Here is a 72,089-nt window from a genome sequence, read left to right as displayed (position 1 = left end):
TATTAAGTAAAATCCAATAAAATAATGTAGAGTGGAAAAGATCTTCAAGATGCCTTAAAATGTGGACTAAGGATTATCTGTCAGCCGGCTAGTTTTTAGCATAGCTGCTTCATATATATTTTTGATAACCAAAAGAAAGATACATAATACATTAAGTTCCAATTAGAGGTTGGTTATTTTTAATTGTCCCAAAATAGTAAGGTTTTATTAGTTTAGAAATAAATTGATATGGCCTGGAATAATTGGTAGTTGCTTTCGTGTCGATAGCAATGGTGTGCACGGTTCCATAGAAGGGTAACACCTGATTTTCATTGTCATGTTTTCTAAAAGAGTTGTTCCCCCCTCCCATTTTGGGACAAATAACAAAATCAGTGTTCCCTGGCTATTGGCCCTTGATCTTCTTCGCAAGTAAAATATTGAGTCTGGAGACGCTGTGAATGGTAGGGGAATTGCATTAACAAGATCGGATAATATATTGGAGATGATTGCTGCGGCCATTCTGTTGGGTGTACGTTGTGTTAAGTGTGAAAAAGGAAAACGTTTAATTGAGGATGCTTTGTTGTGGAAATATTGGAATTTTCATTTACAGCGTCTGCTATAGAAATGGGGACCTACATCAAGGTATGGTTTCATGACGCAGTTCTTGTTGACCCATCGATGATCGTTGTACCACATCACTCCCCACGTCAGTAAATGGAAGCGTAAGAAGCTAAAGTGGGGATTTTTTGGTATTCTCTTTACTTAATCAACTTACCTAATGCTTATTTTCGCTCTGCCTTGTCAGCTTCTATCGCTCTATTTTCTAAATATGAACCAAAATTTCGCGTGCGGTCGCGAGTCATTGTTACTATGGGGACAATTGATATCCGGTGAGAATTGGTCTCTAAGCAGTATATACACCAGCGCCCCAGCTGATCACAAATCAGTTAAAGGGGATTAACATATAGCTCTGAAAAAATATACAGTTCTTGAAAACAAGCATAAAAATATCAACACCTAAAGGAATTAACAATCGGATACGAGAAAAACAGATATGCATCTGTTCATCTTTTAAACACGCATACAATGGATGTATCTCATTTCATTAACTTCACTGACGCTAATGAACCCTACTCAGACCCAACTATATGTTGATAGAGAGTCTTAGAGGCCTGTTTGATTTGAAACAGAGAAAGGGAAATAATTGTCAGAATTAAACAAGATGCTTTTAGTAATAAACAACAATTGCTTTCATTTTAGTGTTACCAATACACTCCAATACATTCATTTTAGTGTTACCAATACACTCCAAAGCATTCAGTTTAGTGTTTCCAATACAATCCAATATATTCATTTGTTGTTACTAATACACTCCAATACTTTCATTTTAGTGTTACTAATACAGTCTAATACATTCATTTTAGTGTTACCAATACACTCCAATGCAATAATTTTAGTGTTACCAATACACTCCAATGCATTCATTTTAGTGTTACTAATACACTCCAATACATTCATTTTAGTGTTACCAGTACACTCCAATGCATTAATTTTAGTGTTAAAAATACACTCCAATGCATTCATTTTAGTGTTACCAATACACTCCAATACATTCATTTTAGTGTTACCAATACACTCCAATGCATTCATTTTAGTGTTACCAATACACTCCAATACATTCATTTTAGTGTTACCAATACACTCCAGTGCATTAATTTTAGTGTTACCAATACACTCCAATACATTCATTTTAGTGTTACCAATACACTCCAATACATTCATTTTAGTGTTACCAATACACTCCAATGCAATAATTTTAGTGTTACCAATACACTACAAAGCATTCAGTTTAGTGTTTCCAATACATTCCAATACATTCATTTGGTGTTACTAATACACTCCAATACATTCATTTTAGTGTTACTAATACACTCCAATACATTCATTTTAGTGTTACCAATACACTCCAATGCAATAATTTTAGTGTTACCAATACACTACAAAGCATTCAGTTTAGTGTTTCCAATACATTCCAATACATTCATTTGGTGTTACTAATACACTCCAATACATTCATTTTAGTGTTACTAATACACTCAAATACATTCATTTTAGTGTTACTAATACACTCCAATGCATTCATTGTAGTGTTACTAAAAATAATAATAATAATAATGAGGACTTTGTATAGAGCCTAATCTTTAGAAGCTCTAAGCGCTTTACAACATTAGACAAGACCTATAAGATAAAAAACATATAATGATATGATTACAAAAATAAACACCATGAAATTAGAAAACATTAAAAAAAACATGCTGAGAATATTTAAGGTAGGAAATATGATTAGGTCTTTAAGTTTGTTCTTGCAGTCGAAATAAGTGAGTTTTGAGAGCACTCTTGAATGGGATCACTGTGTCTTTGTGTCTAAGTTCAGTGGGCAATTCATTCCATGTTGCTGGGCCCTGGTATGCAAAGGAACGCTGTCCATATGACTTCGTTTTCATAGTGGGAATAATACACTCCAAAGCATTAATTTTAGTGTTACCAATACACTCCAAAGCATTCAGTTTAGTGTTTCCAATACAATCCAATACATTCATTTTAGTGTTACTATTCCACTCCAATACATTCATTTTAGTGTTACCAATACACTTCAAAGCATTCAGTTTAGTGTTTCCAATACAATCCAATACATTAATTTTAGTGTTACTATTCCACTCCAATACATTCATTTTAGTGTTATCAGTACAATCCAATAAATTCATTTTAGTGTTACTAATACACTCCAATGCATTCATTTTAATAATGGATAGTTCCGATATCTAACGATAAGCTCCGCCCACCTAGTTACTGTTGCTCCGGCTAACAAGCTATCGTGAAAATGGCGGAATCAGTAGCATCATCCACAGATTTAATGGACAATAATCTTAACAATATTTCTGACATTTCCCTACCGGAATGCAAAATTCTTTCAGATCTTGCGTTCAAGATAGGATTTCAATACTGAACACAAGGATACATTTATGAAATTAAGATTTTCGATGGCAAAAATCAGGTCAAAGTTGCAACACCCCGCTTGCGATCTATGAAGAAGAATGAACATCCTGACAAGTTTGAAGAAGACATTTTACTAGAAGAGAACAAAATTACAAAATATTTATGTTCTTGCAAAGTCATATATGCTTATTAATTACCAACATTTCTAATATGGCTTCATTTGTTTTTAAATTTAAAATAAAACCTTCGTTATGTATTCGCACCCGTTAAATTTATATCGTGCATGTGTACTCGTCATGTAAGAAAAAAAACGACTTTTTTATCTTGAATTAACAATTTAGTTATGTTTAGGAAAACATATTAAAATTACAATAAATACATTTTAAAAAATTATACGAAGCTGCATTATTAATTGAAGGGAAAATTTTACGTAGTTTATGTCACGCTAACGTGTATCTTCGGTTGGAGGGAATTTATATTTTGAAAGGGTATCATTGATAAACCAGTAAATTTAAATTGTATCCGATCCAAGTAAAACGATCATATATCATAATCTCTTAAGAAAAGAAGGAAATAACAATGGCATATCGAAATAAGCCACTGCAGGCACGTAGACACGGGATAATTAGCATCCACTTTTACCTTTGTTTGCTAATTAGTGTCTCGTTTTTATCTTACTTCATTGATGTCATAATACTCTGTAGGTGTTATCAAATATGAATTTGAAAGAGATCCGTTTATTTGAAGTCAGCATGAAAAATATTTAAATAAATAGCAGGAGAAAGCTTGCTGTTGTTTGTAGTCTTAATAAAGATAAAAGAAATGTTTTATTACAGCGTCACTCATCATAAAGTAAAAATATTTGTTAAAACCTTCCACAATAAAACATTATATTCAAATAACTAAATTTAACATTTTGAAATAATTTATGTTAAAATCCAATATGAAATTATAGATATGAATAGAATTTAGGTTAATCCAGAATTTAAAGTAAAAGTTGGTGTTTTATCAGGTTGGCATCAGTTACAAGTAAATGCGCAATTTTGAAGATTTTAATAAACTCAGCACTGTTGAGGCATGATGCAGGATTCCAATATTCTAATTTAAGTTTTAATAGCCCATGGTAACAAATATACAAACATTAACAACATGTATGCACAAATTCACTTTATTGCATGTAAACGTATGACTCTGATATGATATACAATTCGAACATAAGCATACAGTTAGCTTAAAATTGTTTTTAACCTTTCCACAAGCACAATAAATGATTTAATTATTTAAAAACAGATTTGTGTATTTATATATGAAATATGATTATGAATAATGCATTACATCCAACGCAGACATTTTTCCATGCTCGTGTTTGATTTGGGAGAATTTTTTAAAATTCGTCCATTATAATTACAATCTGCATGGCATGTATCCAGAGCACAACGACGAACTATATTTCTGAAATATTTTCAGTGATTTTCTGCGTAATGGTTCAAATGCCCTGTAATGTAATAAGAAGGTATCAAGCGTGGTCTTATGTTTGTAAGCTAGCAACACGTAACTACGCAGTGAAATCGACGTCTATTTTTGATTGGTTAATGTGCCCAGTTTGATTGACAGGTCGAAACTATCTCTTGTGTAACATTTTTGACAGTACGCAACTTCTTCCTCATAGATCTAGCACAGACACCTGTTCATATCCGTGTAGGTTTTACGATTCCGTTTAAGTAGTAATAGGTACGATTAGCTGAATGATCTATCAATGTGGTCTTCCTGCATCATTAACGTTTAAAAGGAATTTGAGTCAACCTACATGCGCACAGATGAAAGCATATAGATCAATTAATATTTGCATTTTTACCACTAAAGTGTGCTTCTGGCTTACTCTTCTTAACAATCACATTCAACTTAGAATATTCTGCCGTCATTTTGTGTTTCTAGCCAAGTGTTTAGAAACGTTCCTAGGATGCAAGCAAACATGCATTACTTTTTGTCTCGTTTTCTAATACAGAGAACCAAGGAATGTTGCAGGAATTTATGTTGGTATTCATCATTGCTTTACCAGTCGGTATAGTTGTTGTTGACAAATACCAACGTCATGCTGCTACGAAAATCTTATTATCATTGTTGGCTTCTAGTCGTAATTCCTGCAACAAATGTGTGATCGTTTTGCAGATTCTTCGATCACTCTTGTACTGTAAACACATGGGTTTCTTATGACATAAGCATCACCGAGTTGATACATTTCAATGATTGTTTTCCATTGGGTTAATAACATCCTTTACGTACCCTTTCAAACCATTCCCAAGAGTCTTAGAGCCTTACAGCACCGGAAGTTCCGTTCATATTTCATTATTATCAGATTCAAACCAAACGAATATTTGTGAGTTCAGCGTGAATTTCTGTGCTTGTATCGATAGCATGTAAAGTTAGTCTATGTGAAAGGTGGCATATTTTAAAGCTCTTCTGATGATTGTAAATCTCCTATACCTTAGGCTTCAAAATACAATTTATCAGAATGGTTTTTATCAAGTTTCGGTTAAATTATTCAGCCATACTGATACAATCTAGTCAGTCATTTTTATGGAAAATTGGGTCATGTGGTTAAAATCCCTGTATTAGTTACCTGGAGATGCTTTTGAAATGGTTCACACAAAGGATGACAATGAGCTGAGGAAGAATGTAAAATGGCTACTATATGCTCAGGAAAACGGTGATTTTGGGATATCTGAATCATTAAAAGTCAATAACACGTGTGTGCAATTTTAGGACTCACTATACTAATTCAGTTCCTATAGTAAACCTATGCAAACACCATTATATTAAAAATTCAATAACTTAAAATGTTTGAGTGCTCATGATCAAACCTATATTTATCAATATAGATGAAACCTGGATGTCAGCTTTGGTGTTGAGGAAAGAATATGAGCCGCGGCATTTTCTGGATCTGCATGTGTTTGAATCATATGCTTTTAATTCCGCAAGAAAGAGTCAGGTGCTAATTTTAGTAATGAGTGTTCCAAACACAAGACTGTTAGATGACTGAAATTCCATCAATAAAACAATATATGTTTGTTTGTTTTTCCACTTACAACTAAGATATGTTCGCAAAAGATTCTTTAACCTAAAAAATAACTTATATTATTAATCATTCCTGTCAGCCAAACCCATATATACCTTATTTTATGTTCATCCATTTCCAGGCTGGTTCCCATTTTTCCATATCATTAGTACCGTGTATTCACCTTTGTGACCTTTAATGAAAAGAAAAGCTTCGGAACAGACTGGTATATGAAGGTACTCACACAGGACAATACCCATAGGACGATTACCATATGCCCGAACGTAAATACAATGTGTTTTCAGGATCAATCAACACAAAACGTTACTTACACACATTTCAGTAGATATGCGATAATTTATATTGTCAATCTATTCTTCTCTTCAACATCAGTAAGTATTTTGTTTTGAAGTGGTGAATAGAATGATAATTATCATAAAAAATATTATATCACTCCCTGCATAAGTGTCTTCCAACCTAGGTGTACTTGCCTATGTTCGATTAATCTCTGAAATATATACATTATATACATCTTATACGCCAACACATGTTTTGATATTCACTTTAGAAGACTGACCAAATAGTCAGCTAAGTGCGGTATACTTGCAACTTACAGTAGTTACAACCAAAAGGAAACGATATATGTTACTTTACATCGTTATAGACCTTACTAAACGAATATGAAAAATGAGTTACCGATTAAGGCATAAAAAATATCCGGAGAGTGCCTGTGTGTATTGTTTTGATTTTTCAAATAGTTAAGATTAGAGGAGAATGCATAACTGCAACTTCTTAACCGCTTTTTGTGCATTACAAAATATATTTTAAGGTGACAATCAATCTGAAGTCATATAAATATACTGCATATTTTCATAACTAATACAAAACATCCACTCCATTTACTACTTAAATCCTACTAAAATCAACATTTTAACATGATCCTCCATGAGTCTCCTTTAAAATGAAATTTATTAACAACTTCAGTAATTTCTATATTTTGTAAGCCTGCGCGAAGAAAAGACTGAAACTGAACACAAATATAAGAATATATTGATCACATGAGAATTTTTTTTAATTTTGTTTGACGACATTCCTGAATGGTGTAGTAAGATGACTATGACTATTTTTACGGTTCTATGGTCTTAAACTAACTAACAGAAAAAAAGCGAAAACCAACAAGTTTTGTAAAATTCAACCAATAATGTATTTTCCTAGAATACAAAGTGAAAACTTAAAAATAACCTACAATAGTGTAAATTAAACCCCAAATAGTCTTAAAGTTATACCACAAGTCCAGATGTATGAAGTTCCAACTGAATTCTAGTGGTGTTCGAAATAAATGCCAATATTGAATGTGTTGATGTACTTAGGTCTTGAATATACTAAAGAAATGGTCTGGAATGTGGCGATTTGTTAAAAGTATGTTGATGTATCACCATAATATGGTCCAAATGTCATTGAAATAATTCACTATAATTCCATATTAATGATTTAATCCAATAATTATTAAGGAGAACTTTGTAATTCCAATGAATGATTTAAATAAATGAATCCCCCCCCCCCAATTAAATAAAAGTAATTCCACTTCCGAAATTAAGGCAGGATTGAATATATTTTCAAGGAAACAGATTTGATATAAGATTCAATAATAGAGCCTGAAGGTAGGTCGGTCTCCTCGCTACAACAATCAAAGTTGTCAACAAATTTAAGAATTTCCAAGTGATAAACTAATACCTATATTCTGATAGAAGTAAACATTAGTAATGATCTGAATATCTGATCTATCATCATAGAGTAATATTAGCTATATATATTATGTTGTTTACAAAACAGATGTCACTGGTCGGATAAACTATAAACTTTAATGTGGACTAATGTAAATTACAAAATCTGGATACACGTAACATATAATAATTGACGAAAGCCAGCAAATAATAAAAATTAACTATACCTAACAATATATTCCAATGCCTTGGTCATTATACCTTTATTTTCAATATCAGCTGTCAACTTACAGGAGAAAGTATATGCATATCAGTACAAAGTAGTGAAAAGCAATAATTCATCATAAAACTTGCTTGGTATACTAATTTTTAACAAGAAAGGATATAACCAGCTTTTTAAGCATTACACACTAATCATGACTCTTTCCTTTTCGTATTGCCATCAGTTAAGCCGATACTAATTACAGATAATTATAGTTATGCAGATAAACATATATGAACTCGATAGAACTGACGCGGGTGTAGAAAGAAGTGCTACAAGAGAGAGAGAGAGAGAGAGAGAGAGAGAGAGAGAGAGAGAGAGAGAGATTTAATAATTTCCTAAACGAATTCAAATACAGCTAAATATGTCAATAGCGACCACTCATAGGAAAAAGCAAAATTAGCCTTTGTACACGGGTGATGTCTGTATCCCTGTCCACCTTTTAAAATTGGTTTCTGAATAAATACCATGCACCAAATATAGTTATTATTATTATTATTATTATTATTATTATTATTATTATTATTTCAAGAGTGATTTATATACGCCATTCACAAAATCACACTATACGTAGATATGTTTTTCTAATAAATTCATGTTCCACATCAGATTGTTGCGTCTTACTGGCTTTAATAGATTGAATAAATTAAATCATCATGTACTTAAAATATTTACCGATATTAGTTTGCTTTTTCGCCATTACAAAATAATAGGCTCACAACTGATGGACAGCTTGCATATGACTGTAAAATAGAGACTGTCTCTGGTTGGCCAGCTTTTACTAATTTCACTTACAAACAGCAGTTCACGCTTTAAACATACTGTCTGTTGCTCTACTCGCCATGATAATAAGACAGTTGGCGAGAAGACTGACGAATAGGAAATGATAAGAAACTGCATGTGTCTATTCTTTTTTACAAGTGAACCGAAACTTGGCCTGACTTTACAGACAAGTTTTAAAAATTGAACAAAAAGCGACTTCCATTTCTGCTGCAGTAACACGACTACTTTTCCCAACCATCCAGCAAACGAATTGTTACGAATCTCTGCGCTAAGGATAAAAACTGCCTCGCTTTCGAATTTGAGACATTGACACTTTTGAGTTATAATGTTAACGTGACTGGAATACTAGCGCCAGAGCGATAGGGAATGTTTGCATATCGATTCACATAAACCTTATTTTATCTAATCAATGCTTTCCTCGTGAAGCGAAACATCAGTTTACATAGAATGATTTGTCACTGTAGATACGCACCAGTGACCACTTAAGGAAATGAAAAGCCATTGTGTGTTACCGCGGAATGAAGGTAACCTTTCAATTCAATACATTGATATAGAAAATAGAATAGCATTTGTGAACAGGTGACCCCTGAGTAAAGGCAACCGTTAGGTCATCTATAACTGTATACCCAAGTCCGTATTTTCGCTTCAGTTTTCAAATTTGAGCTTACGTACAGAATTTACCAAATCCAGGGCATTACACTGAACTTTCACCCTTTCTGCGTCATTAATACAAGAACATAACGTGAGATGATTTTTGTTCGCAATAACACACATTATTTAAATAATGAATACTGAAATCTACTAATCTTGACCAAGTAGATTATATGTTTATTACATGTGTTTTATTACCTATTCTTAAAGGCAAATGCCAACGAATTGCATGGTTTTCCTCCAGTTTGTGCCAACGTGATTAACAGCTGCATTACTACATGGAAAAAAATCTAGTTCCTAATTTTAATCATTTTAAGACAAAGCCGTTTTACCAGTTTAGTTAGGTATTTTCTTAAAATAAGGACTGCATTAGTACGACGACAAAGACATTTTGGTTGTTTGTTAACACATCTCATGCTTTGATTAATACTTTTAGTGTGGGGTAACTAGAAACATAATACCAACGGTTGTATCTGACAGACTTCAGAGTGATTGTGAATTGACATGTAAAGATTTTAATGATTGTGAGTTAACATGCAAAAATTTTAATGATTGTGAGTTGACATGTAAAGATTTTAATGATTGTGAGTTGACATGTAAAGATTTTAATGATTGTGAGTTGACATGTAAAGATTTTAATGATTGTGAATTGACATGTAAAGATTTTAATGATTGTGAGTTGACATGTAAAGATTTTAATGATTGTGAGTTGACATGTAAAGATTTTAATGATTGTGAGTTGACATGTAAAGATTTTAATGATTGTGAGTTGACATGTAAAGATTTTAATGATTGTGAGTTGCCATGTAAAGATTTTAATGATTGTGAATTGACATGTAAAGATTTTAATGATTGTGAGTTGACATGTACAGATTTTAATGATTGTGAGTTGACATGTAAAGATTTTAATGATTGTGAGTTGACATGTAAAGATTTTAATGATTGTGAGTTGCCATGTAAAGATTTTAATGATTGTGAGTTGACATGTACAGATTTTAATGATTGTGAGTTGACATGTACAGATTTTAATGATTGTGTGTTGACATGTACAGATTTTAATGATTGTGAGTTGACATGTACAGATTTTGATGATTGTGGGTTGACATGTAAAGATTTTAGTTCTTTGTTTTGTTTCTTTCTACATTCAAACATAAATTAGTGTGCAACAGACGCTATATCCAATTTTTTTATAGTAACGTAAGTTCTGTGTGCAGTTAACACTAATCAAAGCCTTTTTGGTCCGTCGTTTTCAAACATAATTTTGAAGCCAGTTATTTGTTACTTGAAAATATGTGGTGTAGTATATTTAATTTGGTTACGTTTTTCTCAAAAATGTGTACCGTTTGTTGGAGAGCATTACAGGCATACAATACTGTACGAGTCACACATAGCAATAGGTCATGTATGTTCACTGACAGTTTCCATGATTCTTGTTGACAATTGTTTATATAAAAAATTAATACTTGACGCCAATCTTGTTGCCGTTTAGGAGTTAGCTTTTAGTTATTTTTGGCGCAGTACATTGCTTGCATAAATGTATACTAGAGGGTCTACAGTTGGCACATATTTTTACGTTATATGGATCTTGATGATGAGGAAGAGAGGAAGCGAGGGGTAGAGAGAAGAACAAAAATGAATTAGATCTACGTTTGGACGTACGGGTCTGAAGAATAAACATTAGGTCAGATATACTAGTCAAATGGAAAATGAAAGTCGTTCTAAAAGTGATATCGTGACTGTGGCGATATTATTTTTCTCTCATTGATATATCTGACTATTTCACTAAGTAATATATAATAAATAACAGATACATTTACATATATAATTAACAATACCTTTTGTACGTACATCGTTTTGTTTCAGATTATTTTTGAACAGAAAATGATATTCTGGAGACAAAAGGAAACGTTGAAGATAGAACGTGAAAGAATAACAGAACCAATATATTTGTCTCAAACGGAACATTGTTCTTAAACAGAGATATCGTTTGCGTGCTTCATTCCGATACAACTTGTGAAACAGACGATTCCTCTTTTATGCCTCAGTTTTTATTGAACATTACGCCTAAGAACGTTTTCTTCCATCCTTGATGTGAGCTGATGAAGTATCTTCTGGAAACTACCATTCTAAGATGCTGTTAGATATAATCGATTTGCTGATTTTCTATGGAGAGTACTCTTAGGTAAGACAAGCGCTGAAAAGACGCAATGACTCATTCGAAGAATAGAAGATTATGAGTACATACAGGTTACCGTACATGCTTCAGGTAGAACAAAAACGAACAATAAGGACAAAATGTGGGACAGAAACAGTTATTGCGATTTGAGGCTGCTGACAAAATTGCAGACGAAAGATCGCAATAACTTTTTGTAGCACAAATTAGCTAAACTGAGGCTTTTTGAGAGGGAAATGTTCTTCCTGAAACATGCAAGCTGCCCTGTATGTGTTCATGTTCTATTCGAATAAGTCATTCCGTCTATTAGATGAAATATAGGTACATAATATAAGTAAAGCGTGCGGCATATGTATACGTATATCAGCCTGTTAAATGTTTTACCTTTACTTCTATATAGACAGTTAATGAACCATAAAATAAACGATATTAACAATAATTTCCTGTCAAATTAAATCGAGGCCAGCTCTTCCAAATGTTTTCTACTGACGAAGGTACAATTACATGCATTACTTTATCGTTACCACTTAGAAATGTTTTCAAAATTGGCAAAAATCATCTGTATCTTAGCCCTTCTTCTTCTTCTTCTTCTTATTATTATTATTATCATTATTATTATTATTATTATTATTATTATTATTGCAATACTCCAGTTTGTTTCCAAAACGTCCCAAATTAAACGTTATCCTTCCATCACTTTCAGATATTAAAAAAATAAACTAATAAAAATATTCAAAGACTAAATGTAGAAATAAAAGTAGAATAAGCCTATCCGAGCTGCTGCTATTGTTGATTTCTGATTTCGAATTTCCATTATGTTTAAAAAAGATAGTCAGGACATCGAGCGGATTAAATCCTACGACTAGACCCATTGTCCTGGTAGAACCCTCTAAACCTGTAAGACTACTCGTGAAAAACGTTCGAACGTTATACATGGAAAATTGTACACATAGTTATAGATACTGCGTTGAGGTGTTCATTCATATTACTGACTCTAAAAATAATATTCAGAAAGTCTTCATCATTTATACAGTTCACTGGAAACGAACATTGTCGCTTCATGAATTAAATATTTTAGACAACTTTACCATGTCTTTGTAGATTAAATGAGAACACAGATACATTTGATTGACGTTAGTGAATTATTTAACTTGAAACCATACAAAAATCACAAAAATATCAAAATACAGATGGTTGATTCGATTTTTATATCGATGTAATCTTTGCGAAAATGACAGCATATTTTATTTTAAAGTTGCATTTTGCATTTGTGCAAAGCTGAATGGCTAAATGGTTCAATATTTACATACAATAAGCTTGTATAATGCTAATTAGTTTTCCTGTATATAAGAGACTTTGTAAATATTTATTAAGCAAAGGCGCAATTGGTACTCTTCACATTCGTCCCACTTTTTAGTGTTTTCCATAAATAGAAATAAACATTAAGCAAAAATGTTGTCTACAGCTTCACATTATCGTATTCAGGGCAGCGGCAGTTCAGTTGCTTGAGTTGTTGAGCGTCTAACTCATAATCCATGAGTCGTTGGTCAGTAACTGCCCAGGCAAGTCAAGGTCGGCTTCCTCAGTGTGCCATAATCCATTGGTCGTTGATCCAGCAACTGCCCAGACCAGGCACGGTCAGTTTCCTCGGTGTGTCTATGGGATAAATACTTTACCTCCCATTTCCTCAGCATGGATATATCCAACAATGTTTAAAAGTAGAGTAAAAAGGAAGAAGAAGAAAAAATATTACATTCATTTTTGTGAAAACTGTTGTGATATCTTAATCATATTTACGAATTTGACGCCATACAACCACTTACAAACACATTAAACATTATATTAGTCCTATATATGGCTATTTGTTTGCTTTGCCCATATACTATCTCAGTGTAAACATGATCTGTCACTACAAGTTTACGGTTCTAACAAACCGTTATAAAATAAACTGGAACATCAGCGACGAATTACACATGGGTCATTTCGTACCGCATTTATTTTTCCTCATATCTAAGTAAGTACCACACTCGTCAAAACTGTGTTCCTATACAGCAAGTTGAATATGACACTAACAGGTTTTACAAATGAAGGTAAGTCTAATAGATCAGTCTGCAGGTAAGGCATTGCTTAAGAAAATAAAAGACTAGCAAATTATAAATATCACAATGACGTTTTTGAATGTTTTCTACCAGAAGAATAGCGTACCATACGATACCTCATCAAATTGATTTCGTTGCTTACCTTAAGGTTAGCATAACATTTTAAGGACATTCCAAAGATTCATATTTTGACCTGATCACTTGAAGACAAAAATCATTTATCTTAGTACCCTAAATTACAGTTCTTTTTCTGCAGGAGTTTGAAATGTTTTGCAAAAATAGCTATCGAGCGATGTAATTGCTAATGAGTACAATTATTCTATGAAAAAGCAATGTGAGAACATAATTAAACAAGTTTACAGGCGTCAGTAGTTACCATAAAAAATACTATGCATCTGTCCTTCAGTAAGTATATAACTGGAGGCATACTGAACAATAATTCACACGAATTCTCTCTGACTTGTATGAAACTTAGCAAAGTATGCGAAAAGTAAAACATAAAAATAAAAATTAAAACAATAAAAGTTTCTATTCGCATGGCGGATGTGAATAAATTTTACGAAAATTATTCGTACGGTTACCGTGCACCCTCTGAAGCTTAGACCACCATCAGGGCTACTAGTGAATGCATTAGGAACGAATCCGAAATATTCCAAATGATCTCACATCAAATCGGATTGCGCACCATTTGTCATGGCTGATTTAGAAACATGATACATTTCGTAGAATTTTTGTTTTGCTATGATGCAACAACTTTTTATCAAGCACAGCAAAAACTTTTACACTAAAGGAATATTTTGAAATAACAATTGCAGCTGGTTCAGTTAGAAGTATAATTTACAACAGACGATGGTAGAGATGGAAATTCCCATGCAGATATGCCAGTTTCTTTTTTCTTTTTTTTTTCTTTTTTAAGTTATTGGAGTGGGGTCTTCGAGGTATTATGCGTATGACTGGTACTAGATACATTTATCAACGTCATACAGATTATACAAGTATATATTTTGATATTTATATTACAAGACTGATCGAATATTTGACTAAATGGCATTTTATTACACACTGCATTTAAGAGTTATAGCAAGGAAGAAACTACACTAGATTTTACATATCAGAAAATGCAGGTCTCAACACTGACCAAAGAGTTCAGCCTTACACATGAATGTATGCGTGCGTTGTTTGATAAATTTTGGTTTGTAGAAAGTATGACGTCATCATATAATTTCCAAGATACATTGTTTGAATTACACAGTAAATACTTATTTTAGAAAATTTCTGTGCAGAGGCCAATGATGCGCAAATCATGTAATACCTATGGATAAATTTAGTAACACGCAACTCTTATAATAACTAAGGATAAATTTAGTAACACGCAAATCATGTAATACCTATAGATAAATTTAGTAACATGAAAGTCATGTAATACCTAAGGATACATTTAGTAACATGCAAGGGGTATCATGCATCACGATATTGACAAATAAGACAAACAAAAACCAAGAAAAACAAACAAGCAACGTGCAACGCTTATACATGGTTGGCTTGAGGTCGATGATTCTCTCATTTCAAAGGACTTAAAGACAACATATGCTGTCAATGAATGGTTCTTAAACGCGCCAATACCACAAATAATTTTCCTCTAATCAAATAACAACCACACATTCATGAGACCCAAATTTCACAATTGCATGGGGTTTTTTTTCCTGCTTACCATTGGTACGATTTATATGTACAACAATGCTCCCAACATTCAATTCTGCCATTAAGTCGAGTGAATATTGTACAGTATGAAGCTGTTGTAGTAATTTCCGAATAACTCATTTTCAGAAGTATCATCCCAACACCATCTCACCATTTATCAAATAAATAAACACTAAAATATACCAAACCAGAACAATAAATAAATAGCATACACCCTAGATTGCAATGTAAATAGCACATACCCTAGGTTTGCAATGCAAATAGCACATACCTAGGTTTGTAATGCAAATAGCACATCCTCTAGGTTTGTAATGCAAATAGCATATGACATAGGTTAGTGTGTGTGTGTGTGTGTGATTTGGATTATTTTAACGTAGCTTTAACAATTTTTCAGTCATATCGCTACGATGTCTGCATTGTGACAGTTTCTAGTGATGTCTAGCACTGGGGCATCATGCCGCAGACATGTAGCATGATGTCCCACCCAGTCACATTATCCTGACACCAGGCCGACCAGTCCTAACACTAACCTCTTAATGCTGAGCGCCAGCTGTTAGTACCATTTTTGTAAGTATTTGGTATGACTCGACCGGGAATCGACCCCACGACCTCCCGCATCCGAGGCAGACGCTCTAACCACTAAGCCACCGGAGCGGTTCCTTAGGTTAGTAATGCAAATAGCAGATATCCTAGGTTTTGTAATTCAAATAGCACATACCCTAGGTTTTATAATGAAAATAGCACATATGTAATGCAAACAGCACATACCCTAGGTTTGTAATGCAAATAGCATATGCCCTAGGTTTGTAATGCAAATAGCACATACCTTAGGTTTGTATTGCAAATAGCACATGCCCTAGTTTTGTAATGCAAATAGCATATACCATAGGTTAATAATGCAAACAACACATTCCCTAGGTTTGTAATGCAAAAGACACATGCCCTAGGTTTGTAATGCAAAAGACACATGCCCTAGGTTTGTAATGCAAAAGACACATGCCCTAGGTTTGTAATGCAAAAGACACATGCCCTAGGTTTGTAATGCAAAAGACACATTCCCTAGGTTTGTAATGCAAAAGACACATGCCCTAGGTTTGTAATGCAAAAGACACATTCCCTAGGTTTGTAATGCAAAAGACACATGCCCTAGGTTTGTAATGCAAAAGACACATGCCCTAGGTTTGTAATGCAAAAGACACATGCCCTAGGTTTGTAATGCAAAAGACACATTCCCTAGGTTTGTAATGCAAAAGACACATGCCCTAGGTTTGTAATGCAAAAGACACATTCCCTGGGTTTGTAATGCAAAAGACACATGCCCTAGGTTTGTAATGCAAAAGACACATGCCCTAGGTTTGTAATGCAAAAGACACATGCCCTAGGTTTGTAATGCAAAAGACACATAACCCAGGTTTGTTATGCAAATATCACATATCCTTGGTTTGTAATGCAATTAACACATATCCTAGGTTTGTAATGCAATTAACACATATCCTAGGTTTGTAATGCAATTAACATATATCCTAGGTTTATAATGCAAATTCGCACATTCCCAGTTTTTTGTTTACATTATCTTCCATTGACTCTTGTTTTGTTAATCCTAGCACAGGAGGAGTAAAGCTGTTATCAACACATTTGGCTAGGCATACAAACCTTTATTTGTGTGTAGAAAGGCATTGAATATTCATACAAATTAACACAATTAAATAATTGAACCTTGTAAAATTCAAAGATGTTTTCGTTTTATTTTCTTTTTAAATAAAAATGCGATCGGTTCCTGAAAGTAGTGGGGGCATATTGTTTCATATTATATATGGAGAGAGAGAGAGAGAGAGAGAGAGAGAGAGAGAGAGGATGGTGAGAGAGATATTACCGTTTTAGTTACGTATTTATTTAGAATCTATTGATTTATTGATAAAACTTACAGAGACAAGGCTTTGCTTTCAGTGCGCCACTAGTACGGCATTAAGCTCTTTTCGGAATGAATTTAAGTTGAAATTGATAGGAACAAAGTGGGCTTGTATGTATCACTGTCCCTAGATGGCCAGTCTGTTGGTAAACCAGTGTTTAATGCTTTCCAGAACTTTGTGTAATCAGTTCTGTTGGGCCAGATCGATTGGGTATAAAAGCCCGACTGTTGCGAATGATCGATTGTTCTCAAAAATTTTTTTTAAAAAAAATGAGCTTTAATGGACATACAGTGCAATCTGGTGTGAGACCTTGTCCCATCTATTACACATTCAGTAGTTTGTGCTGTTTTAGGCTTTCGAAGTCTTAATATAATGTTTCCTTTGGATATATTATATTATGGATAATAACCAGGTTTTTTTATATTGATATATTTTTTTTCAAACACTTGATGTGTGTGCCAAGTAGTGTATTAACGTGGAGGGGGGGTGGGGGTGGGACGGGGCGATTACCCTAGGAGCCAAAGGACTTTTCGCGCCAAAAAAGCTGAGAAAATCTTTTTTTTTCCGAAAATGACCAAAATTGTGTTTGTAAATTTGTTACCCCGAATCTCGACCTTTCAGATAACGCAAGAATTTGAAAACTGACTTCTGCTGCCAGCGTGTGCTTCATGAACAGTGCTACTCTATCCATCGGCACCCCCACCCCAACACCTCGCTAATCTTCTTTCGCATCACAGCAAATGAGAGGGATCCAGACATCGATCAATAATATCGCCTGGACACAAATAAGTTAAAATTGACGCCTCTCGTCGAATCCACCAGACAGACAACCACTAGACATTGTACAGATCACAGTTCTAAAAGCTCGGAATACTTATCGTCTTTAAGTTGATGTGTAGACATATCTATATTTTTTTAAACAAACAGTCCAATAAATAAATCGATTTTGTTAAACTTTTTGGTGTGTGTCTGTGTGTGTGGTGTGTGTGTGTGTATGTGTTGGCATCTAATCTCTAACATCATGTCCCAACTAGTCACATTATCCTTACACCAGTCCATAAACTACCCTCTTAATGCTGAAAGCCAAGCGAGGCAGCTGCTAGTACCATTTAAATGTCTTTGCTATGACCCAGCCGAGGCTCGAACCCGCGACCTCCCGCATCCGAGACGGACGGTCTAACCAATTAGTCCACCGGAGCGGTGTAAAATTTCTGGTTTCTGTACTTACTTAAGGCAATATGTTTGGAGTGAAATTAATGGGCCTAATGTGGAAATGATAGACATGCATACAATGGTACTTGATTGTCTTGTGTGAATGACAGAATTTAGATGCCAGGAAAAGCCACCAAATGGCATTCAATTATATACAAATTGTTGGCGGCTAGGGCTCCGGCCCGGGCTCAGCTCCTGGCTGGTGGGAGGGTGCATTAGCCCCCTTCCAAGCATCCTTCCCCGTCATCGGCTCTTCGGGGCTCTTATTTTGGCCCTTTTGGGTCATCATCGTCACCCAGGGCGCCATTTAAGCAACTGGCTTTGAAGCCATTTAACCTTAATACGTTACTGTGTGTGTCATGATAAAAGGTGAAAGTCATCGGGGAATTGGGATCTTGTTAGCATAACCTATTTTGGGCCGATACGTACACAAAAAATCGTGGTATTATGTTAAAAAATGTTCAGAGTGATCTTTAATATTGTATCCTAAGGTTCTTGTCGCTGTGTATGTCCTCTAAAGACTTTAAATAGCCCTTAGTGTGAAATGTATGCATGAGAGTAAGCAGGCATTTTGTCTTTTATCTCTCTCGCTGTGGCACGTGCATGTTGCAAGCATCATAATCGCACTTACCTCGCTTCATGTTTTTCGTCCATGGTTTGCGCTGTGTACATGTATGTCAAATTTGAAAATTTCAGTAATGTCACTTAGCGCGATGCCTGGTCAAGATGTTGTCTTCTTTGTGACAGTATGTATCTTTCATCCGTAGAGCTGATTTCCGCAGGTCGTTTGACCCAGACAAAAATGTCTGCCTAGCTAGTAGTGTTTTGTTTGCTTGTTTGTTGTGTAAAAGCTATATTCGATTCAGTTCATCCTTGCATGGTCTGACGCGTCATGATTTGACAATATATTCTAGCTTTCATCTGCGCAGCAATTCGATTCAGCCAGCGTTTCTCTGGACGATGTAAGGAGTGACATCTTATGTTCCTTCCCTGATTGCTGCCCGACCAAAGCGCAATAGGACATTGTCATGTCTGTTACTTGAACATAACAGTTTTATATTTTCACAAATTTCTAATAAATAGCACATTTCCATTATTTCTACTTGTTTTATGAACATCATAATTCCATAATATCGTGTATGTTTTATGAACATTATAATTCCATAATATCATGTATGTTATATGAACATCATAATTCCATCATTTTTAATTTTGTTATATAAACATCACTATTCCTATTATGTCATAGTTTTATATTTGTATAAACAGAACAAATTCGTATATGTGGTGCGAATAGAACCATTTTATTCATGTTGCATGAATAATTGCATATATGATATGTGAACAGAATAATATTATACTTTATACTTATATATTATAACTGAATAATCTTGAATAGGCAACGCATCGTTTTTATTCAGTTGTAAGAGGGGATATATGAAACAGCAGCATGTGGAATTATGTAGCATGATGCACCACCCAGTCACATTATCCTGACACCAGTCCTAACACTAACTTCTCAATGCTGAGCGCCGAGTGAGGCAGCTGTTAGTACCATTTTTAGAAGTCTTTGGTATGACTAGGCCGGGGATAGAACCCACAATCTCCCGCATCCGAGGCGGACGCTCTAACTACCAGAGCACTGGAGCGGTGATTTTGATAAGGAATGGGCAAATCAGTTTTACACAATACTCGCACTTTATATTTTTCTGCATTTTGTAATAGGGTTTACCCTTGAGGTGAAGGACAGTGGGTACAAAGAGCCATACTAGAAGAACCTACAATGGACCGAAATGTATAAAAATAAATAACCGTTGTAACCTGTTACAAATTCTCAGGGTAACCCTTAATATTAAATATTAGACATGACATTTTCAAAAAAACTTGTGTCACACCACAGCAGTGACATAACCATAGGAAGGCACATGACAATGGAGTAGGTGTTCATTGTAAAACTACTTAAATCTGACAAATCACTAAATCCAATGGGTGAATATTATGTTTTTTCCAGAAAGAAAAATTATATTAAAACATGGAGAAAATGTTATATCATTGATTAATAAGAACTAGAATTAAGAAAAGGAGAGGAAAAAAATTCAAATTGACATGCTAGTTCGTAAGATGGATATAAACGGGTGCCCCATCATTCTGAAAAACAAACTAAAACCAATAGCATTCAACAACAGGCTAGACAGACAGAGTATTTTTCCCTAAAAGAAGGAAAAGGATTTTTGTATGAAGCAGTTTATAAGGAAAAGATTTGGCTTCATGTACTGGACACAAAATAGAGAAAGTGGAACTTCCTGAAGAACAGGTCAAGACGTACCCAAACTGAAACGTACCCAGGTCAAAACCTATCCAAACCAAAACATACCCAAGTCAAAATGTTCCCAAATTGAAATATGACTCACGCTCTAGTTTGGATAAAGCTTAATTGTGTAGTAATACTCATATTTGACAATATATTTAACTTTTCAATTACATGCATAATAAATAGTTTTCTCTATTTTTTGTGTGTATGTAATTGAAAAGTTAAATACATTGTCAAATATGACCCACACTCGCTTTAAATGATGGCATAATTTTATTGTATTGTGTTTCATATGACAGTGACCGGCCTGTTGAGCAATGGTAATCGGCAGATGCAATGGAACTATCATCTTATGATCTACCTCCAATGCACACTAAGAAATACATCTTTAAAGTTAAGTATAGTTTGAATATGTTAATATTATATTTTCCCGTGGAGGAAATTCTACCAACTGATCTGAACTATGCTTGATGACTGCTTCATGTGTTTTAACTAGTATTCAAATGATCATGGTCCATACAATGATTAGCGTCAGTTTGAAAAATCAATTAAATTGTCTATTTTTGTTATATATATATATATATATATATATATATATATATATATATATATATATATATATATATATATATATATATATATATATATATATATACACATCGGTTTACAATCTCCACGGGAAACACAAAAGATACGATACTTCTTACCTGAAATATGTATTTCTTAATGTGCGTTGGAGCTAGATCATGAGATAAAATAGTTCCATTGAGTCTGCTGATTTCCATTGCTCAACATGCCGGACACTGTCATATGAAACACAATACACTGAAATTATGTCATTATTTAAAGGGAGTGTGGGTCACGTTTTAATTCGGATACGTACTGACTTGGGTAGCTTTGACCTGGGTACGTTTCGGTCTGCGTACGTTTTGTCGTGGGTACGTCTCAATTTGGGCACGTTTCGACTTGGGTACGTTTCGGTTTGGGTATGTTTTGACCTGTTCCCGTATAATCTGATGATGAAAAATTTCTTTTGACTTTTTATAATGAAAAAATTAAAAACACAAAACTAATTTCCATCGCGTCTCTGTTTGCGTTGCATTCCATTTTTTTTTTCGCATTTTACTTTATTTCATTTACGTTCCATTTTTCCACTGAGTATTTTAGTCCTGCTTTAATCTGGATACGTTTTGACTTTGGGTATGTTTTGAAATGAGTACGTTTGGACTTTTTGACTTGGGTACGTTTCGGTTTGGTTTCACGTTTACTGTACACCCTTTCGGTTAATAATATATTTCTTAACTTAGTTTTTGTTGGGTTTTTCGGGGGGGGGGGGGTTGTTGTTGCTTGTTATCTTTTGATGGATGTGGGCTTGCTTGTTTATCAGAAGGACCAGAAAATCGATCCGCCTTTTACCCACAATGTTTATATCTGCCTTGACAAAAAAAGGCAAGGATGGTCCTATTGTTCTAACCCTAAGGGAAAGCATCAGTCCTGTGCCAATTCCATGTTTTCGAGAAGGGATACTCTCGACCTTCACTACGTATTGACTTGGGTAGTTTTCACCTCGGTACGTTTCGGTCTGTGTACGTTTTGTCTTGGGTACGTTTCGGTTTGGGTATGTATTGACCTGTTCCCGTATAATCTTATGATTAAAAACTTTAATGGATGCAGATACTCAAGAATTGACTTTTTATAATTTGGATACGTTTTTACTTTGGGTATGTTTTAAACTGAGTACGTTTGGACTTTTTGACTTGGGTACGTTTGTACAAATGTAGAGTTGTGAAGTATAAGGTGGGGTAGGGGTGGAAGGCAAATCGGATTAATCATCTTCATTTCCTGAGTGTTTCATGATGCTTTAATCGACATACACTACTAAATGACTAAATACATATATTCCAATCATATTCTAAAGTATCTAGCTTTTTATTTCACAATGTATTGGTTTCTTCAATTCTAAACACACAGTACAAGTGGTATATGATTTTCTTCCTTAATGATTTCTTGAATACATTTTACAAATGAAGCAACCGTGTTCGTCAATTCTAAGGGAGGAAATTCAAAAATCAGATCGTGTAATTACAACATAGTTGCCTTAGAGTAGTCTCCTTTCCGCAAGTTTTCCCGCTATGCACCCAGGAACAATCAAAGACAATGGGAAAATAATTGTCATTTGGCTCCGCACGTGATGAATATATCCGAGTTATAAATCAATCAAGTCTTCATACTCACTGCATAACGAATTTGTTGGAACCCAATTATACTTGTGAAAAAATGCTAGAATGTGTAAAAGAAATATATTGACTTGACACCTTTAAGATCAAAGTTACAAGCCACGATTATATTTGATACTAAATGCAATTAATCTTGACACTTACAGCTTCCCCATGAAAGAAATAAAGAGGTCCGCGCCATTTAGTCTCAGTCAATGAAACGCATAGCATGGCTACTGCAATTAATATAACTAATGCATGTGGAAAATAATGCAACTAAATCCATTTATTTACATTCCTCATGTTGTGTACCTGAGTGGCTTTATTTGGTTTAAGGTTTTATGCAACGTTATTTAGTCTCGCGGCCATTAGAGCTGGGTTCCTTACCTAAGGACACGCCCAGTAAACGAGATAATTTGGTCGAAGTCTGTAATTCAGCTTTTGAGAAGTCGTTTAGAGACTATTTTAATTCTAATATTGCCGTGTTTATATTTAGTAGCAGACCGAGATAAGTTGCAAAAAAAATTGTGCATTTACGCCATGGTGTTAGTCGCTTCTAATCCGCGGTTTGAGAAGAAACCCTTCAAATGGTTTTTTTATATATTTTTTGAAACGGTTGCTAACTTTAAAGGCTTATCCGCAGCGTATCTGTGAAGTTGAAAGCACATTAATGCCAGTGGATTTCTTTCAAATTTAGTCAAATGCTTTTTAGCTTTTGTTTGTTTGGCTTTCATCTCTAAAAGGTAATTGTTTCTTGTTTTACTAGTTTAGAAACGAAGGCCATTTTAACCGCGGATGGGCATAATTGTGTACGAATCGGGAAGACGTTCATGTCATGGTACCTTTTACCAAAATGGTTGAAACTATACAGACCTACTGACCATCACCCACGCATATTCAACGATGTCCCCAGAAGGGTTTAAATACCTACGGAGTAATGTGGCGTCATATAATGTTTTCAAACACGTCTGTAATAACAATGCATGTGAAAATATTTAATATGAACCAGATATCAAATAAATGCACAAATACACTGTATTGCTTATTTCCCTTAGTTATAACATGGATTTAATGACTAAACATATTTGTCTTTGAATTACATTGACCATAAATCTATCCAGGTTGTATTTATTCAAAGACATAATGTTGTTTTATATTCATCTTATGAAAATTTTAGAAATTGCTCACTGACTGATATTTTTAGGGTTTAATCTGTAATTGTGACAAATAAAATGATGACGTGCATTAATGAAACATAATAGTGATTAAAACTATCCCTACCTAATTAATATGTAAACTAATACAAACTTGTTGTTTAATGTCAGAGGAATATTACAAATACAAATGAACGAGATGTCCGACACTTTTTAGTTATGTGCTTTCAAAAGAGGTAAAACTGTAAATTAACGTTATTCTTCTTAATTCTTGGATGGAATGAAAAGTGGAATTCATAGGACATTACCCACATAAGTTACGGCTTATTATTCAAGCTATTTCAATCCAGAGAGTATACTATGCAAATATAAGAGAACCTACTCGTGGGAAAGATGCGATTTCATTAACGGAATGTTCCTGGTCACACGTTCCGGAAAATAACATGAACGCCATCAATCGAAACAACAGCAACAAAAAAATATAATAAAACTACTGCTACAATAAAAATAAAAACAATAAATTATAATAATCCCCTAAATATTGAACACTAGCATCCCCTTCCCCATCCAAACTCACCTTTCCTCTCACCAACTGTCGCATAACCGGATCTAAACGAAACTGTATCACTGTGAAAGATTTATTATCTGAAGTATATGAAACCCTCCATTCACTGCTGAAACCTGTATTAGGCTTCTTATGATATTTCTTTGGGCTAATCTTGCTATCGAAATAGGAATTACCTATGAGGCGCCGTAACGGACAAACTCTGGCCCAATCAGAACTTTGCCGCAGAAATTTTAATGTCATAAGTCCAGAATTCCAATTTCACGTGTTGTATCAAAAATGTCTGTCCTTAAACTTCCATTTTCCAGGTCGAGATTTTAGATTGTATCTGTTGAATTAAGAAGTAGTGTTGAAAGTTATATTTTCTATGTCGAGGTTTTGGATTGTGTCGTTTGTATTACACGGCGGTAGTTGAAATTGTAATGTCATATGTCAAGAGTTTCAATTTAACATATAGAATCACATTGATTGTACTGAAAGTTCCATTTCGTATATTGAGTTTTTAGATTTTATCTGTTTAATTACACAGAGGTGATTGCACAATTTATTGTGCTTGTCAGAATAGTTACTGTTATGTGGTGAAATGATGTGTTTGTGTTAAAAGTAACATTACACAATGTCCAATTTAGCAATTCAAAATAATATCGAGTATTAGGATACATCATTCGTGTATTCAGATATGAGGCACCATTACATTTCATGCATTTACAATTTGAAAGTTACCATTCACAGGTCGAGAATTACTATGAATTTCTTCGCTAGAGGTCACTCTCCTGAACGGATCGCGTTATTTTTAAACAAGGAGTCTGCTTTTCGTTGCTGTGAAATTCAGCAGATGAAATCTAAATATTCGCCATATGAAATGAACTTTCATTGACGAAAGTTGCATACAACGTGTGAATTAGGGATTCTCGACATATGATATTGAAATTTCAACCACTGCTGTGTAATTCAAAATATACACTGTAAAACGTGACATAGGAAATAGAACTTTAAACCACCACTGTATAATTCAACACATGAAATCTAAAATCTCGATCTAGAAAATGGAGAATTGTAACGATATGCAATTTGATCCAACACGTGATATTGGATTTCTCGACATACGACATATAAATTTCAACTGCAAATTTCTCACTGGACCATCTTTTATCCGCTACGGCGCCTCATAATTACCAACCTTTGATCTTCCTAGTTATGACAACATGGGGATATTAGGCGCTGTGTAATTTAACGCTTTTTTATTTTTTATTTTTTTATTATCTTTTTTTTTTTAAGGCTGAGTGATCATGTTTCGTAACGATTGTTTGGAATAACAATTGTTCTGGCTCACGAGCATTAGCACACATTGTACGTAATACAATGCAATAAGTTCACTCTGGCCAGGCGAGCCAAAACCATCAATTATATAAGAATGTACCTAATTATGCACAAACCCCATTTCAAGATTTGATAAAGGCTTCAAACTTTTATATATGATGGGGTGAGATGGTGGGTGGAGGGAATGACTCGTCTGTAGTTTCGAAATTCCAGTCCATCCCGGGTTGCACATTTAAATATTGTTTCTGGATCGTGGTGTTTTACTGCAGATTTATAATTTAAAAATAGCAACGATGTGTGAAATGCAGTGAAATAAGGATCATGCTTAACAAATCTCAGTTTTCTCTGTGAAGTGCTACTTATTAGCTAGCCGGGGACAGATGGTGTGAATGAAAAAGGTCCAATCTTTCGCAGCTACAAGCAGCAGGTATATACTAAACATCAATTCCTTTTTATTTAAATTAGAATGTTCGCAAGGCATCAAAACTTAAACCCTTAGTAATGACATTCATTCCATGGCCAGTGATAATAGAGATCACGCTTATCTATGATGTTTTCCAAATGCCCTTGCATACAAAGTTTGGTCACGATTCTTGAGTATCTGCATCCATTAATGTGTTCACATGCTAAATGACGTGCAAATTCTACACAATGACCTTCGACCTTGATAAGTCATTAAAACGTATCCATTTGCCAAATTACATCAGACCCATTTGAAATTAGTCACAATATTGCGTTCATAACCCACTTTTGATACAAAAATACATTTTGTAAGTATTCCCTTAATCCACATGTCATGGGAATTGATCATGAAATATATCCAAGATATTGTAGAAATAATCAAGTTAGAGTTCGATATCCTTTACTCCTAATTGTACAAGTCAAAGTTTTGCTACGAGAGTTTAGAAACTAAAATCGTGTTTGAAACCAATGATCACCCAGAGCTGATATTTAAAATTATCCAAGAGCTGACTGCATATACCCTTTTTATATTTTTTTTAAAGTACACGGTTACAAATATTCACTGGATTTGTTCTTTTTTATTGCGATTAAAATGAACCCGGTTTTGAAAATGTACTGATGCGTCGCTGTTTCTGTACATTCAGAACATTGCTACACGTTGAACAAAAGAAAATATTGTTATTGACATAGTGATAAATACTACATGCATGTAATACATATATCTTAGTAAATTATTTACACCAAAAGACAAGCAAGGAGAAGATGAAAGGTAAAGGGAAGGAAGAGAGAAACTATTGAACAGAAAAAGAAATAGTTTGCATTAAATAATTTCAAGATCTCAAACTAATACATATCATACTATTAGTTTTTTAAATAAAAAGATAATAAATACGAGAGCATGCATAAAGATTCATACTTATTTACAAAAATAATTCATATACGCTTATATACACATTTATCTATACCCTCATACATCTGCATATATGTGCATAGAAAAGGGTTACAGTTTTCAGATTCAACATTTCATTCAGTGATTACCTTATTCCACGATGATAGCCATTACTCTATTTCCCAATAAAATATGTTTTCACATGATTCCATTTAGCAAATAACCCTTGTACTTTTGAATCTTCCAGGTCAGACTTATAAGCTTGAAATTTAAAATGAAATATCAAATCAAAGTAGAGCTTTTGCAGGTTTGGCTTTGTTTTGATATTTCTATCTAAATACAATCTATTTTGCTTGTAATAATACTAGCTTTACAATATTTGATTGGCAGCATTCATTTAAATTTCCAAATAAAATAAGATTTTCAGAAATCTCGAAATTCACTTTAATCTCAGTTCTACAAAAACGAAAAACTTTACAACAAACATGTTTTACAACAACACAGTTGCAAAGTAATTGTTTCATCATTTCTTCCTCATTATTAGAGAAAGAACACACTTTATCAGCTACGAAATGAATTTTGAATAGAAAACTATTTGTAGTCAGTATGTTATGGTTAATTCTAAACTGGAGCCACCATAAAATTTATCCAAAGTAATTTTGTACAGAATAGAATATACATTATTCCACCAATCTTTGTCTTTCGGAATGTTGAATGTAATAAAAAAAGGTTTCTTGAGATTTGGGACAATGTAATAATGACTTTTTTATTGGACTATTATATATATCTCTGCATCATTTTATATTCTTGAGTAGAACTTCAATATTCTTCGGGGAAAAGAGTTCATATTTGTTTCTCATGTTGCAAATGTAATCGTTTTAAATATAGTCTAATTGCACTTATAATACGGTAATATTGTGTATTCAGGGGTGGAAACTCGTGTGGCTCGCAAACTCCATCGTATGATAAGTGTAACCCTTGTTCATCCAGGAAATTATATATAAATTTTACCCCTTTCGACAGCCACGATCGATACAAAACTGGTATTTTGCTAATTGTTATTTTTGAAAAATATATTTCCAAACCCCCTCCTGCGATAGTCCGGTCGCAGCTTCCGTGTCCATTTGTTTCACCACGGACGCAGTGTCATCATCATTCAACGCAAACGTTGAGCACACGGAACAGCCTTATCTATCACCACAAACAGCTGTTCATTGCATTCCCCAATGTTTGTTCATGTTGCTGTTAGGTTTTTCACCTCTGCAGTATACCGATTGTAAACTATTGTTTGTAATGTATAATTAGTTGCACAGTTCAATAAAGTTTGTTCGGCCAATGTGGGTATGTGAGAAAGCTTGCCAGTAGCTTCTCGTGGGTCGGTGGTCCTTCCCGTGGTTTTCCCGGGTTCTTCCTCCACCATTAATACTGGCCGCCATGCATATCCTATCGTGTGCTGAAAAATGGCGTTAATAATCACTTTAATCACATAATCACAAACACACACACATGTGTGTGTGTGTGTGTGTGATTGGGATTTTTAACCAAGTCACTTTATCATGACACCAGGCCGACCAGTCCTAACACTAACCTCTAGCGCCAAGCGAGGCAGCAGCTAGTACCATTTATATACGTCTTTGGTATGGGGTTCTAACCCGCGAGCTCCCGAATCACCGGCGGACGCTCCAACCACATGGCCACCGGAGCGGTCGGACTGTTTGTAACTAAGGGCGTCATACAAATTTCTGGTCATAACTGTGTAACTATATCTATATATACATGCATACATATATATATATATATATATATATATATATATATATATATATATATACACGTTTTAGGTGCGTTGTGGGCAGTCATCCCGAAAGTGGGTTTACGGGAAGGACATGATATAGTTTACATTTCAAATCAAAATACATATACATAGGTTGTATTTCTTACATAGTAATTATGTATATGTTGAAAATAAGTATATACACTTATGTTATAGTCCTATTCATGTTTTCGGTTCGTGGGCAGATATATATATTTCATGGGCAGTTTTGACCTTTAGGTTGAAGATGACAAAGTAACTGCCCAAAAATACGTTCACGAAGAACAAACATATAGCATTCTGCCCGTGAATACGGTCACGGGAACAATATATAGCGTACTGCCCACGAATACGTTCACAAGTAACAAATATATAGCATGACTTTCCGGTGTGCGCGCGCAAAATGGTTGTCAAGACACGACGATAAACATTAATCTATTAAAGCATCCTTTGCAATGGCCAGCGTACATATAGCGGACGTGAGGTTCGTTTTTCACAGCTTGTTTGAAATAAATGGATGATTATATATCCAGTGTAACAACTTGTCTTGACAGCTTATGGATGCTAATGTTTGACATTTATTGTGAAGATGATTGTTCACTGCTTGTTGATGAATTCGTAGCTTCTGTTAATCGATGCTATAGCTCAATTTAACTGTCATACACTGATATGTTTAAGTCTGCTTGCACAGTTAACTATGCAGAGTTATGGAAATATAACAAATTGGTTTTAATAACTTTCAGAGTTTGTTTTACTATTACTCAATATTTGTTTCAAGTACTATAAAGGCTGTGATAGGTTGGGTGGCTTAGATTACAAATCAGGCCCTTCTCACTTGGGGGGGGTGGGGGGTGGGTACTGCCCATTATGAATATTACTGGTCCTAGATGTCCAACCTGATATTTATGACATATAGGTTCAACATCTTACTGCCAGCAGAAATGGTGTTCTGTAGTATTTTTCCCAGTCAATAGTTTATGGATATATTATGTCATGTACTATGCTTGTTTAATTCTCTCATCTCAGTTCTGACGTTACCATTGAATGCTATAATGTTCCCAGACATCCGGTATTCTTGGTTATTAAAATTATATATATACACAGATAACTGAAGGTGAGTTCTCATTATTCCCTAACAATTGTAATTAGTGGGGCTGTAGCAATTGATGGTCTGAGAATTCAAGTTAACTGGTTCAAAACTTGGGTAAACAACAAACTGTTTTTTTCCTTTGACAGGCATCATAAAGTTTTGCATCTTTGTCTCTCTGATGACTGTGGTACACAAGTTACAGACTTTGCCTTAGAATGAGCCTGATTTTTGATACTTGTTACTGAATGGGGTGGGGTAGGGAAGTAACAAAATTATTAAAGGTGGAATGTATGCAAACCATGCTGGAAATAGATATGTGCCAGCAACTGCAACATGTAAGCTTCAATCAATTTGGAAACTATAAGCTTTATCCTGTAAATATTAACAGTTCACACCCTGTATAAAAGGTGATTTTGTGTTTGATTAACTGGAACTGTTAATTTATTATGTTAAGGAATTTATTGTTTTAACCCTAGTAAATGTAATATAATTAGGTCAAAAGTTCCAGTTTGTTTATTGTTTCCAGAGTTGATTATTGTAACTGGAAGAACCTGTTTCTAAGTGTTAAATGAAACGAAAGAGATATTGTTTACTCAAGTGATATAAAATAAAAGTTTAAAATGAACTGAAAGAAATATTGTTTATTCAAGTGATACAAAATAAATGCAAAAGTGTATATTCATTAAGAAGTGTATTGTCAATTGCAAATAAATGAAGATTTATCTTATTTTGTTCTTTACTTGTGTACAAAATTATACCTGGATTGGGCAATAATTACTTGGACTCCATTTGGAAAAGAAAAATCTATATGTCCTAAATACCTAATGTTCATATCATAATGCTCTTTTAATGGATGATTATGCTTTTCAGCTGACGTTACCATATTGCCAAGTGAACTAATAGTATGGCCTTCGGTGTGGCCCACTAATCACATTTGTAAATGAATTATGCATACAATAGAGAAATAGCTCTTAAAATATCTTATGAGTTGAACAATGTGTGTACAGAAATAAACATGAAGCAAATCTTTGAACTTGTATGCCACACATGCAAGTGAATTGGTGGTTTTCATATGTAACTTGTGTACTCTTATGGCTTTTGTCTATATTACTTTTAGCCATTTCTATTCACACACCAGAACACAACCTTTTTTGTCTGATTCAGGTACTAATGCAAAACTTATTTCAGCTGTAACTGAAGTATACAGAATTTTTCCTGACGTTGAGGCCTACTGTGTAGACAGTATAGCTGTAAGTCATCAAATCAAATGGAAGACAACAGTGTGCAGTTGAAGAAAATGATATATACCCAGTACCATTTAGAGTTATCTTAAAGAAAAGTCACAATGCACACTGATACAAGTAGTTTTAGAAAATGCATTTGTTCCACATACATTTTAACTTAACCCAAAAGTTCAGTCTCTTGCCTAAAATTCAATCAGATGTATGCATTTATTCCATAAAACACAAAGATATAATGAACCAAATCATTTTCATTATTGAGTTAGGTAGTAGGCTATGTTAAAGAGTGCAATCACTTTATCGATTTTTTTTTCCATTACATTTTTATTTATTATAAAATGACATTTCTTAGTGGAGTGCTAGCAACTGTAACTTGAGGAATATTTTGTACATGCTGGCCTAAGTGTCATGAATATACTGTGCTACATTTTGCTTTATTAGGTATAATACTATCATGAGACTTGCTTGATTAAATCCTGAATTTGTCAGTTACACTTACAAGTCCACTGGTAGAATTTAAAATCTGTGACAGTTTGGGAACTTTTTTTGCAGTAACTGCAAATCACTTTGCCTTCACAGTCAATGAATTCAAGCCATTGATAATTGTCAAACCATTGTGACTGAAAATGTGATTGTCTCTTAGTTGTGTCCTATTTGATAATTTTGCTGCCACAGAGTCTGGATTGTGTCTCTGAAGAAATAGTTCATCTAGACTCTGTTGCAGTATTACATTTTATATGTTCAATTTAATGAATTTTCTTTCTTTGAATCATTCTTATGTCATAACTTGCGAAAATAGTTTAGTTAACAATATTTATTCAAACAGAAAAGATAACCTCACTTGACAAATCATCCTACTAAAGTGATCATGGCATACACTTTTATCTTTGAAATTCAAATATTGCCCACTCGTTAATTAACATAACTAATATTGCACATTGAAGGTGATCATATGTATCATCAGTTTTAAAAAAATAAAGACATAATACTATCATTTAATCACTGCATACAGGAAACAGACACTTGTGTCTGTAAAATGCCTTTCATTGGATTACTTTGGTTTATTAAAACCAAACAGCAATCCACTCAGGATTTTCTAGGATAGATACAGAGAATATATTATGGTCATTCAGAACGCTATCAATACATCAGACCAGATTGTTTTTATTATTATTTAGGCAAAATAACTTAGTAAGTCAGATGGCAAACATGAGGATGGTGATAGGTTATGTGGAATTTGCATTGAATCATCTGATCCCAGAAGATTTGATACAATGTCACTGGCTGTGGTAATCATCAAGTGCAGTTGCACGGCACCATAAGACTTATCAAGATACCATAAGCTAGAAAGATGAAGAAAAAGAAAAACGATGACCCAAAGACAAATCCTGCAAACTGTGTGCAAAAATGATTCCACAGATTATAGATGAAAACTTTACTATAATTAGCTTCAAGATATTAATAAATTCGGATTACTTCCTCCAGTCTGCTACAGTAATTCATGCCCATTGCACTCATAAATTGATTATAGTCCTTGCAGTATTTTGTGTGGGCCACAATATTTTAATTGATGCAGCTGATGCTCCATTCTTCAGTTCAGTGTTGATTCAAACATAGCAATGTCCCTTTGGGATGTGTGCATAAATAAAGAATGCCTGTCCCTTCATTACCACACTTGTTGAATTTATTGTGTCTCTCTGAAAACTGTACCATGTGAGAAAGAATTTTATAAACAAACTGGACATAAGTATTGCTAGACATATACTCAGACCTGAGACTTCATAAAAGACTGCTTACTTGTGAGGCATTATTAGTGCTAGGGCTTGAGGTAATAACTTGCTATATGTTTGGTAAGGCAAAATAAGGGGCCTTATGACTTAAATTGAAACTGTGAAAAAACAAAAGGTTCAAATGCAATAAACTTTTGTTTTTCCTCATTTGTTATATTACAGTGCCATGAAAGGTCATTTCTTTTATCTTTTTAATCCCTTGCCAATTTTAAGTCATCATCACTAACCAAGTCTCTAAATCAATTCTTGGCATATTTAGCTAAAATGGTGTCTACTGTTCCATTATATCATTGATTGTTTAGCTTGCTTGTATGGAGCTTAACACCATTTTTCAGGACATCATAGACTTTACATGGCAGCCAACATATTTATTGGAAGAAATCAACACACATAACGCTACTGGCAAGCTTTCTCATATACACACATTGGTTGGACTAGAGAGAGTTGATTAGTGATGTGTATGCCTAAACCATTCTATAATCCAGGGCCCCATGATTGAATACAGCTTAAAGAAATTAACCCTAATTCAATTTCCTTGTTGCATTTAAATCATAACACCCACCATGCAAAGTGACACATGTCTCAAGATTTTCAAATTTGTATATGTTTTGCAACTTTTAATTCTGAGTTGATGCATGTGGATGTGGAAATTCAGTTACTGAATCCTTAGCTACTTATATAAGGAGCTCTCACACTGGTAAAAGCATGCAATTGGGATTGTATTTGCAAGAGGGCAATTAATTGTTCAAAATACTGTTTTAGCTAACTACATATGCGAAGGGTTGATGTATAAAAAAGAGGATCAAGAAATCCTAGCTGGTAAAGATAATTGTATCCAACTTGACAGAAAGTGAGAAGGCCTTTTAATTTTGTACAGCAGTTTCATTAAGGAACCAACTATAATACCATTAGAAGTTTATGAGCAGCAAAAACCACATTTAGGACCAACTAGACATCAAAACCATATGCATAGTTCCATTTACGGCCAACCAGACATCAAATAGGTCATCTAGTGAAAGCACAATGTCAAAATGACCAGCCATCTAGGAGAAGTAGCAAGGAAGGGGTTTTCCAGATGCCCATTAAAACAGCCATATTGGAGGTTAGATTGGCACTATTTTCATTTACGTCCAACTAGACATAAGAAGTCTTTCACTGATATGACGATTCATTCAGGAGAAGTAGTTATACCAAGATTTTCAGGATGGCCACATTGGTGGCCTTATAGGATGTCTGTACAGCACCATAATTCTCATTCAGGACCTGCTAGACATCAACATAAGTATTTTGTACACATGTTGACACGCTGACACAATTATCCATTCAGAAGTAGCGATAAAAAGTTTCTTAATATGGCTACTGTGGCAACCACATTGTATGTGTGAGTGGCACCATCTTGTTTTTTCTTCCAGATATTTTCACACAAATATCATATTTAAAGATAACATGAATTCATACAAGATCTTGTCAGTTTATTTCATAACAGATTTTTCCCTCATATTAATATAATCTTTTGAAAACATTTATACATTATAGTTCTAGAAATTTTTCATGCTCTCAGAAACTATTAAAATCACAGCAGAAAGTGTTATGTTATATCTTTATTCAGCACTGAAAAATATTTATGAACTCTTAAAGTTTTTTCCCCTATATTAACTTAATTTAATGAAGATTTTCAGACTATAACCTTTCCATTGGATTTATTTTTTCAAACATGGCGTAAAAAGTATGTTATAGTAACCAATTTTTACTGTGCCTTCACCATTGCAGAAATCTCTATAATCAATTTCCTAGTAAAGAAAAGCCAAGAAAATAAATGGACAGTTAATATTCACTTCAGGATCACAGACCTGAGGCAAATATGTCATTGTTAAATCAAACATTTTTATTGTGTTTCCTTAGACCTAAATATATATATATACTTGCTGTTACTCTAAACGAAGGCTGGTGATCCAGTTGATAACCTTTTGGGGGTTTTAAGGATGTCTTTAAAATTAAGGCCTTAAAAATGTTGAGATCTTATATTAAAAATGACAATTTGAGCCTTGCAGATTCATGTCCACAGGTGCCCAAATAAAAAAAAAAGGGGGGGGGGTGCAAGGGGCAAGCTTGTTGGTGTGTTATAAAATAACTGACTTATCATCGGTGTGCTGACAGGTGATGTGTAATTAAATCACTGTTGTAATATTAATAATGAGTGAGTCTGCACAAAGGAATTTCATACAGCTAAACTAGCTCAACAACTAGAGGCAATTAAGAAATATATCCACATTCGTGATTCTGTCAAATGGCAGATACAACAGCATCAGGAAGCTCAAGTGGCATTTACAGAAGGTAAAGAGCCGCTATACTTGTTATCTTTTTAGGGATGTGCTTGGATTTTGCCCTCAAGCTGGAGCAGTCATAGGATATATAATAAATCGCCACGGTCGGAATTTATCCCCAAGCTGGGGTAATCGATGGGTAAAGTCTTATCCACAGTCGGGGTTTTATTCAAGCTTCAGGTGCAAGTTTTTGTGCATCTCCATGCCCTTGCATAAAACACAGTTACACGTTTTTTTATATAGATATTTTTCAGTTGTAGACAGGAATAATAAGTATTTGCGAGTGTTTGAAATGAATGGGTTCATTATGAATTGAGTGGCACTACATTTCAAAAGCAAAATTGGATTGAAATGCAAGAACTGTAGTACGGAATTAGTGTTGGTTCTGGATCGTAGAATGGAATTGTGTGTGTGTGATTGGATTTTTAACGTAGCTTGAATAATTTTTCAGTCATATTGCTACGATGTCTGCAGTGTGGCAGTTTATAGTGATGTATAGCACTGGGGCATCATGCTGCAAACATGTAGTATGATGTTGCACCCAGTCACATTATCCTGACACCAGGCCGGTCAGTCCTAACACTAACCTCTTAATGCTGAGCGTCTAGCGAGGTAGCTGTTAATACCATTTTTGTAAGTCTTTGGTATGACTTGGCTGGGGTTTGAACCCATGACCTCCCGCTTCTGAGGCGGACGCTCTAACCACTAGGACACCGGAGTGGTCAGAATGGAATTGTAACAATTACAATGGAAGCAATTTGTATTATGCTTGTTGGGGCATTCCTCACTGATGGCTGTCAGTGACATCATCATGGGAATGTGTAACAGCCACATTTTGTAAGAACAAGGTGTAGTTGGTGAACAATACAGACACTTTTCTGCCATTTCCACTGGCATCATCTCATATGATGTTATTTAAAAAAACTTCCTACAACATACTCACAACATATAAAACCTATATGCAAATCTGATGAAAGCTGCTTGTGTTTCTGAAACACATATTCCATACTGGTGGCAAGAATGTCCAAATCTACATTACAAAAATGAAAACATTACCATCCATCTAGGAGTTGCAAATGTATGAAATCCTCTTGTTGGGTAGTTTTACTAACAGGCTTTACAGCAGGGCCTTCCATTAGATTTAAATGTGGCAGGTAAGTTGACAAAGTAGGGTGGGGGGTTGGGGGGACCTACCCCAATGGGGATAATTCATTTTTTTTTTAAAGTAGCATGGTGTAAAGTAAAAGTTGATGGGCTGATAAGGAATCCACTGAATTTACAGACTAAAGGTTCAGACATTTGTTTTTAAGAGAAAAATGAAAGAAGGAAACAATACAACAGATATTTTAATATGACTTTAATGTTTATTTTCTAGATTTAATTAAGATTATGAATCAGAATCAGTCTCCAACTCCACTGTAAAGTTTATCTATTACTTCTTCTGCTCAGGCACCTGCAAATTAAAACAAAATTGTAATGCTTAAATAAAGTCATATCATCTCAGCACTAGTTACATATGCAGAAGTCATGTTAATCAGCATTATAAAAATGTATGAAATTTTCTTCACTGCACTTGTGCTTCCCTTACTATCGTTAAGCCATGATACAAGATAACTTTGCACTTACTTGTCATTTCTGGCAAGTGGATGGTGCAATCAATTTGCACAAAGATGAATTTATTTCATCCAAATATTTCATGTGAATAAAAATTCCAAATGGAGGCACTTGTCCGATCAGACAAGATATATGCATATTGTAGTTAGCTGGACTCTAGCTCTGATAGTCCTGGGCAATAGGATAAGCTGATTTTGTTATCAGTTTAGAAATGCATCCGCTTTGCAAATACTATGCTTTAAAAGACGAAACTGAATCCAATATTGATGAAATAAGAGTCATTTGGATTACCTTGTTTTTTATCATTCTGCGTTGGTTGGGTGCATATTTGAGGGTCTCTGATATGGTCTCTTCCATTCCATTTGCCTTTGCTTTGCCATTAGTTTTCAAGCAGGCTTCTGCATGAGTAATACAATGTTTTAAAATAAGTTTCACAACAAAGGATGCATTGCATTTTTCTAAATGCCAGCAATAATCAATGGAATATTTTTAAAACATGTACTTTGAAATGTGTCTCAAGTTACTTTATCAATTCATTTAAAAATCTCTGACAAGTCACATGAAAAACACAATTTAAATCAAGCCATACTTACTTATGAAAGACTTTCTCATTCACATCCTTTACCTCACACAATAAATATCAGCAACACCAACATTAAATTCACACAATCAGTACAAAACCTAGGTGTTACTCTGGACAGTACTCTCACATTGCACCAACATGTCATGAACATATGCAAGGCTGCGTATCTTGAGCTGAGACGCATCAGCTCCATTCTCAGATATCTTTCAGTTGATGCCACTAAAACACTTGTGTGTTCATTACTGCTTTCAAGACTGGACTATGGTAACTCAATTCTGTCTGGTTCATCTTAATATCTACTGCAGAGACTTCAAAAAGTTCAAAACATAGCTGCTTGGATCATACTTAGAGTACCACAATCAGAGCACACCTCCCCGCTGCTCTGTACCCAACACTGGCTATCCATTCGATCCAGAATCAAACACAACATTAGTTCTCTGTGCTACGTTTCACTGACAGACTCTAGTCCAACATACCTATCCGACCTCACCTATGTGTACACACAAGCAAGATACTTACACTCCTCTTCCGACAATCATATACTCATTATTCTCACTATGAAAACAAAGTCACATGGACAGCATTCTTTTGCATACCAGGGCCCAGCAACATGGAATGAATTGCCCACTGAACTTAGACACAAAGACGCAGTGATCCCATTCAAGAGTGCTCTCAAAACTACTTATTCTGACTACAAAAACAAACTTAATGACTTAATAATGTTAACTACCTTAAATATTCTCAGCATGTTTTTTATGTTTTCTAATTTCATGGTGTTTGTTTTTGTAATCATATCATTGTGTATGTTTTTATGTTGTCTAATGTTGCAAAGCGCTTAGAGCTTCTAAAGATTAGGCGCTATACAAAGTCCTCATTATTATTATTATTATATTTAGCTTGGATGAATATTTTTTAAATCAGTGGCCATAACTAAAAAATGGGATTTTGTTTTATGATCATAAAAGTATGTTGGACACCATCCATGATGTACAATGCTGTCTGACATTTCTATGCACCTAAGGTTTCCATCTCAAATATTAAAGCAAAATGCATACCGAATTTGACAGATTGATGAAAATAAAAAAAAGCAATGCTTACCATTTGAAAAGAGGCAATTGTCACTAGAATATTCTATTCAAAATGATATTAATTTTGGACACGGGGATACCACCCCCATGTTTTCCTGACTCGTGATATGTCGGCCTATTCTGTGCACAGCTTTAAAAGATGTAATGTTTATCCATCGAGCTATAGAAATGAAATACATTTACTGTAGACTGTTTCTGTCAGCAGTTAAGTTGAGTAATTAGGTCAGGTTTATAGCTAGTTTACAAAATTCAATGTAGAATGCCAATAAATGACAAGATGTATTTTTGCAAACTAAAGTGATCTTGAAAAAAGATTAGTAAAGTTTAACATTTTATAAAAAATAAGCTATTATGTGGAAAAGAAACAACAATGAAATAGGATGCAATGTGTTTACGTCTAGTTTTGGAAGGTACCGTCTCTAAGGTACCGTCATAATTGTACCGTAGTTTAATGGGTGGAAAGGCCATTGAAAGGTAAGGGCAGTGCGGAGACCATCGAGTATGTTCCAGAATAGCTGAATCTTTGTAGATACATAGATCCATTCGTAACTTCAGTCCGCAAGCGAAACACTGTACTTCGTATCCCAATCCTGACTCGGGTCCGAAGTAGACAAATCCTGTTCTAGCTAAAACATACGAAGAAGGTAATCCTTCCCTATCCGTAGGCCATTTTTGAAACATGTCCAATCGACGGGCACAATCACAATAGTCAGGTAAGAAGACTGGAAAATGGTGGGGTTTGAACTTGGAGTTCTCACTGGATTTCTCACTCGATTCTTGCTGCGGCGAAGTCATCCTTCTGGTGGGTGGCTATCCTCTTACAACCAATGTTTTATACCGACATGTCCATACGGCAAAGTAAAGTGGGTGGGAAGCCGCACTCGCTTCTGCTACACGATTTGATAGACTTTTTCCAAGGGTCGACTGACGATGTGGTGTGTGGGTAAACGTACAATCTTGTTGGGTTGATAGGTGGTCACTATCTCTAGACTGCAAGGCTTCTTTCAATATGCCAAAGTTGACCACTCGACTGGTACGATAATTCAGAGTAAGTCCTTTCACTTTACACTTCGTGTGCACTTCTCCTTGTTTGGCCCAGTATTCGTAGCCGTAATTTTTGGGACCACCACTAGCGAAACTTAGAATCTTGTCATCGGGGTGCTTGTCTGTCCAGGCTCCTAAACGGTCTCCTTCGATGTCAGGGTGCTGTTGACTCGGGTGATCGATATAAATGCAACTGTCCATGTCAAAGTACAAGACACGTTCCCCTAACAGTTCTAAAGCTTCGTACAATTTTAAGCGAGCATGAGCTGTCATGTAAGTTGCAATGATGACATTTCCAAAGGGGTCATCTTCTACAAAGTTCAGATCTTCTTCGTAATTCACCAAGATCAAATCCTCACGAACGACGTCCACGTGTTTCATGAATTTGGCTTTGTCGTGAATCATCTGAAAGTAGCGGGAAGGTTCGGTCAAATACTCCGTCTTGGGTAAACACGGTCATTGTGCCATTTTACCCCACAAGCAATTTAACATCACTTTGGCAAACGATCGCCTGCCTTCGTTTTTCTCAATGTGATCTGAAGTAATGCCTTCTTGTGCCCAGAATTTCTCTCTGAATGTCTTTTGGTCTTCGGGAGTGTGACACCAGGACAGATAGCCACTGGCTTCTTGCTCAGTTTCAAAAAGGCATCCACGTAGTCTGCGAAAATGCCTTTCTGCGTGGGGTCACCCTTGTGGAATTATTGTGTCTTGGGAAAGTGGCAAATTTCGTACACTTCTAACAGTTGGTATCCCATGTTCAGAGCTTTGAACAATTCTACGCTGACCCATGTCCCCGTCAAGGCCCGTTCATCCTGGGTGTGATGACAAGGTTGATCTTGGTTGCACGTTTCAGCACAAGTACGGCACAAAGGAAACATAAGTTTGCTTTGGCAATGGCGAGGTAAGACGGGATGGTATAGGTTCGTGGGAGGCAAAACTTTGCACTTGATCAAGCCTTCGTATTGTCGAATGTTTTTTAGGTCGATGTGTTCGGTGAACAATTGTGGGTGCCCTGCAGGAAAGCAACAATATTTGCACACGTAGGGATACAGTGAACACACGTCCAAGTATATGATTTCTTCTCCTTTCTCTTCGTCAGCTTGGTACAGCAAACAGGTGGCACTGGTCCTTCCTCCGTACAAACTATTACTTGGGTTCAGGGGGTCCATGAACTGGTAACTTTCCATGAGGCGTTTAAACTCGGGATCGGTGTTCAAACGGTGATTGTATTTGTGTTCCCACATTTCCACCACTTGGTATCCTTCCTGTTCTAACTTTAGGCGTGGCTGACAAATGGCCTGGTACAAGTCTTCCATGGTTCGTTGTAAGAACTGATTTTTAGTGCCGCGGTCAGGGTAACAGACGGGACATCTGTGAAATAAGCAACCGTTAAACTCGTACATGATCTTGGGGTTTTCTAAGTCCCAGCCATTGACCGAATGCATTCCGATGATCTTTCGCCCTGTCCGTTGCGGGCATGCTGAATCCATTTGTCTTCCTTGTCGCACAAGTAATGCAACCAGCATGGGGCTTTGACCGAGTATTGACGTTTGACATAGTTGGTCATTTGAGGACTGATGACAGCCACAGTGTTTTCAAGCATGAATCGTTGTCGGTAGACTAAGGAACACGCTTTGGCAATGGTGCAAGCCTCTTTTAAATGATCAACCCCTCCGTGTTCCATGAACAGTTCTCGAAATTTTCCACAGCATCGCCGTAAAATGTCCATGTCGGAACGACGATACTTTAGCATTTCTTCCTGAAAGTCGAAAGGGTCGGAGGCGTGAGCCTGGTACCAAGCGTAGAAAGTTTCTCGTTCGGTACGCATGTTGTCAGGGTCGTAATAGTGAGCCTGAGGCAAATGGGGTAGAACGGCGTGTTGATTGGCTTCTGTATTGAAAAAGTGTGGAAAGTACCCTTTAGCCATTTCTGTCATTCCAAACATTTTAGGCATTCGACTCAAAGGCATGGCTAAGTAGCTCATCGAATCTTTAAACTGCACTTGTCCCACTTGCATGAAAATGATTTTGGCTCCGTTCAAAGTGATTTTAGGACGCTCGATGCCACATTCCGTATAACATCTCAAAAGAAACTGTCCATCATATCCGGAGAAATTGTGAGCCATCACCGTGGCATGACAATGACAATCTCCATAATAATGTTCGATGTCCTCTTGGCTCCACGTCTTGTCGATGGGGTCTAAGACCCATTGTGTGAAATCGGCTAGTGTGTTCGGTCCTTGAAAGATTTTTTCACGCCCTCCAGGAATCTTACTGCAGTGAGGGCAATAACTCAAGATAGGTTCTTGAATCACTTCTCGCACGCTCGATGAGCCACGCAGAAATTAGGAATGTGAATACTGATCTCTTGCATGCATTCGAAATCGAAAAAGATGAAATTGCCTTTCTTCTTCTTGTGACCATCCTCTTTCTCTGGTTGGGATTGGTATTTTTGTATGTAGCATTGGTGTTCCAAGTCCACAATGCAGTGACAAATGTGACATTTTTTCTTTCCTGAACATACGTGTGCCTTGGTACTGTTGATACATAGACCTTGTCCACACATTGGGCACAATCTCAGGAGTTGACAAGCACATTTCTTCTGTGAACCTTGCATCTTCAGATGTTGTTGGTAACAGGCAGGGCTGACAAATGTGCGCAGACAAGCAGGACAATGCACTGGTTCTTGCCCTTCGCTCAGACAGGGTTGAGAGGCCAAACATCCTGAGCATTTCGATCCACAATGTTTGTGTTGCTCTCGATTATTATAACCATCATAAGTCACATTTCTCACAGTAATATTTGTATCCCAGGAATCCAGTGATAGTGGTAATGGTATCGAAATGGTCATCGTGATGATAGAGGTGAATGTATTTTCCATCCTTAAAGTCTTTCCCTCGAAACAACAGAGACCCGCGCACTTCTTGAGGGTGCACTTTCAAGGTGTATCGTGGAGCTAGGGCATCTTGCAATTTTTGCATCTCAGGAATGCCACAGGATGTGTCTTTGGACAGGCATGCTTGTTGTAACAGAAGTTCTGCTTCATTTCGTTGTTTGGCTCGGTTCGATTTTCGAATGTTCTCCCAGGCTCTTTTCCATTCTACCGTGTCGTTCTTGTCGGCATAGGTTCATCCCACCACGATGGCTCGGGCTAAACACATGTGGTCTTGAAAATTGTTAATTTGGACAAGACTTGTTTTGGTAATGCGAAGGTTGTTGACCAATAAGGTCTTTCTGCATCGTCCGGTCCCTTGAGGAGAAGAGACGTGGGTCATGTCCAGTGTGGCTTTTCCATCGGTGATGTCAAACTGGTCATTAGATTGTTGCACGTGTTGAATCTTGTCCATGACTTTGGAAGTGGTCAATTCTGCAGGGCTGCTAAACTCGATCCAAACAGGGGATTTCAAGCCGTCATGTTGTATGGAAAGTCTCAAGCGATCATCTTCTTTGGGTTGACATTGTCGCTTGAGTGTGGTGAGCAAAGAATCCCACATGTCGGTGATGAACCCTTTTGCTTTCTCTAACAGTACTTCAGACTTGAAATCTTTAAACTTCACTGTGTATTTGTAAGCCGTAGTTCTAAATTTTCTAGAGGGACGCTTTTCCGTCTCTCGAATGTCATAGTACTTTTCAGGGTTGACTAAGGGTGGTAAACTTTGTTTAGAGGGTTTGGATTCTGGTTCACTCATGTCCTCTTCAAAATCACTGGCATGAATTTGTGCCAAGACTTCAGCCCTAGTACGAGGCGATAGATCACGTTTCTGCCTCTTACTTTCTTCTTCTTTCTTCTCAAATGAATTGGATCATTTCATCTCGATAGCAAAAAGTCAAATGACTAAAGTTTAAACACCATGGATTAATTTATAGTCATAGCAGACCAGCGTATATAAAGGGTATGTGTCTTGTCCTTTCACTATTCATTTCACTCTCAAACTGAGCACAACAATGGAAGAGACTACCAAGATTGAACGTTTCATCAGAGCTTTGCGAGGGGTCATTAGAAAATTCTCTTCAGACCAGCCGAGGGACTACTCTCCTTCCTTTCAAGATAAAAGTCAAGATACTTGCTATATCTGTCAGAAGAAAGGGCATTGGTCTTCAGAGTGTCCAGACCGTCAAAAAAGAAAAAAAAGGGGTTAGAAGAGACAAAAGTCAAGATACCTGTTATTATTGTCAAGAAAAAGGACATTGGTCACCAGACTGCCCAAAAAAGAAACAAGAGGAGTCAGAAGAAGAGAGGGATTCTTCAGAGGAAGAGGAAGAAGAAGAGGAAGAAAACAGACAGGTGAAGAAAAAGAAACAGGAGAAGAAAAGAAGGGAAGAAAGTGAGGAGGAAGAGGAGGAAAAGACTATGACGGTGAAGAAATTAAAAAAACAGAGAGTGAACAATGAGACAGAATAAGTCTATGAACTTTTTAAAGTGCTCTGTTGTGAATTGTGAATTGTAAATATTTATAAAAGAATAAATTAATTATAAAAGGTAAGTGTCTTTGGGTTTTGATTTTAAAATAAGAACCTACACTCACGCACACTCATACACAGACAGGTACTATTGGGTAAAATGTTTTTTTTTAGTTATTGGCAATTGAAAGCCTATCTCTTTTCGAGAGACGTGGATGGCCCTGAAAAGGGCCTTTTTTGGTGTAAGGGGTGAGTTTAAACAATCAACTTTAACTGTCTTAAGCCTTTGCCATGGCCAAGGCCTACTTCTGGACTGCGTACTGTTGATGATGATTTCGTTGAAATCACTAAGGATGGTGCAGCAGGCGTAGTCACAGGGTTGGAGTGTTTAGCTTGGGAAGGTCGTATTCTCTTCGGCCGTAATAAAGAAGTCTGATACATCTGTTTCAGACTTCTTAACTAAAATGTCTAACAGTACCGTGACCGTTTGATTTTGACACCCTTGTTTCTTTGCTGCTGCGTCTTCTTCTTCTTGTTTTTTTCTTACCTCTTCTTCTTGCTGCTGTTGCTGTAGGAGAAAAGTTTGTTCCGCTTCCTTTTGCTGTTGTATAAATTTCTCCAATTCTTCTTTCTGTCTCTGTCTAAAATTTTCCATGTGCGGTAATGAAGGAGAAGGTGACGAAGGTTCAGGAACAAATTCTTGCAAGGTAAAAAAATCCACAAAATCCCAATTCACCTCTTCTGAAAGTAAGTCTGGGTTCCCTTGGGTAGTCTCCACCATCAGTGCACCCAAACTGATCGTTTTCTGAGTTTCCGTCATGTTGAAAAACTGTCGCTTAGATTGACTACGCACAGGCGCTAGCGAATCTATATAGACTATGTGACGTCACAGACTGCTCTCTTCGGATTGGACGTAGGCTGACTGAATTTTGTAACGCGTGTTTGGATTGGTCAACAAACTCAATCCGTTTCAATCCTTCCTCCCCCTATAAATAAGTACAGTTCACTGCATTCCTTCACCTGTTACTCAGCACCCCAACATGTGGACCGATGTACAATCTTCAACGCTTGTGTCTTCGATGATGTTCCGGACGGACATATCAATGTATGTTTGATCCAACTGGACAGTTATCCACAGGACAGACACCAGCCTGTGGATGCGAAGAATCTTATGTGGAGCATCAAGGATGCCTCAAAAGAGTCTTAATCTATGGTCCTGCAGTCAGGCACAGCCTAAGGTCAAGAAGAAGATGTCACAGATGCCCTTTATGTTAAGGGTATATTAACATAAAACCAAAGGCCCTTTTCAGGGCCATTCCTATCTCTCGAAAAGATCTTGACTTTCAATTGCCTACCCCTTTTTTTATTTTTTTGTTTAAAAAAATAATAAAAAAATAGAGACCCCTCCCTGTTTCAATTTTCGCCTGTTCCATTTTCATAGACCCATCAGGTCGGGACCTTATTAAAATAGGGTCCCGACCCTGTTCCATTTCCCCTAGTCCCAAGACAGTCCCACGATTTATTCCCCATGTTCAATTTCCCTTGTCCCTAGAGTGAATAGTTTTTTTTCTTTCTCCCATGTTAAATTCCCCTTGTCCCTAGAATGGATATTTTTTTTTTTTCTCCCATGTTAAATTACATAGTCCCCAGAGTGGATATACCCTTTTTAACATGGAAGTTCCCTAGTCCCTAGACCGTCCCTATTCACTACTACCATTGTCATTACCAGCCTGAAACCAAATTTAATGCCATTTGTATAAATTCATTTCAAATAAATATTATGATATAGTTGAAGTGTAAAGTCAAGCAAGTATTCTGTTTGCAGATTTTACATTTTAGATATTATAGTAAAGTCATATTTTCTCTTGTTTAGTAAACTTTATTGCAACTGGTTCCAAAATAGTAAATCTTATTTAATGTTCATTCACCAGAATAGGTATTAATACAATCCCGAATTAACTGTATGGTACTAAAATATACCCTGATCTTGTGTGAGATTGTAATATACAGAACTATACCTCAAGACAACAATAATATATTGAATTTATATTGTATCAAGACTGTCATGGTTATGAACTCCAACTTTATTCAGGTTTTTTCATAATAAATGATCATCTTGTGCTATGGTTGAAAAGAAATCAAAGTTCAGTTTAACTCCATTCTCTCCACATTTGTAAGTTGTTAAGAGGCATACTCATCCTCAGTGTTATAGTAAAATGTAATCTTATTTGGATCAATCTTGGTGGTGTAATATATGAATGGAGAAAGAATATTATCATCCAGATTAAAATATGTTTTATTCAGACTCTACTAAAATTTTTAGTTGGATATGGGTTACGGAGCCTGATGTGTACGAACAAAGCAATGTGTACCATGACCTTTTTAATTTAACATTTTAAACTCCTGCAGAAGAAAGAGATTTTTTAGATCCATTAATCTGTATTAACAAAAACATTTCTTCAGTATGATTTTCAATTACTTAGTATTGACAAAACTCATATTTTAAAGTTGTTGTTTTTTTGTGTTTGGTTTGGCCTTTTATGGTAAACCAACACAAGTAAGTTATTTAGTGCCAAGGCACTTTAAGTATAGTGCCTTGCCCAAGGACACACCATGGTAGCTAACCCAGGTTGGTCTGATGGTAGAATTTGAACCTACCTTATTTCACAGGTCCAGAAAGCTAACCACTGAGCCACTACAGCTCCCCATCTTATAGTGGAATGCTGGTATACTTTATGATCAAGAAGGATGGGTTGGGGTATGCATGTTGCATCTGAAAAAAGTGATGGAATTTTTGTTTACATAATATTTTAGTCATACAATATGAATCATTTTCTATAGATTTAAGATGTATCAGATCAAGTTAAGAAAAATCATATATTCTGTTTCCTGGGAATGTACTCAAATTCACTGTTATTGTTTGATTTTTTGGTAGTAAGCTTACTTGGTATTTTTTTCTTTTTAACTTGAATACCTAATTTGTTAACATCCTATTCTAAATCTTCAGAGTTCTGTCTATTAAGTGACAACTGTTGATACATGTAGGGAAGTTTTTGTTTATATCTTTTGATTTTTGTGATTCTGGAAGTTGCAGTATTTGTTGTTGTATTATAACCATTTCAGTAATTTAATGAATGCAGAGTATACTGCTCTATAAATGAAATTTAAGTGAAAATGATGTAAAAGTATGTTTCACTGCAAATATAAATTGTTTAAAATAATATATCATTTATCATATGACTATTCAATTGTGGTAACTAGTATTCCATCCAATATCTATATATTAAAATATGTCTTTTCATACAGCTGGTGATCATTTAGATACAAGTCCAATTGAACATAATCAAATTATCAATGCAGGTGTTTTTATTAGTAGTAGTATTGCAAGTATAAGTGTTAGTATTAAGATTTCATATACAGGTATGATAAGTGTATCATAATGTTTAAATGATGCTCCTTGTTACAACATAAAATATGTTCATTGAAACAAATGGTTCACTGGTAAATTGGCAGCAAAGGTCTTCACTGAATTATGTTGCATAAACTATTTTACAATAAAACATATATGATGCATCTCAATTATGATGAATGTGAGGAGGAGGATTAATAATAATGCAATTTAAGTTATCTTCATAACATAAGTTCTAGCAGATGTGTAATTTTTATGTGGTTCATCATCAGTTTGAAACTGGTCTGTGATTTCTGGATCTGGACATACCTGGTCCCCTGCTGTTGTGCTGCTATGGTCTTTACAGTTCATTAGGATATCAGTTACACTTGGTTTACATTTAGAACCCCATGGGATGGAATGCCCAGTTTGAAACTGAGAGAATGGTTAATTATCCATAATATAACTCCTGCAGTTATTATTAGGTTTGATATCAAGGTCTTTCTTTAAAAGCTTTTCAACTCAGGTTCTGTTCTACCATACAGATAAATAAAGTCAAATTCAAGGCTTTCAGATTTGTCCAGTTTGTTTCATGTGTTGCGGCAGACAGACTGTATATTGCCACTGTACCATATAAATATCAGTGCTTAGTCTGCTCTCAGTTGCTGTGGTTTGATTAGTTACAAGTGTCATCACATGTGACTAATTATTGACCAATGTAATGAAACTTGTATAATTAGAAGGCTGTATTTAAAAACTCTAAAGATCTTAAAAAGAAAATTGGATCGGGGTAAGTAAAACCTTTTACTTTGACCATTTGGCTAGAAAATAATTTTCAATAAGTTTAAATTGGATAATAGTAATATAATAATTAATTACACAAATCAGAATAAAAGCTATTTGCATATCCCCTTACAGCTGTTGCTTTTTCATAGTACTAAGTAGAATAAAGTATAGTTAAGACAGATAGCTTTAAGCTAGAATTAAACTCAAATAAATTGCAAGAAATCAAAACAAACCCAGGATTAAAACTAAAGAAATATCCCGTCATATACACCTTACATCAAATAAAGAAACTCAAGATGGATAACAACAAAATTAATGTCACATCATCAAATAGTTATCTCAGCTGCCTGGTCAACCTAAAGGCAGATAAACTAAGGCAAACTTACTCCGAAGCAGTCTCATCCCCCCTAAGAGAAAAACGACAGATACAGTTCTTAACGCCAATTTTCAACTCGACCCCAACTGACTCGATGAGTAGACTCTACCTGTCACCAAGCGTAAACGAGAATGTGGACAATCTACCGAGTAACCGCAAAACTACATCCGACATGAGTACCCAAACTGAGGAACAATACTCAACAAGCACAAAAACAACCCAGACCACGCTGGTTAAAAACACTAGCAGCCAGGGGACTCAAACTGAGAACCTACTAGATGAAACAGAACGCCCTCACCCTACCACAAATAAAGCAGTCACACACGACTCAACAAAAGGTAAGAATAATAGGAAAACCAAATCCCAAATACCAGTTAGAAAGAATAAGGAACACACTAACTGTCAGAATACAAGACCCAGCAAGCCGGTTATGGACAACGAAACAAAGTCAGCTAAAGAGACAAACACCAGGGGAAAAAAGACCAGTCTGCAAAATATCCAAAACAAGAAACACCCCGCTGAACTGACTCTCTTCGTCAAGGGAGTAAATTCCAAAATAACGAAGTTAGCCTTTAAAACCATAGCATGGCAATTGAACAAACATCACCAAGGAGAATTCACGCTTAAAAGCACTAGAGACGACTTGCTTATAATCAAATGCACCACTGAACAACAGATTGCCAAATATATGGAAATTGAAAGAATAGACCAAATAAATGTTCAGGTCACTAGACACAACAGAACAAAACAACACATAGACCCAAACCCCCCAAAAACACACAACAAAGGAGTCATATACGTATCAACTCAAAATAAAACCAATGAAATAGTAGACTACATAAGGAGTAAAGGACAGGAAGTAGAGAAAGCAATCCGCCTAAAAACAAGAAGGGGAAAGGATAGCACTGCAGTGGTACTCTTTTTTTAAGGGCGCCACCCCAGAAACTATCAAAATAGCCGAAAAACTCGAGGCTAAAAAAATTTTTGCTTTCAAAAACAAACCACGGTTCTGTGGCAACTGCAAAAATTGGGGGCATTACTCTAAGAGTTGCGGAAACCTATTCCGGTGCAATCAATGTGGTCTTCACCACCCAGACCGGAAAACATGTAGCGCCACCAATCAGCACTGCGCTAACTGTAGTGGTAACCACAAACCAAACCACGCAGAATGCCCCAGGGCTCTTAGAGAAGCCCTAATAGTCGAATATATGATCTCCCATGGGGTAAACTATAAGCAGGCCAAAACAAAAATCAGGATACCAAAAACAAAATAAATAGGTAGCACCCTCACTGGTAGGAAACACGCATAAAACGAAAACAACAGTAAATTAAACAAACTATTAAGACTTTTTGCACTAGAGATGGATTCCAGAGCAGAAATCAAAATATGGCAATGGAATGCACGCGGCCTTAGGGCCCACGCTGACCAACTAAATAACAAAATACTTGAACAGGAAAGAAAACCAGATGTTATATGCATACAGGAAACCCACCTAAATGATACCTCACGTATCCCAAACATCATAGGCTACAACACCAAATACCTAAAGCATCGATCCCCCACAGCAAGAGGAGGGGGGTTAGCAACCTTTGTTAGAGATGGAATTACATCAGAAATGCATAAATTAACAGATAGTAGACCGCCCAATGACTTCGAAATACAGATAGTCAAAATAACCGCTCAAACTAAGCAGGTACTAATCGTTAACCTCTATGAAACAAATGAGCAGCGCAATTTAAGTGCAGACGAAACAATCAAAATGATTAAAGACTGTGGAGAATGGGTGGTAATATGCGGGGACTTCAATGCGCACAATGAACTATGGGGGAGTCAAAAGACGGACATTAAAGGAAAAATTGTAGAAAAATGGGCACAAAAATGCAACTTAGTTTTTCTAAACAACGGAATGCACACCCGGATAGATGACAGAACAGGCCACACATCAGCAATAGACCTATCTCTATGCACACCAAGATTAACAGGCATTTCTGATTGGCAAGTTGATGAAAGCGACCCTATGGGAAGTGACCATTACCTTATAAATATAGAAATACAAATTAGAATACCTCAAAATAAAGCGTCCTTCACACCAAGATGGAAATACGAACAGGCCAACTGGATTAGGTTCAAACAGATAGGTGACTCAATCGACCCAGAAACCATATATCACCGGGACATTGACACCTTTAATGACAAATTAATAGAAACCATTAACACAATGGCCCAAGAAACAATTCCTAAAACTAAAGGAGTAGCACCCAAACCCACGGTGCCCTGGTGGAATAATGAATGTAAAATAGCAATTAAAGAGAAAAAAAGAGCTCTAAACAAATTCAAAAGAACTAAAAATAATAGGGACTTTAACTACTACAAGGAAAAGGAAAAAACTGCCAAACAAACTATTATGATAGCTAAACAAAACTCATGGAGAGAATTCTGCTCAAAACTAGATATTAACACAAAATCGAAGGAGGTGTGGCAAAGAATTAAAAAAATGAGAGGCAAAACTAAATCAATAACCCCCAACATACCTGGACAAAACAACAAACATAAGGCAGAATTATTCGCAAACTATTTCGCCAACATGTGTAGCAATACCAACTTAGAGGATAAGTTTAAAAATCATAAAAGGCAATTTGAGGAAAGCAACTCTGACAACATAAAGGAAGCAGGAAATAATGACGGCCCACTAAACCTTCCGTTTACAGAAGCCGAATGGAGAAAGGCCCTCGCCGGCAAAAAGACCACATCCCCCGGGGAGGATACTTTGGGGTATGAAATGTACAAGAACCTACCCAAAAAACTTGTCACAATTGCACTTAACCTCATTAATAAAATATGGGAAACCGGTACCATACCTATAAGATGGAAAAAGGCAGTAGTGGTCCCGATTCTTAAGCCTGGAAAACCCTCAAGCGATATAAAATCATACAGGCCCATATCACTAACAGACAATATATGTAAAATAATGGAAACTATGGTAAACAACAGGCTGAAATACCATTTAGAAAGCAAAGGACTACTAGCTAATACACAGAGCGGGTTTCGCAACTACCGAAGCACAATAGACCAACTCATGAGACTAGAAACCGCTGTCAAATTAGCATCTAGAGAAAAATTTTAAAAATCCAGATATGTTACAGCCATCTTCTTAGACATGGAAAAAGCATATGATCTAATGTGGACTAAGGGACTGATAAGTAAATTTAAACCATATGGAATAACTGGCAATATATACAAATTTATTGCTAACTTCCTAACCGATAGAAAGATACAAGTCAGACTAGGACAAGACTACTCCGAACGATACAAACTGGAAAATGGCACGCCACAATGAAGCGTAATCAGCCCAACTTTATTTAATATAATGATAAACGACCTGGAAACAGCGGTAAAACCCAACCACCTTGACTTATCCCAATTCGCCGATGACAGCGCCGTATGGAAAACTGGCAACCCAGCCAGCAGAGAAACGACCAAGCACTTACAAAAAGGACTAAACGATATAGGAAATTGGACAGATAAATGGGGATTTAAATTGTCACCTCTAAAAACAGTAGGCATAGTTTTCAATCCGGGAGGTGGCCACCCCCCACCCACTCCAAACTTAACCCTAAAGGGGGTACCCATCAAATTCGAAAAACAAGCGACACTCCTAGGTATGGTATTCGACCACGAACTCACGTGGGCAGCTCATATCCAAGAACTCGTAACGAAGTGCAAACGAGACATCAACCTCCACAGAAACCTCAGAGGGGTGAATTGGGGGGTTGATCAAAAAACACTGGTTACCCTATATAGAGCACTTATAAGAGCAAAATTGGACTACGGTTGCCAGGTATATGGAGCGGCGAACGCCACGTTACTAAAGAAACTAGACACAGTCCAATCAAAAGCGCTAAGGGTATGCACCGGCGTCCTAAATGGTACCCCCACACAAGATATCTTAATAATAGTAGGAGAACCCCCGCTAGACCTAAGGCGGAAGGAATTGATGCTGCGATACTCGACTCGAATATCAATACACCAACCCAACCACCTCACGCTACAAGCCCTCTTAGCATGCGACAAACCATTCGATACAAAAGGAAAAAATAAAAAAATACCTAGTGGGAAAATAATTATAGAATTAAAAAGGAAATTTCAAATCGCAAATATCAACCCAGAAAAAATAAGGTACTACCCAAACCCCCCGTGGACCTGTCCCACACCACAAATAGATCTTAGCTTACGTAAACTAGGACAAAAACAAAATGACCCGATAGGACTAAGAGCATCAATACTAACGTACATTGACAATAAATACGAGACATACATGCAAATCTTCGCAGATGGATCAAAAACCAAAAATCCAAATAAAACTGCAGCAGGGATAGTGATCCCAAAATTAGATGTCGCCGTTGGAAAAAGACTCCCAGACCAATGCGCTATATACACGGTAGAATTCATGGCAATACTAATGGCATTAACATACGTCAAAACATACCCCACAACTAAGGCAGTCATTCTAAGCGACTCTTACAGTGTACTACAATCGTTAGCAACAGACCAATCCAAGAGCAGACCTAATATGATTAATCATGCAAGATCGCTACTTAAAGAGATTGAAAAAAACAACAAACACGTTGAATTCGTATGGATACCCTCTCACATCCATAATCCCAGGCAATGACAAAGCAGATGCAGAAGCAAAAAACGCCACAAACGAACCAAAAGCCCAAAATATAGCATACAGCGTCACTGAAATCAATAACATGGGACAAGATCAATGACATGTGGCAAGAGCTATGGGAAAAATCGGATGCAAACAGTCTAATACACACGATGATGAAAAAAGTAAGTAGAAAAGTCGAAAGTCCGACCTTCAAAAATCCATACGATATAACAATAATAAATAGAATAAGAACAGGTAAAACACTATTGGCAGGATGCGCAGGGAAACACATAAAAAGGGGACCAACCGAAAACTGCCCCTACTGCCCAACTCCAGAAACAATCGCACACTTAATAAATATATGCCCCAAATACAACCAGGAAAGGGCCGAACTAAAATCTCAACAGGAACAAATAGGAGAACGGTGGACATACCCGGAGTTACTTGTGGCAAAAAACAATAACATAGGAATGACCTATAATAACATCATGACATTCATTAACAAAATAGGCAAAAGGGGACAAATCTAAACCGAATGAAGGGTTGGGTATAAAGAGAGACCATGTAAAGAAATTAAAACCAATAAACCTAAAAGATCGAACCAAAAAAGAAAAAAACCAATCAAAATATTACAAATCACTGTTTGGGAATTGTGACGGCCGGCTCGGGCTAGTGGGTTCACAGACCGACACCGCCGCTCATAACCCGAACAATAAAAACCAGATAAGGACGAATATTACAAAATCACTGTTTTGGAATTATAATGGCATGCTAGGTCCCGTAGGTTCAAAAAAAAACAAAAAAAAAAGAAAAAAAGGAAAAAAAAAAAACAAAAAACAAAAAACAAAAAAAAAATATTAAAAAGTAAGTCAAAGACCAGTCAAAATATTACAAATCACTGTTTGGGAATTGTGACGGCCGGCTCGGTATCGTGGGTTCACAGACTGGCACAGCCGATCATAACCCGAACAATAAAAACCAGATAAGGACAAAATATTACAAAATCACTGTTTCGGAATTATAACGGCATGCTAGGTCCCGTAGGATCAAAAAAAAAAAAAAAAATATAAAAAAATAAAATAAAAAAAAATATACATTAAAATAAATCACAAATAGCTAAGCTAAACAAAAATAACAGGTAAATAGCCAAGTGGTCAAAGCGAAGGGAAACAAAGGCAATCAAACCACCTCCCTCGAAGAAAACATCTCACGGCGAACATGGCAGTATCAAAAGGACGAGAAGACCAAAATAGAAACGGACACGGGATAAGGCAGAAAGAGCTGAAATAAAGAAGAGCAGGAAAAGGCACAGGATGAAGTTAAACGTCCTAAGGCAGTAAAAGAAGAAAGAACAGGACACTTGCAGACCTTGGGGAATGAAGGCAGAAACAATGAAAAGAGTATGCCTCAAATAATCAAACCACCCCCACCCCCCAGTATGAAAAGAATTGCCTTCCCGAAATCAAACAAAAGAAATAAGGCCACCCCCCCCCCACATCTACTTATAAGTGTGAATGAGAAAGTGAGCGTGAATGTGTGTTGTCGGGATATGTGGGAAAAGCAGAAAAACGAACAAAAATGTCTATAGCCATCACACAAATATAGCATACACACTCCCTACCCACCTTTTTTTTCTTTTCTTTTCTTTTTTTTTTTCTTTTTTACAAACAAATTTTACCACATAGGGCTTTCATTCTGACCCACGAAAGCCCTCTTTTGACCAACAACTTACTGGCCCTGAAACACACTGATTGGTTTAAAGCCACACGTACGAAATACTTAACCAAATTGAGATCTCCAAAACAAAATAAAGGGCTACTAAAAGCCTACTAGATGTGAAAAAATTTTCGGAAAATTCAAGTACGCAAAGTACACAAAATTTAATAGACCTTACAAAAGATAGGAAAATTCACAACTCAGGAATATCTGAAGCGTATGTGACAATCACATGTTTGGCAAGATAGTACAGGAATAGCCCAATAAATATAGGGAACTGGGCATTGATTGCAACGAAAATTTCATAATACTGCTGCTGGTGTGCTTCGGTTACTGCCTGAAATGAGAGAGGAAGGAGATGCAGGATGCAGAAACAGACCACCAACGGAGTACAACGATGGAGAAGGTTGCAGCGATGAGAGCCTGGGCGGGACCTTTTGGGGCACCTGGGCTTCGGCTTGCTTGCTTGGGGGCATTGTATAAGTTAATCGCTAAATTCAAAAAGTACACAAACGTGTACAAACTAAACAGTCGCACATACCAAAAGGTGCACGTGACTTTAATCCAATGAATGAATGAAATGTGTGCTAGAGGGTAGGGTTAGCAGTTATACTCCCAATTATGTTTGTGATGAGCAAAAGCAGCTGCACAAATTTGAGCTTTTAGTTTGGTTCTGGTAGGGTCAAAGGATGCAGGTACATTTTACATTCATTTTTTACTAGAAATAGCTATTTTCAATATTTTTCTGTGACAAGGCAACTAAAAGAATCAGTATGTGCCTTATGCATGAATAAAGTTCACTAGTACTATAACAAATTAGCATACTTTTCATCACCCCTCTACCATCAAGATTTTTTTATATTTACCTCTGTAGCAGACACAAATAAAAGTCGGCAGCTCATTTGCAGACTAAGTTACGCATATGATCTCCAATGCTCATCTAACTGTGACAGGCAGTCACCAACAAGCCAACCTATTTCCATGCCTAACTCAAAGTAAATCTGAACCACATTATAGATTTAGCTTATGTGTAAATTTATAAATGCTAGGCTTGTGATAATTAGGTTCATGCCTTCTACCTTAAAAATTAGAGGGATGTCAAAATACGAAACTATCCAGTGAGACCTATGATGTTAATTTTAATCCCTATGGGATTTGTGACATAAAAAACCCAAATGCTTTATGTATTAAAAGGTAACTAATGGGGGCAGGATCTGCAGTGAATCAATGGTTAGTATGCTAGACTCCTGATAAAAATGTTTGTGTTAAAATCCTGTTATCAAGTCAACCAGGTTACCTACTGCAATGTACCCTTGCCTTACTCCAATTCCCTCAGTACTCAGTAAACAACTAGTGTTGCTGTACATAACAAAACCAGTCCATATTGATTTTACATATTTTACTAAATCCTGACAAAAATAATTCTCTAAATAAAGAATGATTAATATGTGATGGTCTCACATGTAATCAAACTCTTCCAAGCTTTTAATGATATGAACCGATTTATCAATGTTTATCAAATTTGCATGAAAAACTATTTCTTATTTGTCATCAAATATGTTCAATGTTTTGATCATATAAGCATTTCTGCTACATTAGATCAAAATAATCTTTTTGTCAGAAATAGAGCCCTTATAGTATTTGCAAGGTCAACCAATCAGATGCAGAATTTGAGTTTAATATGAATGAATATTTTTTTTACAAAATTGCTCTTTTGCTATATCTTGATGAGATAAATCTATTCACCACGTCTGATGAAATTAATGAGAAATAGTTTTAAGAGCAGTAGCAAGAATGGCTAGTGAGATGTAGAACCACCACATTATATGCATAGATTTTGCTTATAGCCTCAGACATACAAGCAAATAATTAAACAAGTCAGATCTAAATTGGATCATAAACACTGTTGTGCAAATCATAAGAAACTCTGCCAATCAGATGCAAGGTCACTTCACCACCATACCTTTATCACACTCATAATAAGCATCATTGTGAAACTTGACTCTATAAGCCCAATGGCCAAGCATGATCAAACTTGAATCAGCAGTAGTGGTTATAACCTCATGTATTTGTATGCATCTTCACTTCTTCAATCTAGATATCATTTATATAAGCATGTATTCTACGTTTAGTAAAAACTGCACTACATGTATAAATATTGCATGCGGTGGTAACATACTCAGATGAAAGATCACCTTATTATTATTAATGGTTAACACTCATCAAACTTCAAGGACAACTTAATGATTTTAGCCTATATTGTGGAAGTATGGCTTTTAGGCTGGTTAAAAAACTCAACTAATCTTATACATGATCACATGTATATACTTGGATTTTGCTCATTATTAGATTTATCCAAGATGTTGATTTAAGCCCAAAACCAAGTTTTATATAAACAAATTGATCAGAACTATGGACTCCAAAGTAGCTAATTTCTTACTGTTGAAAGACAGAAGGGGATGTGAAATAAATAACACACTCTGGACCATTACATAAACCCACTTAGCCTTTTGACCAGTTGAGATAAAATATCAACAATAATGTTAAATAAGATTGATAAATTATGTTTTCTCACATTACCTCTAGCCCTTTTCAACATGGATGGTATTTTTCTTCCACATATGTCAGCTCTTAATTAGTGGCCCTTTCCCATCATGAATGTTGTAGGTGAAACTCTCAGAATTAGGCTTTTTAATTTATATCTGTAGAAGAAAAAAACTATTGGTCTGCATATATCAATGTCACCATTTCTGTATTAGATTAAAATACCATATGTGTGTGTGTGTGTGTGTGTGTGTGTGTGTGTGTGTGTGTGTTAATTTTAGAATTTAAGCAAACTTGTCTCCATGTGTTTATTTTAAAACTGATGATGATAACACATAACAGGTTCAATGGATAAAATGTTATTTCTTACTTCTTACAACTGCTCATTATATCTGAATTTACATTCAATGTTTGTTTTAATTAACATATTTGGGATATTGGGCAAATTATTTATTTTGTAGTTTATCATTATATCATTTACCAGTCTTTTATCATTCCAATATGTAATATAGTACCATTATACTGACTTCATATTCTATATGATATCCCAGCAATACATATTAAGCAGATAAGTGCAAATAAAAATGTTCAGAATGTAAAATTTACTCCAAGCTCAAAGAAGATCAGCAAAAGATAATATCCAACAAATTACCAAACAAAAAGCGAAGTTAACGCAGTTACCTTTATTATGACGTCTCCAACACCAACGGTACTGTACAGCTACGTCTTCTGAGTTTTACCGTCATCTTGTCTTTCAAACCAGAATTAATTTCTTGAGCTCTTACAAAATGAAGAAACTTTTAAATACTATAATTTAAGCAGCTTCTTTACATGCCATCAGATAAATTATGGCACAGTGTTATGTCTGTCAGCAAAACGCAACTTCACATTTGGACGGCGCGCTGTGTGGGCATCGCCGACACAGCAACTGACATGAATTCTCTATTAGCAGACAATGATTCGGAATAAATCCTTCGCAAATCTAACATTCTCGATTTTTCATAGTTCCACTTTTCATTGTTGCATCTGTTTGATTGTACAATTGCTAATGATGTTCAATGAATCAACTTCAATTCATCTGCTGTCTGAAATCCCGGTTCAGTTGGTATTTTCTTCCGCGCATGATGCCGTGTAAATAAAAGATACGGTCGACATTCAAAGTGGTTTAGGTTAATTTATTATTTTTCTTTATTAAGGTCATTTGCAGAAAGTGTTTCGCTAGGGTGAGAAAAAAAATATAACAAAAAGAAAACTTTCTTTTCCAACGCTAATACTGTATATATTTCAATTTGTGATTGATGCTATAAATAAAAAAAAATGATAATAAAGCATTTTAGCCCGTGGCTTCGGCACGGCACTCGTTTTTGTGGGTTTTTTAAAATGTTGTTAGTGTTGTTTTGGGGTTGTTTTTTGTGTGTGTACCACACTAAAAAACATACCAGGTATTAGGCCTAACGTAGGAAAAGAAATTATCCTCTATTTATTACTATTCTTACTGTCAAATGACGCAAAAGTGATCAAATTGCTATTAAGATTTTGTTTTGTATAACACTTACCGCTCGTTTTCCTCGAGATAAAGCAGCCACTTCAAAATGATTATAAAATCTGTGACAGATGAAAAACGTGGTTTAAATAATTCGTAATCGCCTGCCTTAAAATACTGTAGGAATTTGCTAATGTATTTCATGGCCCTAGTTTGAATAGATACCAACGATCATGTATATCGACCAAATTTTGTATATTCCTGCCCACAATCATGTATTTTGTATTAAACCGTATATTACACGAGCGCTCTGTGGCAAACTCGGGGGGGGGGGGGTCTCTATTATACCCAGAGGCGTAGCTATGATATTTTGCGCCCGGGGACGAACTATAAAATTGGCGCCCCAGCCCCCTCCCCGTTTAATCACATTTTTGAATATTACCCTTGTTTACTTATTATAATGTAACGTTGTAAGCCTCATTTTGGCGCCCCTGTACCTTGGCGCCCGGGGACATATGTACTCCCCTTCCCCCCCCCCCCCACCCCCGCTACGCCTCTGATTATACCTGCTGTATCAGTTGAGAAATATATTGAACAGATCAGGCCCCAATACTCTCGCTCTGAAAAACATTAAAATAATTATATGCAGAATATCGGTAGGTCTCCCTCTTGCCGAAAATGTCAGCACCATATATATTTTGCAAGTAATGTAATGGGTATAATAACACACACACACACACACACACTTTTTTGGGAGTGGGGGGGGGGGGGGGCAACGGACAGATGCCCCCATTTCCCAAAAAAAATAAAAAGTATTTTATATTTGTGTATTTCCCCCTCAGATGTGTTCTACGTTTTATTAAAACAAAATTTTATATAAAAAATTTAGTTTTTAGAATTTTTGATGGGGTATTTATGTTTCCATAGTGTTATCTAAAGGGTTGTTCGTCCGAGTCTGGTTTCCCTCACCTTGCTCGAAGTTCATTCCCTTGAAATGTTTTGTAACCTTTGCTATATGTCGCCTAGGTCTCAGTGTTTGCTATATGTAATGGTGTTATATTGTGTGTATGCTATATTTTCTTTATGTTTGAGACAGCAAGTATAGATCAAATATCTTTCCCAGTTGTATTTCTTCCTTTATGATGTTATATTGTATCTTTTAATTTGTTTTATGGTTTTCTAATTTTGACGATGGAATGGTGTACTATTTAGACTTTGTTTAAAAAAAATAATTTCCTATTTTATTATTCGAGTGATAATATGTGTCGTTCCTCATAATAGTCTTTAAAGATGTTGATAGGTAGGTTACGCTCGATCCAAGGTTCACGCTTCTTTATTCTCTATGTGTTTTTCCTGGGTCGCGTTAGGCCTCCTTTATTTAGTTTATCTGATTATGCTTTATTGAAAGATCCAAACGTATTTATGAGACCACATTATTCTATAGTGGTCAACCATGCAGTGCGGGAGAAGTTAGTAGGGTTTTAAACTAAGTGTTATACAGTATGTATTTGTGTCTTTATTTTGTCTGTTTATGTTCTACATTGGGTGTTTTCAAAGACTCATGATGGGCCTATGCACTTCACTGAGCCCTGTGACTTAGCCCCATGATGTCATCGCCATTTACTTCCCCCTTATATTTTCCCTGTATCCCTTCCTATATATGTCTTTAGAATTTTCTTTCAGAGAAAGAAGAAAAAAAATTAAATTACAAAATTCTTTTATTTTTTTCTTTCTTCCTTTCTTCCCTTTTCTCTTTTAAAAAAAAAAGTTATATGGGTTTCTTTGAAATATTTGAAATAGAATTTGAAATTTTCTTTGAAATATGGCTGTTGTGGGGTGCGAGGAGGGGGTATGGGTATGGCATCAGCTCGCAATTGCGCTACGCGACCCTTCGGTCTGTAATACCTATTCCTCCCTCCCCCTCTCTCCCCCAATTCCAACATCAATTGCGTTATATCAACCTGACGGTAAGTATCTATTCGTCGTAAGACGTACTGAGTTCTTGTTGTGGTTAATATTCTTATTTTTACCACGTATCTTATTTAAAAATCTTTATCACCTGTCCACAGGATATCATCGTAGTTACTATATAGTCTATACATTTTAGAACGATTTTGTTTTCGTAGTCTAAATCTATGAATAAAATGTTATTTTTGTTATACTTATATTTTTTGCAAATTTTCATTATTAACTTTATCCTATTATGTTTAGATTTATCACATTGGACAATCGTATGTAGTTTGGTGAAGTTCGCTGTTTTACATAAAGGGCATTTCGGCATTATCCTCAGCATACGATGTTTGATTGTTTCTTCGCCTGTTAGCCAGGTGTTGTGCAGGTATTTAAAAATTATACTTTGTGTTTTGACAGATCTTATTTTCCCCAATTTTTCCAATTTTTTGTCCAATTTACCCCCTCAGTTGTCCTGCTCTACTCTACATTTTATATTTTTGGTTACCTCCTCCCTAATCCAAGCGTGACTTTTACTTATTAAATTTTGCATAAATCTGTTTTGTCTCTATATTTTAAAATTAGTTCTCATATGTTTGCGTGGCACTTCGATTTTTTTATATTAATTTGTTATTTTTGTATATCTCTGGTCGGTTTCTCAAGGTGAAGCCGAACCAGTAGATGTACGGTGCTTCTCACGCTGTAGCCGGGTCTGAGTGCATTTTTTTTTTTAATCTATTGATTATGTTAGTTAATTATAGTAGTAGAGGGCTCGGCAACCCCAAGCCCCCTCTACTTTTGGCCCTATATAATGTCTCTTTTTTTACATGATGCATTTTATGATTCCATATATAATCTATTATTTCGTTGTCTGTTTTGTTTAAAATTGTATTATCCATATCTATGGATTTAATTATGTAGTTAATATTTGAGTATAAATAAGTCTTGGCCACTTGGGCCCGCTCCATGATAGGTAATGGCGCCATGGCCAGATTTTCACATTTTCTCTTATTTTATTGATAATATGTTCATAATTTTCTACAGCTTCTTTTTTTTATTACCAAAGTAAACCCCTAGAGCCTTTACAGTGTCTCTCGGTAAGTGTGTGTGTGTGTGTGTGTGTGGGCGATAATCCAGGGTGGTTGCCCCTCCAGTTAACTATTTTTAAGATTTCGTGCTTGTTGTGGTTTATTTTGGAACCCGACGCTTATAGCATTTCCCCTCTCTTATAAAGATGTTGCAATCATATGCATGTTAGAGCATTTTTTAATTCTTTTTTAGGTTTGGTATTTGTATGCCTTGTATAATCAGGGGCGGATTAAGGCTCACTGGTGCCCTAAGCACTGACAAATCTTGGCGCGCCCCTCTTTTCCACGTACACCTGAGAAGATAACCCTAGGGTGTACCATGATCAAGAAACAGAACATCATGATCAATTTGCACTAGTTGTATCAGTTTTTTTTACAAATCTTCATTCTTTTTTCTTTCTTTCTTTTCACCCTTTTCTCAACTTTGTGGTGCCCCCTTTGGCCCTGGTGTCCTATGCACGTGCTTAGTCTGCTTAATGGTTAATACGCCCCTGCTTGCACATCTGGGTTGTTTCTTATCGTGTGACGTAGGATTTATATTGCCATTACGTATTCTAGCATTGATAGTGGACATCCTTGTATCACTGATCGTTGTATTTCAAATTCTTTCGTGCATTTCCCGTTTAATTATCCCAGTGTGTAGGATTTTGGTCCATTTTGGAAATTGGGTCCGAAACCAAATTTTTTAAAAACATTCTTTATACAGTTTTGTTCAAATCAGTCGAAAGCTTTCTCCTGGTCGAAGAGTACCATAGCACTCATCATACCAGTTTCATTTATGTAGTTAATTATAGTTTTAATGTTTAAAATATTGTTTTGTATATCCCTCCCCCACAAGTTTGATTTACATTAATTATCTTGTTTATCCTACCCTTTACTGTATTTGTTAAAATCCTACTTAAAATCTTATAGTCCGTGTTTAAAAGTGATATAGGCCTCCAGTTTTTAATCTCGTCTCTATTCCCTTTCCCTTTGTATATAATTGTGATAACTCCCTCCCTCATAGATTTAGTCATTTTATTTTTACTTAAAACTATATTATTATACAAAGCGTTTAAGATCGGCGTCAGTTCACCGTGGAACTTTTGGTAGAATTCCACGATGAGTCCATCTTTCCCTGGTGACTTTTGTGAGTGTTGATATACTTTTTGTGATTTCTTCATCTGAGATGACATCATCACATTGGTCTCTATGTACTGCTGATGTCATCTCACAGTCGACATTTTTTAAGTAGCTGTCGATTGTGCTGAAGTATATGTTCTGTGTGGTGTGTGGTGTATAGTTCTTTATAATATTTGGAAATATTATTTAGGATATCTTCTTTTACAGTATGGGTTACATTGTTTATTTTGATATTGTTTAAAATTGTATCACCCCCTTTTCTAAATTCTTCTCGCTTATATACGTTTTTTGCCTCGTTGTAGATCTCTGTAAATTTTCCCGCCCTTATTATTCTCCCCTGATTTTCGTCTTCTTCAACGATTTTACTTTTGTCTGTCAATCGTTTTTTTTTTCTTTCTCCATCGTCGTTTGTTGTTTTGCTTAGTTCTAATTTGAGTTCGTGTTTGTCTTTTTTTTCTGGGGTTTTTCCGCCCTCTATTTGAGTACTGAATATTTATTCCTTTTATTTTGTTTTTTAAAACATCCCAATCAATTATTATATTAATATTTTCTTCATTTTTGACGGTTTCAATTTCTTTTTTTAATTATTATTTCGACATATTCTTTGTCATTTAAAATCTTATTATTTAGTTTCCATAGTCCTGACCCACATTTTTCTATTTTTTTCATTTTTAGGTCAATAGTGAGCATGAAATGGTCTGATAGCTTTTGGTTGGTTATTGCAGTATTAATATATATTAATGGATCATAAAAATTTCCGTAAAATTTATCAATCCTGCTAGACTGGTTTAATTTATAGTTACCCAGTTGAAATCTCCCCCTATGATTAGATTTTCCATCGAATATTGTTGTAGGTAGGTGTATAAGTTTTCTTTAAAATTAGTTTCTTATTTCTATTAGCTGGCATGTACACATTTATAATATGCCAATTAAACATTTTAACACGTAGCAACCGTCCCTTAAAAAATTCCCCCCTCCTCAAACCTTTCCCAGCTTTTTAAAAATATTATTGTTGCAACCAACTCTAATATCATTATTTGCAAAATTGTTGCATATCTTTATTGCGTTAAGTTTGTCTTCTACTAAAATTTCGAACTCTGGCTTAATTCTATAGTGTGTTTCTTGTATCATTATTACACCAAAGTTTGTTTCTTTGGCTACTTTGTCTGCTTTCGCTTTGTCTATCCCATTGCTGTTGATAGTAGCGATCCGGAAATTTGTTTCTTCCATTTTTGCTTTACTCCCAGGTGCCGCATCACTTTTATATAGAATTTAATTGTATATATTTCAGTTAAAGTTATTATATTCCATTTGTTTTTGTACACACACACCAGCACGCTCGACAAAGAGCGCTTGAGTAATATACAGTTTGATACATCCTACATGGTAGTGGGCAGGAATACATATATAGGTCGTTATCCTTCTCGACCGAAGTAGTAACATTGTTCCAATGCTAACACTCGACGTCCTCGATTTGTGCTTCATCGTATTTGCAGTCTATACACTTAAAGTTACAATGGAAAAGTGTACATGAACATATTTATACCATAGACAGAGCCTTGAAGTACTACTTTTTTCGGTCTAAAACTGTCCCAAAAAAAAACGAAAAAAAACCCAGCATGTAATAGTTCATTTCGATACAGTTGCACAGAGCATTTGACGTTCATTTTGATGTCAATATATATTGATATCGATTAAGTGCGATTTGTTTTCAAAGCTGCTTTATTGCTGGTAGTGCTTCTGTTTTCAAGTTCCATATATAATATACCCATGGAGCAGTAGTAATACAGAAATCAGAACAACAACCATCATCATCATCATCGGGAGTATTATTATCGTATATGTTGGTCACATCGATGATCATTAATAAAAAGCGGTTGAAATATGAACAATATTCCATCTCTTCAAATAGCAAATAACTAAGCAAAGTGTGTGTGTGTGTGTGTGTGTGTGTGTGTGTGTGTAATTTTTAACGTAGCTTTAAAAAAAAATGCAATCATATCGCTACCATGTCTGCATTGTGACAGTTTATAATGATGTCTAGCAATGTGGCATCATGCCACAAACATACAGCATTTTGTCCCACCCAGTCACATTATCCTCACACCAATATCTTAATGATGGGCGCCAAAGAGGCAGCTGCTAGTACCATTTTTATGTCTTTAGTGTGATTCGGCAGGGGTTTGAATCCGCGACCTCTCGCATCCAAGGCGGACGCTCTGTACAGACACTGCACCACCTGAGCGATCGCTTAGCAAAGAATGTACGATACTGTTTCCTGTTGTTCATAACAACTCGACCTGGAGACCCACCTGACGGAAAATGAAAGCGCATTATAACGTTATAATATACGAATCCGGAATTTTTTTTGATTATTATAATTTTCAAGAAAGTTAGTGCCTTTTAGCATTTGACAAAGTGTGCTTGCAGTTGCATACTAAGGGGAGGGGGAGTTTACAACATACTTCGATGCTGACTACTGATTTGAAGCATAAAATTAAAACTAAACAACAGCATAACATGTTTATATATCTTATTAAATACGTCTTCATTTGTCTTTCCGTGCGCCAAAATGCCTTCCTACACGAACATGTTCCATATAGGTAAATAAGTTGTACCAATCGTAAACAACCACCGATTTCGACATATATGATATCAATTTATAGGTTTCTCATCAGTTTAAATCGATCTGTGCAAAAAAAAAAAAAAAAAAAAAAAAAAAAAAATAATTAAAAAAAATGTGTGAAAATGAATAATAAAAAAGTTGCTATTTGCGACTCATTGTCGCTTGCGACTTTACCGATCTTCGTATCCTTGATGCTTCCATCCTTCCCGTTTAGGGATGGTAGCACCTACTTGGATGCTAATACTATAGATTTGAAGCATATAATTAAAGCTGTACAACAGTAAATAATATGTTTATGTATCTTCTTATTAAGTACGTCTTCATAATGTATGTTCGTGCGCCCAATGCCTTCCTCTACGAACGGTTTCGATATACACGAATAAGTCATACCAATAGTAAATAAACACCGATTTTGACAAATTTCATATTAATATATAGGTTTCTCATCTGTCTAACTCGATCTGTGCCAACAGACATGTGTGAACATGCAGAATACAAAAAAGTGTACTTTTTACTGAATATTGGGTTCGACTTTACTGATCTTCATATCCTTGCTACGTTCATATACCGTTCCCGTTCTGCGATGGTAGCACATACGTCCATGCTAATACTATAGATCTGAAGCATAGAATTAAAGCTGTACATAATTATAAAATATGTGTATGTATCTTATTAAGCACGTCTTTATCTGTCTTTCCGTGTGCCTACATCTGACCTATACGAAAGTTTTCCATATGGGCGAATAAGTCATACCAATCGCAAAGAACGATTTTGACACGTTTGATATCAGTTGATAAATTTTTATCAGTCTAAATAGATCTGTGCCAATATAAATGGGTGAAAATGCAAAATAGAAAAGTTGGTATTTTTCACTCAGTATCGCTTGCAACGTTACCGATCATCGTATCCTTGCTACGTCCATCTGCCATTCCCGCTTTGCGATCGTATCACATTTTTTCGATGCTAATTCTATAAACCTGACACATATAATAAAAGCTGTTCAACGGTAAATAATGTGTATGCGTCTTATGAAGTACGTCTTCATTTGTACGTCCTTGCGTTTAGTGCCTTCCTAACCGAATATTTTCCATATAGGCGAATAAGTCATACCAATCGCAAACAACCAACGATGTTGACAAGTTTGATATCAATTGATACGTTTCTCATGATTCTGAGTCGATCTCTGCCAATAGACATGTGTGAAAATGCAAAATAAAAAAGATTGTTCTTTTTACTGAATATCGGGTGCGACATTACCGATCTTCATATCCTTGGTACGTGAAACTACCATTGCCGTTTTGCGATTGTACCACATATTTCGATACGAATACTACAAATTTGAAGAATATAATTAAAGCTGTACAACAGTAAATAATATGTGTGTGTATCTTATTAAGTACGTCTTCATTTGTCTGTCTTTTCTCCTAATGTCTTCTATACGATCGTTTAACAAACAGGTGAATAAGTCATTACAATAGTAATAAACACCGATTTAGCAAAATTTGATATCAATTGTTAGGTTTCTCGTCAGTCTAAATCGATATGTGCCAACAGAAATGTGTGAAAATGAAAATAAAATAGTTTGTATTTTTGACTCGATATCGGTTGCGACTTATACGTGCCTCTACCATTGCAGTTTGCCACGGTACCACATATTTCAATTTTAATATTATAGATCTCAAACATATAAGGAAAGCTATACAACAATATATAATATGTGTATGCATCTTATAAAGTACATCTTTGTGTGTCTGTATGTCCGCTCAATGTCTTCCTCAATGAGCGTTTTCCATATAGGCAAATAAGTTATAACATTAGTAATTTTTTAAAAACGCGATTTAGACGAATTTGATATCAATTGATAGGTTTCTCATCAGTCTAAATTGATCTGTGAAATATATAAATGTGTGAAAATGCAAGTAAAAAAGTTGATATTTTTTACTTGGTGTCGCTTGCGATATTACGGATCATCAACGGATCATCATATTCTATATTCTACCTACGTGCCTCTACCCTTGCCGCTTTGAGATGGTACCATATAATTCGATGATAATCATTTGAATGTTAGTGCTCCTAGATCTTTACAACACGAACGTTTATCTTAGAGTCGAATAAGTCATACCAATCGTAAGCACACACAGATTTTGACAAATCTGGTATTATTTGGTAGGTTTCTCATCAGTCTAAATTGATCTATGCCTACAGAAATGTGTGAAAATGCAACCTAGAAAAGTTTATATATTTTACCCAGTATCCTTTGCGACTTTACCATTACCAATCTTCATATCCTTGTTACGTGCCTCTAGTATTGCTGTTTTGCGATGGTATCACATACCTCGATGCTGATACTAGTGATATGAAGCATATACTTAAGCAATAAAACAGTAAAAAATTATGTGTATGTATCTTATTAAGTACATCTTCATTTCTCTGTCCGTGCGCCTATATCCTTGCAACATGATCGTTTTCTATAAGGCTAAATATGTCATGTTAATCGTAAAAAAAGCTACAAAGATTTGGACCTATTTGATATCCAGTCATTGGTTTCTCATTAGTCTAAAACGACCCGTGTCAATATAAATGTGTGAAAATGCTACCTTGAAAGTTGCCTTTTTTGTCTCGGTATTGCTTGCGACTTACCGATCTTCATATCTTTGCTACCCGCTTCTACCCTTGCCGTTTTTTGATGGTTTGTATATAACCAAATAAGTCATGCCAATTGTAAAGAACCACCGATGTTAACACATTTGATATTAGTTTATAGGTTTCTCATCCTCCAAATCTTTCTGTTTTTAAGAAACGTTTTTCTAATTCAACTAAAGGGTCATCACGCTAAAATTACGCTACTGACAAATGTCACCTTAATATCCTACATACTAAACTTAGACAAGCAGGTAGTCTCCTGAAATCCGACCTTTACATGGTGAATTTAGTTAACTCTTTCACGTGTGCATGTGCTTATGATAATGAAGAAGTTGAACACTTTGTCTATTGCCCCTTACCTAATGCCAAAGATCCCAGCTCTTTCGCTCTACCTTTCAATACACTTCTTGGTTAAGTCTAGATTTATCATTGAAAAGTGACGTGACTACTCACCTACAATAAGATGTCTTTCTGCTTGTGTGATGACCCGTTAGTTAAATTAGAGAAACGTTTCTTAAAAATAGAAAGATTTGGAGGATTTCGGATATCATCAGGCAGAGAGTTCTAAAGACGAATCGTATATGGTAAAAGGTCGTGTGAAAATATAAAGTTTGGTTGAGATTGGTGTGATACTTTGAGAGTAACGTAGACGATAATTAGATGCCTCATATCTCCTTTGTGGAAGAAGTTCGTTTAAATAGTTAGGTACTTGAGTATTTATAATCGAATACATAATGCATAATCTCTTCCTTTTCCTTCGTTGTACAAACCAAGAAGTTTCCGCATAAAGAGACTATCTAGAAGAATTAATGGGTATAGATCTGGAACGATCCGTGCATCTTCCATCTGATTTTCCCCCCTTTATTCTGATCTTTCCGAATCTTCAATAGAACAATTATCCCAGACTCCAGAAGTATATTCTAAGGTTGGACTTATGAATAGTGTATATAATTTAGCTGAAGTCAACAATTAGTCTGCATTTAGACGGTAGTGTTTTATCTCCTTTCTTATACATCGGTATGTCATACGCTAGCTTGCACTGTGTTAGGAACACGCTGGCTGGGAGTGATTTATTTAAATGTATTTGCAATGGAACATACATTTCTTCAACTATACTTGTACAAGTTTATTACTTATTGGATTGGTTCCAGCGGTTTTGTTTAGGTCAAGACTAGTTACTACATCTATAATTTCTTGTTTATATATAATGATGGCAGAAATAAAAGTTTCATTTCTAACTTCAAAATGCGGTAACTGTTTATCATAATTTTTTAAACGTGTAACATATCAAACTTCCGAGTTCAACAGGTCGCACTTCTCCTGATCACTTGTTGCAAATTTAGATGATCATTTCGTACGTTTCAGTGGAGGTAATAGGTTCCATGTCTTTGTAGAATGTACTTGTTATCTCATTATTTTCCAATAAGGTCGAGGATTTGATCCGATGGCAGGGGTTGAACCTGCATCCTTTCGGTCGCAGGTCTGAGACGCTAACCACTGAGCCAATGTTGCTCCTCTTAAGATTAATATACCCATATGATATTTTCCAGTATCATACGTAACTATATGATACGTTTAATAACACCCAGTAACTCAGCAAATGCCGGCATGACGACATATGAATTGAAGGTGTAATGACGAATGCAATTTAAAGTCAATTATGTAACCTATTTTTATGCTTTTTATTGAATATCATTTCTGTCATGTGATACACATAACATAATCTTACATTTAAGTTTATTTAAAATGAAATTTATGAAATTCGTTAAATAGTTTCAATCTTTTGCGACTCTCGCGAAAAGATCCTTCATTGCTGTTCATGTAATTTTACATGTCATTATATTTCTTTATTGATTTGCACTTTGGTTACAAAAGAGACAACTTTTGCAAATTAAAACTTATTTCATCTATACTACACTAGTATAGCTCATGAAATGAAGGCAGTTTACTTGGCCTCTAATTCATCTATAGGGAATGATACCTGCGGGAGACTGCTCTATCTGACCAGTGTGTAACTATGGAAACGGTAATTTAGTGACCTCTTCTCCAGCCTCGAGCTTTAGGTTAAGACTGAAATTCGCTGTCTTATGTAATGTTCTGTATCTGTAGTTTAAAGCTGGGAGAATTATACAAAGAGAATAGCAAGTAAACCCTTCTGTAAATGGAGCAAACTCGCACTTTTACACTGTAAAACTAATTTATCTTACAATCATTTATGAATAATTAAAAATTACTGAGTAGTAACTAAGAATATATAAATTCTTTAGATGGAGACCCAAATTTCATTTTTTAAATTATCGTATTTTTTATGTTTACTTTCCAGATACATTTTTAAAAAAATTCTCAAGAAAATATGAAATCTGACAAAAGATAACGAAAGTCTTATTATTTTGATTTTTTGTAAAGAGCAAAGAAAGAAAACTATTAATGACATAAGCTTTCATCATGACATATACACACTAGCCTCCACAGAAGTACCTTTATGACAGTACGGTTAAAATAGAAATAAATATGCATATACAGTTGTAAACTTTCCCGATTTATGACTAAACATTTATACTGTGATAGGGTATTCTTAGTAAGTAAAATGTGTATTATACAATGAATGAATAGGAGGTATTCGATGAATGGACTGCACGCATTTCAGGTGCAGTGGCTACTCAAGATTATTTACTGATGCACAAACTAGTTATAGTTGTCATACTGGTTGTCATTCCAGGGATACTGACAGTCAGTGATTTCCACCTTGTAAAATCTTTCCTCTAGGGCGGACAATAATAATAGTTTCTGAAGCTGATTTTATTAGCAATGGTTTGCAAAATAACAACAAATATCCTTGTGTTTTATCAACTCATTATGGTTCCGCTGCTTTGGTAGAACAAAAAGGAATGTTCTTTATTGTTTTATGAATTTTATGCCCTGTGACAATGGCCAACATTTTGTAGGTCACGATCACTTTGGCATAAACTTATTTTATGCATGGCAGTTGGAAACTACGAAAATCTTCTTAGAGGCGAGCTGTATAATCGGCAGTTACATTGTTATTCTGAAAGAGTTCTGATAACTAAATAAATAAGTAAATAAATAAAAACACCATCTTTTATCATTAAAAGTTGCCAAGTGTTGTTTATACATTGTACGTGGCGTAATTCGTAAGTTTACTCGGCATATTTTCAACTCGGTAACGCCTGGTAACGGTCATACTTTTACCTAAATATGTGGGTCCTTTGAGAGCATCGTAAATGTATGGAGGAAAAGAAAT

The 72,089-nt window shown here is 35.5% G+C and overlaps 1 long non-coding RNA gene across 1 annotated transcript; it reads right to left on the bottom strand.

The window, feature by feature from the left end:
- Window positions 1–37,063: 37,063 nt before the first annotated feature.
- On the bottom strand, window positions 37,064–59,615 carry LOC149800774 (uncharacterized). The gene is made up of 5 exons (XR_016420422.1): window positions 58,597–59,615; window positions 57,952–58,073; window positions 47,109–47,223; window positions 37,627–37,733; window positions 37,064–37,174 (listed from the first exon to the last, which is right to left on the bottom strand). It is a non-coding gene; the product is annotated as an uncharacterized LOC149800774 (long non-coding RNA).
- Window positions 59,616–72,089: the final 12,474 nt, after the last annotated feature.

Source organism: Sinohyriopsis cumingii, chromosome 4 (assembly GCF_028554795.1).
Source record: "Sinohyriopsis cumingii isolate HCF-2022 chromosome 4, ASM2855479v2, whole genome shotgun sequence".
In the NCBI taxonomy this organism is placed as follows: Eukaryota; Metazoa; Mollusca; class Bivalvia; order Unionida; family Unionidae; genus Sinohyriopsis; species Sinohyriopsis cumingii.
This window is presented reverse-complemented; position numbering and strand designations above follow the sequence as displayed.